Raw genomic sequence first — 72,089 nt, forward strand, 5'->3', positions numbered from 1 at the left:
TATGAGGCAAACATACTCTATCACAGGCATAGGGATCTCCCCGCACCCACTCACACCATGCCACATACCAGAGAAAAACGGCAGCAGCAAACATGTAAAGGCACAGCAGAAGCAAAAGGCATTCTGGAGTCTGTAGACAAGGGGCCTTGCCTATCAGAGATTTGTGGGGCCTATGGCAGTCTTGCCACCCATAATGGGACCAGGCCATGAGGGTCCAAGGAACCCTGGCCACACATGGGACCCAGGCCTCACAGCAGCCATAGCAGGTAGTGCCCAGGAACAGACCATCCAAAGGAAATTCCTAACATTCCAACCATTGTAGATAGGATCACTTGCCAGCACACACCCATTACTTTTCATTAGGACACCCTTAGACAAATGTCAGCCAATCAGGGGTCCCGAGGATTAAAAATTCCTCACATCTACCTTTGCTACTATAAAAACCCAACCCCAACTGAGCTCACAGCTCTCCAATCACTCCAATATGGTAGAGACGTGGAGAGCCTGAGTTTGCAAACTTGCATAAGAATAAAGGTTCTTTGCTTTGACATAAAGGACTTGGTCTCTTAGTTGGATTTGGTGGACTCTGTGATCTGGGCGTAACAGATTCACCCATCAGGGATTCGCCTCCTGGTGGGCTGAGACCCTGAGGTCAAATGCCCTCTGCTGCTCCTCTGACATGGACATGGCCACAGACCGGTACAATAGTAGCTCTTATATCTTTGGGGAAACTAATATATACCTCATTGAATTCAAGGTTGCTCAGTACCAATGAATTCCAGCCTGATACTAGAAACCTAGCTAACTACCCACAGTGGGAGAAGTCGTAGACCCTAGAGAAGAACCCACTACGGCAGCCACTTTCCTAAATCAATGTAGCTTCTAACTGTATTCTAAGTACTTATGATTACACACTGCTGGAGATGAACTATAAGTCAACCCCAGTCTCCAGTCAGAGAAACTAGAGCATGGATGTGGACTCAGAAGCTAAACACACACAGAAGGATTACCTGAGGGGGCAAAACTTAATTTTCCTGTCTTTGTTTTTCTCTTAGCCATTCTATACCACCTAAGATAAAAATCTCTATGCAAGAAGAAAATTACCTCATAACTGAAAATTATGTATTTTCACATCATATTAATATCCTTACTTGGGAAGAAATCACAATATGACCATAAGTTACATGCTTTATTAGAAGTCCACGTGTAATTAAACATTTTCATTTCTATTAATTTTCCAACCATAATATCTTCACCCTCAAGCGATGCTGCTTTTATTATTGATTAACTAAGTTTTAAGCAAGTCAAGTATATTTTAGCCAGTCCCTTTGTACTGGCAGGCAGCCATTTGTGGTTATTGTGTAGCAGATTTTTATCCTTATTTTAGTCTACAGAACCTTAATCAAGTGGTCTAGCAAACCATCTGTATTACATACAGTACAGTCTTTTAATTTCCTTTCACTACTCTGTTTTCTCAAAGTGCACACTAAGACCTGAGATTAATTCTGTAAGCTACATGACCAAGGAACTCAGAGCTAACCTTGGATGTAGAGACATAACTATCTTCTTTTTTTTTTTTTTATAATTTTTTTTATTAAGAAAAGAAGAAAAAAAAACATAAACAAAAAACAAGTTTCCACCTCCTCCCAGCCTCCCATTTCCCTCCCCCTCCTCCCACCCTTCTCCCCCTCCTCCCACCCTTCTACCCCTCCCCCCACTCCTCTCCCCCTCCCTCTCCAGTCCACAGAGCAGTCCAGGTTCCCTGCCCTGTGGTAAGTCCTAGGTCCTCCCCCCTCCGTCCATATCTAGGAAGGTGAACATCCAAACTGGCTAGGCTTCCACAAAGCCAGCACATTAAGTAGGATCAAAACCCCGTGCCATTGTCCTTGGCGTCTCATCAGCCCTCATTGTTCGCCATGTTCAGAGAGTCCGGTTTTATCCCATGCTTTTTCGGTCAAAGTCCAGCTGGCCTTGGTGAGCTCCCAGTAGATCAGCTCCACTGTCTCAGTGGGTGGGTGCACGCCTCGTGGTCCCGACTTCTTTGCTCATGTTCTCCCTCCTTCTGCTCCTCATTGGGACCTTGGGAGCTCAGTCCAGTGCTCCAGTGTGGGTCTCTGTCTCTGTCTCCATCCATCACCAGATGAAGGTTCTATGATGATATGCAAGATATTCGTCAGTATTGCTCTCGGATAGGGTCATTTCAGGTTCCCAATCCTCAGCTACCCAAGGAACTAACTGGGAACCTCATGTTGGGCACTTGGGAGCCCCTCTAGGGTCAAATCTCTTGCTCACCCTAAAGTGGTTCCCTTAACTAAGAATTGTGGTTCCGTGCTCCCCTATCCACCTTTCCTTTATCCCAATTCTCCTGATTCCCCAAATCCCCCCTCCTTCCCTTCTACCTTTTCTCTCCCCATCTCCCCTTACCCCCATCCCACCCCACCCCCAAGATCCTAATTTTCTCCCCGGCAATTGGGTCTACTTCCCTTAGCCAAGAGGATAACTATATGTTTTTCCTTGGGTTCACCTTCTTACTTAGCTTCTTTAGGTTCACCTATTGTAGACTCCGTGGCCCTAATTTATGGCTAGAAACCAATTATGAGCGAGTACATCCCATGTTCATCTTTTTGGGTCTGGGACACCTCACTCAGGATAGTGTTTTCTATTTCCATCCATTTGCCTGCAAAATTCGAGAAGTCATTGTTTTTTACCGCAGCGTAGTACTCTAGCGTGTATATATTCCATACTTTCTTCATCCATTCTTCCATTGAAGGGCATCTAGGTTGTTTCCAGGTTCTGGCTATTACAAATAATACTGCTATGAACATAGTTGAACAAATGCTCTTGTCATATGATCAGGAGCTGGGCACAGGAGATCGCTTCCTATGTATAACCCCAGAAGCACAGACATTAAGGGCAACATTGAATAAATGGGACCTACTTAAACTGAGAAGCTTCTGTAAAGCAAAGGACATAGTCAATAAGACACAAAGGCAACCTACTGATTGGGAGAAGATCTTCACCAACCCCACAACAGACAAAGGTCTGATCTCCAAAATATATAAAGAACTCAAGAAACTAGACTTTAAAATGCTAATTAACCCAATTAAAAAATGGGGCACTGAACTGAACAGAGAATTCTCAGCAGAGGAAGTTCAAATGGCCAAAAGACACTTAAAGTCGTGCTCAACTTCCTTAGCAATCAGGGAAATGAAAATCAAAACAACTTTGAGATATCATCTTACACCTGTCAGAATGGCTAAAGTCAAAAACACCAAGGATAACCTTTGCTGGAGAGGCTGTGGAGGAACGGGTACCCTCATCCATTGCTGGTGGGAATGCCATCTTGTGCAACCACTGTGGAAGTCAGTGTTTCGGTTTCTCAGGAAATTCGGGATCAACTTACCCCTGGACCCAGCAATACCACTCCTGGGAATATACCCAAGAGATGCCCGATCATATGACATAACTATCTTCTTTAATCATCAGACTGTTTATTCATAGCGAGAACTAACTTGTGTATAACGCATGAAATCTCCTTCTTTTAATTTTCCATCTTAAGCCAGTCTCACATCTCTAAGTTTCATTGCTCTATGAAAATCTTTTTCATTATGATCTGCAAATGAGGAGAGGGATTTTCCCATAAAACAATCACAATTTACAGGATACAGTGAAATTCTCCCACTCAACAATCATACCATGCCAAATTCAGTAAGTAGGCGATAGCAGCATGCAGGAGATGGGTCAGGAGAAGTCAGGGACTAGATACACACAACCCCCCCATAAGTCGGGGGGGGCGGCTTTTTCTCTCCAGAGTACACTCTTCCTAGCTGTACTTACTGGTGAGCCATACTCCATAAACTTCATTGTCGACTGCAGTTCCTCCAACATGTCCACTGCCAATATACACAGATAAGTATAGTTCTAAACCCTAATGAAAGAAGCTTCATTTTGAAGCAGAGAGTCACTACTACAGTTATAGCCAACTGGTCAAAGAGCAGATAGTAAATGTTGTGGAGTCTCTAGTTCCAGTTAATATATCTACAATTCAATTCCCACACCTAATGCCACAGAACATCACAGAAATGGAGCAGGAGGGACTGCAAGAACCAGAGAACCAGGACATCTGAGAGGACATGAAGGAGAAAACTTATTCATTGCCAATGTGAATGCAAATGGGCACAAACAATATGGAAATCAGTATGGAGGTTCCTCTGCAGCTGACCATGGATCTACCACAAGATCTAGCTGTACCAGTCCTGAGCAATTAACTAAAAGATTCTACATCTTTCCACAGAGACACCTGCTCTTCCAAGTTCATTGCTGCTCTATTCATAATCACTGTGAATTGGAAACAGTCTAGATGTGCATCAACTGATGAGTGAGTTGTGAAAATGTGGCACATTTACACAGTGGGTCATGATTTACCTAATGTGGAGTCTCTAGTTCCAGTTAATATATCTACAATTCAATTCCCACACCTAATGCCACAGAACATCACAGAAATGGAGCAGGAGGGACTGCAAGAACCAGAGAACCAGGACATCTGAGAGGACATGAAGGAGAAAACTTATTCATTGCCAATGTGAATGCAAATGGGCACAAACAATATGGAAATCAGTATGGAGGTTCCTCTGCAGCTGACCATGGATCTACCACAAGATCTAGCTGTACCAGTCCTGAGCAATTAACTAAAAGATTCTACATCTTTCCACAGAGACACCTGCTCTTCCAAGTTCATTGCTGCTCTATTCATAATCACTGTGAATTGGAAACAGTCTAGATGTGCATCAACTGATGAGTGAGTTGTGAAAATGTGGCACATTTACACAGTGGGTCATGATTTACCTAAATAAGAGAAATGAAATTATAATAATTTCAGGTAATTTGGTGGAACTGGAAAGAGTCACCTGAGCAAGGTAACCCAGACAGGAAAAGCAGCTGAGTATTACTCTAGCTTTAAATATGTTTGTTTCATTTGTAAAATCCACAGATGTTTGGTATCAATAAGAGGCTGAGGGGGAAGAGGGGATCTTCAAGGGAAGGAGAAACAGAAAAAACTTCCATAAAAGGACAAATAAGAGGGCAGGATAGAGGGAGTTGTGTCAGGGAGGGATAACTAACCCTAAAGACCTTCTGAACAAAACAGTATAGGAAACCTGTTATAGAAACTTCCTGAAACATCACCCAAACTAAAGTGGAGCCTAGCAATAACCTATGAGTATAAACACACATATAGAAGGCACTTTGTCAATGATTTTCATAATGAAAACTCTGTGATGCGTTCCTCTACTGTTACGAGTGTACAGTGCATTGCCCCACGGAGTCACCACGTGCAATAGCACACCAGGACTGCTGGCCCTGTCACTCTGGAACGCAGCACTCCTATCTTGGTTTCCACCAATCCACTTCCTTCTTATATGGTAATATTTTAAACATTTAGAACAAACCTTGACTGTAGCAGGAGTGTTCCAGTTTTTAAAATGCATCCCAAAGCTATGAACCCATCCCATTTATACTTTATCGTTATGTTCCTGATTCTTCTTCTCCTGCAGAGATTTCACTTCAATTATTTCACAGGGGTAGATTCTTTTTCTCTGTCTTTTTTAATGTATGTGAGAGTGGGTCTGTGTAAATATCTGGTACTTGCCTACAGGTTCCTGGAGGTCAAAAGAGAGCATCAGGTCCCTTGAAGCTGGAGTTACAGGCAGCTGTGAGCCATCTGATGCAGATGCCAGGGAGGGAACTATGGCCTCCTAAAATGACAAGGACCCTTATTCACTGAGCCATCTCTCAGGTCCCAGTAAAGGGTCTTTAGTCAGAACATGCATCTGTTTCCTGAGTAAAACTTTTAACTGTTGCTTACCTAGTGTGCTAGGCTCTGTGTGCAACTGTGGTTCATTCTCATTGGGAGTGGTTGGTCCTCTCCTGCTTCCAGGATCCCTAACTGCATATAACACAAGGGTCATCTCAAAACACTCTCCATGCTGTGTTCTACCCAGACTCTCAGCCAGGTCTGATTTGGCAGGAGCTTCAGGCTCAGAAGGCTGGGAGGAAACTCTGCAGTGTTTGGCCTCGCATGCTTCCTGCGTAGGACTGACTGGTTGCAGTAGTAAGCTATTCATACCCTTCAGCACACCCCTCCTAAATTGGAATGCTGCCTGAAGAGCAACTGCTGAGCCTGTCCAAATTTGTTTGGTGGACTGCTTCAGTGGGGTATGTAATATGTTTTGGCTCCTGTATTCTTTTGCCTAATACTCATGGGTGCCAGTTGGGGATTTGCCTGGGTGAGTTTTTAAATCACAGGAGCCCACTCTGAGAGCCTGAACCAACCTGCTCTCTATACCTGGGATATGCAGGACACACAGACTGTCAATGGGAACCAATACATATGGAAGATTTAGAAGAATTAAGGAAGAAATGTCTGTGGGCCAAACATCATTAATACACCCTAAAAACACCCAGGACACAAAAAACAGCCTCCTAAGGATTTTATCTGAGGTAAATTATCTAATAAACTTAACTTTAAATTGATAAATACATAATTAGATTTCTTTTATAATTGATGAACTTCTTCCATGCCAATTGCAGATAATATCACCATTCAGGAATTTAAATTCTTTTTTGGTTTCTACTATGGATGTAATTTTAGAAGAGATATATGATCTGCCTGGGACATAAACACTTTTAGATATAGTTACTATTAGTCTGATAATTCATATCCTATCATTAGAAAATAGTTTGATAACAGTGCCAAGAATAAGAAATTTATTGAAAGGGTACAGATTTACAGAGTTGAAATGAGAGATTAGGTGAAGGATTCATGTCATTGATTTGACAATGATAAATTCACAAGAAAAATTCATTCCATTGACCATAGAAATGATAAATTAGCAGACAAAATTCATTCCATGTCAAATAGTTATAAAAAACTGGCAGATAGACCATTGCTTTCAAAAGGAAATCTGCATGTCTTAGAGATAATCTCTAAGGATGAAAAAGTATAATTAAAGGATAAAATGAAATGTTCAAAATCATATATGAATAATGAAAACAAGAAGCTGATTGTCTAGTGAAATCACTGGAATTATTCACTGTTTAGGAGGTTCAGACCTGACAGAAATTTGTGACATATAGATTTCAATCCTTAGAAGAATTTAATAAAACTGATATTTTAAAAAAAAGAGTGTTAAGGCATAGATAAAAGAGATTAAAGGTACTGGTACCCTCCAGTAACTTACAGAGTCAGAGATGACTTGCCTAAATTCTTGAGTTCACCTGCTATTATCTGTACTACTAACATTTGTGAAAGGGAAAGACAGCAAATAACAAAAATTCCAAAGGTTATGCAGACTCACATAGGGAAGCAATACATATGGAAGATTTAAAAGATATTAAGGAGGCAATAGTTTCTTTTGCTTTGCATTCAACATGTGTGAGGCTGTTGCTAAACACATGATCTTCAAAAAATACGATTACCCCAACTGACTGACTTCAATTAGTCTTCAAAGTATCAGAATATGGCCCTCAGTTACAATGGAAAAGCTATTGAAGAGAAGAATAAAAGGTTCTTGAACAACAAAGTAAGATTAGAGGTTACAAGGTTTCCCAAATTCTTGGTGAGGTCTTTTAAGCTGATATAAATAATCAGGCCACATACAATGAACACACCTTGTCACAATGCCATACAGCAGCATTTAATGCTTGGGACAAGATTCAAGAATAGGGAAAAGAAGTGAGAAACCAATTATGAGTGAGTACATCCCATGTTCATCCTTTTCGGTCTGGGATACCTCACTCAGGATAGTGTTTTCTATTTCCATCCATTTGCATGCAAAATTCGCGAAGTCATTGTTTTTTACTGCAGCGTAGTACTCTAATGTGTATATATTCCATACTTTCTTCATCCATTCTTCCATTGAAGGGCATCTAGGTTGTTTCCAAGTTCTGGCTATTATAAATAATACTGCTATGAACATAGTTGAACAAATGCTTTTGTCATATGATAGGGCATCTCTTGGGTATATTCCCAAGAGTGGTATTGCTGGGTCCGGGGTAGGTTGATCCCGAAATTCCTGAGAAACCGAAACACTGACTTCCACAGTAGTTGCACAAGATTGCATTCCCACCAGCAATGGATGAGGGTACCCCTTCCTCCACAGCCTCTCCAGCAAAGGCTATCCTTGGTGTTTTTGACTTTAGCCATTCTGACAGGTGTAAGATGATATCTCAAAGTTGTTTTGATTTGCATTTCCCTGATTGCTAAGGAAGTTGAGCACGACCTTAAGTGTCTTTTGGCCATTTGAACTTCTTCTGTTGAGAATTCTCTGTTCAGTTCAGTGCCCCATTTTTTAATTGGGTTAATTAGCATTTTAAAGTCTAATTTCTTGAGTTCTCTATATATTTTGGAGATCAGACCTTTGTCTGTTGTGGGGTTGGTGAAGATCTTCTCCCAGTCAGTAGGTTGCCTTTGTGTCTTAGTGACAGTGTCCTTTACTTTACAGAAGCTTCTCAGTTTTAGTAGGTCCCATTTATTCAATATTGCCCTTAATGTCTGTGCTTCTGGGGTTATACATAGGAAGCGATCTCCTGTGCCCATCTGTTGTAGGGTATTTCCCACTTTCTCTTCTAGCCATAAATAAGGGTCACAGAGTCTACAGTAGGTGAATCTAAAGAAGCTAAGTAAGAAAGTGAACCCAAGGAAAAACATATAGTTATCCTCTTGGCTAAGGGAAGTAGACAAAATTGCCGGGGAGAAAATTGGGATCTTGGGGGTGGTGTGGGATGTGGGTAAGGGGAGATGGGGGAGAGAAAAGTTAGAAGGGAAGGAGGGGGGGGCTTGGGGAAACAGGAGGATTGGGATAAAGGAAGGTTGGACAGGGGAGCATGGAACCACAATTCTTAGTTTAGGGAGCCACTTTAGGGTTGGCAAGAGACCTGACCCTAGAGGGACACCCAGGTGCCCAAGCCGAGGTCCCCAGTAAGTTCCTGGGGCAGCTGAGGATAGGGAACCTGAAATGACCCTATCCTAGAGCAATAATGACAAATATCTTACATATCATCATAGAACCTTCATCTGCTGATGGATGGAGATAGAGACAGAGACCCACACTGGAGCACTGGACTGAGCTCCCAAGGTCCCAATGAGGAGCAGAAGGAGGGAGAACATGAGCAAAGAAGTCGGGACCACGAGGGGTGCACCCACCCACTGAGACAGTGGAGCTGATCTATTGGGAGCTCACCAAGGCCAGCTGGACTGTGACTGAAAAAGCATGGGATAAAACTGGACTCTCTGAACATGGCGAACAATGAGGGCTGATGAGACGCAAAGGACAATGGCACGGGGTTTTGATCCTGCTTAATGTGCTGGCTTTGTGGGAGCCTAGCCAGTTTGGATGTTCACCTTCCTAGATATGGACGGAGGGGGGAGGACCTAGGACTTACCACAGGGCAGAAAACCCTGACTGCTCTTTTGACTGGAGAGGGAGGGGGAAAGGAGTGGGGGGAGGGGGAGAAGGGTGGGAGGAGGGGGAGGGAAATGGGAGGCTGGGAGGAGGTGGAAACTTGTTTTTTTTTCTCCTTTTCTCAATAAAAAAAAAAGAAGTGAGAAATATAGTAAAGTTACACAAGGCTCAAAAGAGCCCTTCAGTGACTTTCTGTAAATATTGACTAAATGTATAAATATAGAGTTATCAGATAAAGAAACTAGATGATTACTCATTAATCTCTGGCTTTTAGAAATGCTTATCTAGAATGCAAAAAAAAGTAATTGATCCTTTAAAGATCAGATTAGCACCCATAGATGAATGTATCTTACACACAGCCAATACTGAGTCTATAGTGATGAGGACAAGATAGGAGAGACAATTTCCAAAAGCCTAAGGGGACATCAAAATGCCAAATGTTTAATTGTGGTATAATTGGCATCTGAAATGAAATTGTGGGCAGGGCATTCCTAGAAATAATGTTTCTTCTAGGAATGACCCAAATAAAAGACCCCAACTTCTTAATTATGTAGAAGATTTACAAAGGCAAACATTGTACCAATGAATACATATCAATAAGAGACAAACAAGGCAACTCTCTACCTCTGGGAAATTCCATAGGGAGCCTCTCACTGGCCTCCAAGTTGAATCTGGTCCAGTCATTCCCAGATTTTTATAAATGACCAAAGACCAACCTAAGGGTACAAATAAATGACATTGTAGTTAAGGGATTATTAGACACAGATACAGATGTGATTCTATTAATCTAGAATCGTGGCATCCAAATTGGCCTCTATAGGTAGTAGATGTTCAATTCCTAAAAATTGGAAGCCTATCTCAACTAAAACAAAGCACAAGATGAGTGGAGTGCATAGGACCAGAAGAACAGAAAGGAAGGTTGAGGTCATATGTGGCTAATGTAACAGTGTATCTTTGGGGTTGTGATCTGTTGCAACAATAGAATATCCAGTATAGCAATCCTTAAGTCTCAGAAATAGAACCCGAAAAACTGTAAAAGATTCCATTTCTTTGCTTCGCATATTTAAAGTTATATTAGCTAGGTTCTCTAGAAGCAGAGATATATACTCCACATAGATAGGAAATCTTCAAACCCTTCAAAGACCTATAGAATATGGCATTTAAACGTTTTAATAATTTAAAATTCTGCTGGCATGAGACATTATTGCTCTTAAAAGCACCAAGTTTCTCCTGAGAGAATGATGGGCACCAAAGGCTCTGCATATGGAGCTTGTATTCTTTCTGGCAAAACTACCTTATCAAAGAACTGCCCTTGCCTCAACTGCTGACAGTTAGTACACTGTTCAAATTTGACAAGCAGGATACAAGGAAAAGTGACTGCTGAACCTTGCCAGGATAGAGTAGAAGAGTCTTTTGAATCTCCCAGCTTTTTAACAATGGTCTGACAGATATTCTAGGCCTATAGCCAAAATTAGTTTCCCCAATGTTGCTGAGAGACATTGGGTGACTGTCCAAGTAGCCAGTTGTTTTTTGTCATTTCTCACATCTTTTGCAAGTCATTTGCTTGTACTTCCTGCTTACTCTGGTCATATTATTTTCCTTCTTAGATCTTTAATGGGTTGAAGACTAAATAGCCATAGTTACTATCTTCTCATGTCTTAACTAAGAGCATATCATGTACTAGATCCAGATTCTTCAGGACAGGACAGCTGTTGGAGTAATCTCTGCAAGTTACCATTTGCATATGTTCTAGGTATTTAGTATGTGTTTTTTACTTGATGTTGCTCTTGTTGGTTGTAGTTCATTTTTGTTTACATTAATATTCTTTCTTTCTCCTGAACAATACTTGATAATCATTCATATTATATTTAGCCTTGTATTAGGTTTAGAACCTTCTCATTTAGACAGAAAAGAAGAAGTGTAGTGAATGTTCACTCAGTCCATGATCCTGTATATCTGGCCTGATGGAGGTTGTGCTTCTTCCCTGCAATATGACCTCTTAAACGGAAGGAGGGATAGGGTCACACTGGCTTGGGTGATGAAGACCAGATCAGGCTGCATAAAGTGTGTGTCATTCTCCAGCTTTCAAAGAACTCTACAACTGGATTCACTATTTCCTGTATTTGTAAGTGTATTTGTCCCTTTTTCATATCTTAATAAATTCTTGTTACTTATTAAACAGATGTATGTGGATTTCTTACTACAGCCCTGCGAGGAAAAGTTTAATGAAGACATTCCATTTAGTGTTCTAAGGTCTCCCATTCTCTGCCAATGTTCCAGTTGTGGAGTTGTATGCCCATATGTTTTCCCCCATCTACTGCAAGTGAAGCTTCCCTTATGATGGTTGAACACGACATTGAAGCAGACATTGTAGCAGAAGGTATGAGTAATAGTTCATTGTGAAAATGTGCCACATATTCATTATCTATCTCTTGGTGGACATCAAATCTGTTTCTAATCTGGCTACTATTAAATAGAACTGCAATGAAAATCATTAAGCAGGGCTTTTGTAGCAGGGTATAGAACCCTATGAGTATATGCTTAAATGTAGTATTGCTGAATCTTGAGGTAGATATATTTCCATCTTCTTGAAGAACCACAACACTTACTATCATAGTGACTATTAATGTTTACACTCTCAATTGCAGTGGATGAGTGTTCATTTCCCTTGCACTAGATCCACACCAGCATGTCATTTGTTTACAAATGTCATTTAGTGATTTTGGCCATTCTGACAAGTGTTAGTTTCTCATAGTCCTTTTATTTTGCATTTTGAACATTTAAGTGTTTCTCCGCTGCATGTGTTTTATTTTTCAAGAACTCGGTTTAGATCTCTATTCTATTTTTAAATGGATTATTTCTTTTCTTGATTTTTAGTCTTTTGAGTTCTTTATATATTTTAGATAGTAGTCCTATAACAGATGACTAGTTCTCACTGATATTTTTCCTCTCTGTAAACTGGTACTTTGTTCAAATGATGGTGTCATTTGCCCATACATAAGCTTTTCAATTTCTTGATGTTCCATGTATTGATTATTGTTTCCAGTGACTGTGCCGTTGTTGTCCTGTTCAGACAATGTTTTCCTCTACAAATGAGTTCAAGATTATTCCACCTTTCTTTTCTATTAGATTTAGAATATCTGGATGTATTTTGAGGTCTTTAATCCATTAGACTTGAATTTTGTACAGGGTGATAAAAAATATTCTAGATGCATTCTTTTATATGTAGCCACTCACTTTGAACAGCATAATTAAAGATGTGGTCTTTTTTTCTGGTATGTATTTCTGCCTTCTTTATCAAATGAGGTGTTCATAGGTGTGTGGGATTTATGTCTGGGTCTTCAATTATTTTCTGCTGATCAGCATGTCTGTGTTTGTGATAATAACATGCTGTTTTCTCACTACAACTCTGTAGTACAATTGAAATCAGGGGTGGTAAAATTTTATCTACTTCTTTTATTATTCATGACTATTTTAGCTATGCTGAGTTGTATGCATTTGCATTGAAGCAGAAAATTATTTGTTTCCTGATACTGTGAAGAACTGAGTTGGAATTCTGTCAGAGATTGCATTGAATCTGTCAATTGCTTTTGGTAGGATGGCTACTTTCACTATATTAGTCCTACCCATTCATGAGCATGGAGATATTTTCATTATTTGATGTCTTCTGTTTCTTTTGTCCACATTTTAAAAGTTTTAATATACAAGTTTCTCCCTTGCAAGGTTAGAGTTTATCCAAGATATTTTTATCATTTTGGGGGATAGTTTACAAGTATAGCTTCCCTGATGGCTTTCATAGGTTTTTAGATTTAATAATGTTTTTTTTTCACTCTTTTTTTAAATTTATTTAATTATTAAAGGTTTCTGTCTCTTCCCCGCCACCTCCTCCCATTTCCCTCCCCCTCCCCCAATTTAGTTCCCCCCCTCAGCCCGAAAAGCAATCAGGATTCCCTGTCCTGTGGGAAGTCCAAGGAACCCCCACCTCCATCCAGGTCTAATAAGTTGAGCATCCAAACTGCCTAGGCTCCCACAAAGCCAGTGCGTGCAGTAGGATCAAAAATCCATTGCCATTGTTCTTGAGTTCTCAGTAGTCCTTATTGTCCGCTATGTTCAGAGAGTCCGATGAAAGGAGACAGTGACAGAGACCCACATTGGAGCACAGGACTGAAATCTCAAGGTCCAAATCAGGAGCAGAAGGAGAGAGAGCACGAGCAAGGAACTCAGGACCGCGAGGGGTGCACCCACACACTGAGACAAAGGGGATGTTCTACTGGGAACTCACCAAGACCAGCTGGCCTGGGTCTGGAAAAGCCTGGGATAAAACCGGACTCTCTGAACATAGCGGACAATGAGGACTACTGAGAACTCAAGAACAATGGCAATTAATAATGTTTTTATTTTGTTTTTTTGTCCAAGATGTTCATTTCTTTAGTTCGTCTACAATGCCTGGGGTTCCTCTTCTCTGTCTTCTGCTTTGTTGGTGAAGCTTACATTTGATACTTTGGTTTGACTCCCTAATTTTTTTTTATTTCCAGTTTTATCTCATGTTGTATTTTCTGTAGTGATTCTATTTCTACTTGAATGTTTTCAGTTGCTTTCTTCATTATGTTACACTGTTTGTGTATGTTTTCACAGGCTTCTTTAAGGGATTTAGTTATATCCACTTTAGGATCCTTGGTCAAGTTTATAATTATCTATTTTCATCTCCTTGTTTTGTGGTTCAGTTGTATTGCATTTTCTGTTGTAGTAGAATTACTAGGTTCTGATACAAACATATTCTTGGCTATCAATGCTTGTGTTTACATGCATATATCTGGGATTGGGATATCATTTTTATATTTTGGTATCGAGTATTTTCTTTGTTCAGTGGATGTTTTCTTTCCTGGTTTTTGCTGAACTCTCTGAATCTTAGTGAAGTTTGGGCTTTACTGTATGTTAGGGAGTGCTTCTATGTGACAAAGTATGACAGACAGGAACAGATGTGGGCTAGGAGAAAAGACTGAGAAAGTCTTCAGTAGCAAGCTAAGGGGATTCTGTTTGCAACTGGAGGTAGGATCCGTCGGGTGTTGCAGAGTGGTTGGAAGATAGATTCCTGAAGTAGTAGTAAGGCAAAGAATTATGGCGATATAGGGATGGAAGGGCTATAGACCCTGTGTCTGAACCAAGAGTTGCAGTGTCTAGTAACTGAAGTTGAGGAAAGGCCCTATAAGCAGGTTGGTACTAGATTGATCATAAGAATAAAGAGACTGTAGTGGAAGATAATGAAGGATAGTGTGAATAACTTACTTGAGACCCTGCCAGTGTGGTCACTGGGGTGGAAAGTATTTTTATGTATTGCAGGGTAATACTAAGGAAAGGGAATGAACTAGAGTGGATACTAAGATGGTTCACAGGTATGAGGGAAACTGAGTCCTCTGCAAGTCTTGGTGAAATCCCTGAGGGATGGAGGCAGAAAGGAAAAACAGCCCATTTTAAGTAGGTGTGGAGTCCAAATCCACGTGGACACCAGATGAAGATGGACACTTCAAAGAAAATCCCACATTAACTCAGAATTGAGAATAATAGATGGTTATTTATTTAGTGGTAGACTCACAAATCAATATTCTCTGCTTGAATGGAGAACAGCAATCAAATCCCACAGCTGTAAAAGAGAGAGAATGGAAACACTCTTTACATCCATGTAAATAGTATAAGAGGCCATACCCCAGTGGGTGGGTAACTTAAAGGCTATTGGCTGTAGGATTTCCTACAGCAGTGGTCTGCTAGAGGTTTTAAGATGATACCACGGGAACTAAAATTAGGAGACAAAGGATATTGATGATGCCCTACCTGTTTTCCAAACCTGTGTGTACACTGCATTCCCAGATAAACAGTGTTTGTAGTTGTGCACAGTTGAGACGAAGAAAAGGAAATGGGCTAGAATCAGAGGATGCTGGGAGGGTCCACAGGAAGGAGGAAAGATGGGTTTCTTATAAGGTTTGGCAGATTCTCTAGGGAATCCACCAATGCTCTTCTGTCAGAAATTCAGTCTAGATGCTGGGGAGTGAGAGAAATGGATTGTGCCATCCTCAAGACCAAATGAAAAGTTCCCTAAGGTCAGCTATGTGAATTTGTGACTCCAGGACAGCCTCTCTGGAAATTAACTTACATGCACGAAAACATCATATCTGTATTGTCAAAAAGAACTCACTAAAATAGAAAAAATATTTTTTTCTTACAACACAAGTCCATGAAAGACTTGAAAAAATCTTTTTCCAAAGTATCATAACTTTAAGGATACATACTGACTCTGCATCTGAGAAAATGAGAGATGTTTGGTGAGTGATCAAAGCACTCTGAGATATGGTAGTGGATTAGGAGACAGTTCAAGATAGAAGAAATGTTGTTACACATACACATATGAACATATCATCTATATTTACATATGAAAACATTATATATATATATTTATATAGAAGCATGAGTATGCCATGCTAGATTTAAATATAAGAAGCAAACTCACAAGTGTGTAAAAATATCGTTCTTGATCTCTCAACACTAGAACTCACTTGACCTGATATATTTCTGTTTTGTGTGTCTGAGTCCCTCATAGGTCAGAGAACACTAAATCAGAGGCTTCTCTAGTTAAGAGTGCAACCACAAGGTGGGAGTAGATCTCAACATCTGGGGCATATGCAGAAGACTCACTTCCTTGAATGCTAATTGTATGGGCTTAGGGCAAAAGCACAGCCTTTTTCTCAGTGACTGAGTTGATGACTCAAGAGGTAGAATTGTTCTAAAAGAAAGAACACCACCCCAATAGCTGTAGTTGACCTCCTAGACATCACAATTATACCCTGGATCTTAATTTAATTGGAAGAACAATGAAGACATATGTTCCTACTTTATTGATATTCTTGTGGCTGCAACTGGATGGTGAGTTAAGATTTTAAGACCTCTGAATACTCAGTGAATATTTCTGAGATATCCAGGAGAAACTATATTTCATTCAACTTTTCTCTATTGACTGGAGAAAAAAAGAATTCTGGAAAGTGATGACCTGACAACCATTCTCCTTTCTCTCCATCTTTCTGCATAGGTCTGAGCCAAGGCAAGCAGGTGGAGCAGCGTCCTTCCATGCTGAGAGTCCAGGAGGGATCCATAGCTGTTATCAACTGTACATATGTTGACAGTATCTCGTACTACTTCCCTTGGTATAAGCAAGAACCTGGAAAGCATCCTAAGCCGATTATTGGCATTCGTTCAAATGTGGAAAGAAAGCAGGAACAAAGATTGATCATTTCACATGATAAGAAAGCCAAACAATTTTCTCTGCACATCACAGACACCCATCAAGGAGACTCTGCCATGTACTTCTGTGCTACAAGGGCACACTGCTCTCCAGGCACCTAAAACCTGCCATAGGGCCTGGAAAAATGACAGAAGGAACCATATGATTGACTATTCACCTAGAAAAATAATTTCTATAATAAAATATATATTTCTCCTGTGGGCATATGGTGCTTCCTCCAAGACCCAAAGACCATCTAACAAAACTTCAACGCCATTCATGATAATCCCTATTTTGAGTTCATAGCCAGAGATATCCAAGGAACTCCAAAAACAAACACCTATTCTGTTGCCTTTGATTATCACCCAAAAATGGTGAATCCCTATTACTGATGACACCAGTCATTGAGACATAGGGCCCAGAAACCACTAAGCTAAGACTGATCAGAATGCCCCTTCCATAGGACTGGCTTTTTTGGTACAAAAAGTGCTATGCAAGCTGCCAAAGGAGGAAGGCAACAGTGTCCTTCCCAGTTATGATATCTATGAACCACATCAACCATCAGCAGGCTCAATAATTCTCAAGGTGCAGTAATGGCACAAACCTTAGCAGCACCCAACAGCTCTCTAACAGGACTCATGTTGCACTCCACAATAGGGATACTGTGCCTGGTATTGAAAATCTAGATAACTGATAAAGGGCATGTGGATTTGTTGGAGGAGAATCTAGAACATCTATTTTATGAAACCAACATAATCCCTAACAACAATCTATAAACAATTGTCCTTATACCCACAGATAACTGTAGCCATCACCCCTCATCAAGGAAACTTCTCTTTGCAACAGATAAAGGTCAATGAAGAATACCATAATTAATCAGAATGCAGAATTGTGGATCCCAGTCCCAATGGATACATCTTTAAAACACTCCTGTACCTTAATCTCAGGGAACATTGCAAAAGAGAAGGCAGAATGATTGTGAAAACCACAGGGTTGAGGAATTTGCTGAAATATTGTGTCTCTTACTGCTATCAGAAGTTACATAAATATAGTCTCAATAATATGACCATCGAAATGTGAGCTGAACAACGATGACAACAATGAATGTACAGAAGTGGTCGGGGAGCAACCCATTAGGTCTAAACCCTGCACAGAGAGGTACATGCAACTGAGGAGAGCTGGGAATGAGAGAGGTGGCCTCATCCAAAAAAGAACATCAAATGGTCACATCAGAAGCCATTCATACACATAAAATTATATGTACCGAATAGGTTGTGTTTAGGAGAATATGTCCATATATATGCACATATATTTACACATGCAATAACAAATAGTAAAAAAAATGTGGCTGTGGATTTTAACAAGAGGAAAAAGGGCACATGGGAGAGTTTGCAAGGAGGGAAGGTAAGGAAGAAATATTGTAGTTTAATAATAAACCCAAAACTAGTAAATAAAAGTAAAACAGCATCTGAACTAGAAAGGTCAGGGTGTAGACCAAGTTGCAACTTTTGTTTCCTATTCTCTCAGAGTGCTGTGTACCCTGGCTTTAGAGAAAGAAGTCTATTTCCCCCCACATCTGATAATACCATGAAATATTAACGTGGCTAATTTCTTAAATGTATTCCTATTTTTTTTTAAAAAAAAGAGGCTGTAATTATCTTGGGCTACTGGTATATCTCATGGTGCTTCTTTTTCCTACAGAAGAAAAAATGTGAATGATACATAAGCTGGCCACATATTAGTCATTTACTTATTACCTTAGGACATAAAACAACCAATAAAGACAAAACAATTAGAAGGAAGGGCAACTAATCACACAAGCTGTGAAAACAATGGTGAACATGCTAACAAGAAGCTGGAAGTACATGTATCATGGTTACATTTAAGCCCTGTGCCTTCTTAGCAAGGAAGGAGATTCATGTTTTAAACGTATGGAGATTAACCAAAAAACACTGAGAGGATCCCATTGCCGAAGAAGGCAAAAAGTGAAGTCTGTTATATAGACATTATGGGGAGATCAAGTCAGTTTGTATTAGAAGGAAAAGTTTTAAGGGTGACGGGGAATCTTTAAAAGTTCAGATCTCTCCATAGAGTTCAATCTCTGTGTTTCTTGTCCTGGAATTTCAAAATATTTGAGTTTTTTTTTAAGGCAGTGTGGTTTCTCCCCTGATAAAACTTCAATTAAAAAAATGCCTTAAAATTGACATTCACTTAAAGCAGAGAAAATACGATCTTTGAAGTAGCAGTGATCCTCAACCCAATCTAAGAATTCATTATTTCCATGTCTTTTAGCAAATATTGCCACGTTTAGCTGTTTACTCTCTGGACACCAGGTGGCGCAGCACCATAACACTATAGCATTTCCTGTGTGAATTTAAATTTAGACTCATCGTTTCTGTTTTCAACATGCTAAGCATCAAGACATTTTGTTTAGATGGCATGAAGGATGGGCTCTTCTCCGGGCCTCGTGACTGCTATACTCCTCGTACTCGGTAAGTAAAGTGATTTAAACTTTTCACACTTTTATGTCAAAAAATTCTTGAGCACTGAATTCATCCAAGAGCTTTGTTTTTAAGGTGACATACATATCTGTTTTATTTTTGCTTTTTTCTCTAGCAAGAACCCATGGGGAATCAGTGATACAGACGGTAGGTCAAGTGACCCTTTCAGAAGAGGATTTTCTTACTATACACTGCAACTATTCAGCCTCAGGGTACCCAGCCCTGTTCTGGTACGTGCAGTATCCCGGAGAAGGTCCACAGCTCCTCTTCAGAGCCTCGAAGGCCAATGAGAAGGGAAGCAGCAGAGGTTTTGAAGCTACATATGATAAAGAATCCAGCTCCTTCCACTTGCAGAAAGCCTCAGTCCAGGAGTCAGACTCGGCTGTGTACTACTGTGCTCTGAGTGACACAGTGACAGAAGCCACAGGGGGAGCTGAGCACAAACTGAGCACTAGGGGCCTGACTGCTAAGCTCCTGGTTCTGGGTAGAACAAGAAGTAGAGTCTTCCACTCTCAGCTATGGACTGAGACTAAAGCAAAATCTGAAGCAAAACTGCCTCAGGCAGAATATGAGACCCCCTCTCCCCAATAAAGCTGTGTAACTAAGTAAGTTGACTGCTTGTTGTATGAGATGAAGTCTGTCCTCCACTTTTTCTTCCACAGCTCTCTGGTAGATCTAGCTGCATTATATAATTGCAGGGAACAGGGTGCTCTAGGGAAAAGGGACATCCATATAATGTCTTCTGAAAGTATGGAGGGCGAGGTAACAGAAGAGCCCAGGGTCCCCAGTCCTAGGATTCCTATAGAGAAGGAATGGAAACAGGGAAGGAGGACAGAGCCAGGACTGTCGCACAAGAACAGAGGAGAAAGGAATTTCAATTGCATGGAGAAAGGAACCTTCTGTTGAGGGCAAAGGGTGGAACTTTTGAGAACTCCAAGTGGCTACATAGCAGCTAACTGTCTAAAGAGCTCTGAAAGTAGTTTCAATGCTTGTGAGAGGGCAAACATAAAACTTAATGCCCTGTCACATAAAATACACACAGCATAAAACAGACACTGTCTACACTCTCCCAAAGAGTTTAAATCATTGTCTGCTCCTTCCAGAATACAACACAAAGTTCAGATTGTGTTTTACAGGATAGGTATAGTTTCAGGACTGGTCGTTTGGTCTTGGTAACCAGTTAGGAGGTTCAACCTGTGGAGGACTGTTCGCTATCTCAGCATTTCCTGGTTTACTATAATTGTTTCTCTACAGGTATTGCCTTATGAGGTTTTCCATTTCCATGTTAGCACCTCTATTGGTGTACTTCTTCAGGTCTTTCTTATATACAGAGAACAAGTTAGGTACCCAGCCCCAATTGAGGCTTCATCACCTAAGGCTCAGGGAACAGCAAGGAAGAGAGAGTGAAGGAGACAGAGAACAAGGAAAGTTGCTGTGAAATTGTGTCTCCTAGAAATGAGAGAAAACCTCCCTTGGAAGATTTTATTTTAAAAGTATATGGCTGAAAGTTACTGTAGTGACTAGTGGACCAGTAAAACCATCTTTCCATTACTCTTTCTGCTGTGACTATAAGGTTCTTCCCTCACTCACTAGTCATCTGGGTGTGCAGCACCAATTTCATAAAGGTTATTACTGTTAAAGTACATCATAGACTTGTTCATGTGTGCCAATAAAAGTAATTAATGCCAATAAATAAATACATTTTCTAAGGTTCATGAAAAGACCAAACAGACCACTTTTGTAAATTCTAACTTTTTCAATAGCAATTCAAAGTTCCTGCTCAAGCCACTGGACATTTTCTGCCAGGGCCCCAGCCCTTTGAGTTGGACTCAGTATAAGAGAACGAGACTCCACACAAGTCTACTATTTTCACCCCAGAAACCTTGTCTGAGAGGTCTGAGTCCCCATGGTCTGACTCAAAAATATTGGCCCAGCTCCAGTGTGACTCTGCCCTTTCTGAACCCCTCCAGTCTATTGCCTTTAAGCCTCAACTCAGAACTCAGGATCAGTGGATTAAAATCTCATATCAAAGATACAATAAATGACCTAACTCTACGTGGAAGGTCTCCTAAGAAAAACAGATTAACAACAAAACCCAAGACAGTATATCCCCTCTCCAAAAAATCCAACATGTTGTAGTGGTTCCCAGTGAGGCAAGTTAATTAAAACTGTAGCACTTAGACAAAAAAATAACTATGAATATGGCAAAAGAATTCATGAATCCCAAAAAAACTCACCAAAAAAGCTAATAATGAACAGAACCTAAATCCTGATTTATCCAAGAAAACACAAATACATACTTAACGAAGTAATGTGGACTATTCAGAATATAAAAACTTAATTCAAAAAGAAACTAGAAATGATGAACACTAGGGTTGTTTGATAATGGCTCAAGTAATTATATCATTCTATATTATCTAAAATCATATATGTATACATTATTATTTTTACAATGGGTGATCAGGGTAGTTAGGCTAAGTGACTCCCAAAACATTATAGATTATTGATGTTGCCCTTGATTGTTTCTCAGGGTTGAGGCCTTCTTGCTAAAGACACAGAATCTAGGATTCTCAAAAACCTATGAATCTACCTGTTGCTTGTTTGTCCCAGCTGCACAGAACCAAAATAATCACACAGAAACTGTACTCAATAAAAACACTGCTTGGCCCATTAGCTCTAACTTCTTATTGGCTAACTATTATATATTAATTTAACCCACTTCTATTAATCTATGTATCACCACGAGGTTGTGGTCTACCAGCAAAGTTTCAGATTGGTTATCTCCGGCAGTGGATCATGGAGTCTTTCTGACTAAATCTTCCCCTTTTTTCCCCAGCATTCAGTTCCATCTTCCCCGCCTACCTCAGTTCTTCCCTATAAACAGGCCAAGGCAGTTTCTTTATTCATTTATGGTAATCACAACACAGAGACAGAAGGACTTCCTGCACCATTTCCCCTTTTCTGCTTAAAGAAAAAGGAAGGCTTTAACACACTATTTCCTGCTGTTTGGGGGCACTGTTAATCAGGTCTTTCATGGTGTATCATGTATGCTAGGTTCATCTCAGTCAGCAGTTGGGTGAAGTATTTTCTTTGTGGGGTTATTCACAGCCAACTTTCATGGGGGTCTTGTTCCATGTAACAATATTGATCTGGGAGCAATCTACAGGTTTTCATCTTCTGTGTAAACAAAAGAGGTACCTCTTTTCCAAAGCAACATATCCTTAGACTCAAATTTTGGAATCAGGATACTTTTATGTTGGTTTAACTTAGCAGTCCATACAATGAAATGTCTCTCTGTACTTAGCTCCTTCACAGTCAAGAAATTTAAAGAAAACACAATACTCCAGATTCTCTATGTATAGTCCATCTTTATGTGACTTTTTTCTACTACTTTTAATCTATGGCTGTACTTTGTCTCTTTAAAGTCTTTTTTCTAAACGATTTATTTCCTTTTCAACTCTCAATACTGACTTTCTTCTCTCTCCCAAGGCTATGTACATTTATCCAACACTGTGACCCATTTAGAGTTCTTTTATGTCTGAATCTGCTCTTATTGTGTTATCTGTAATTCCTTACCATCTTGAAGAACTTTTAAAATGGTAAGCATCTTGGTTGCAGCTGCTCTGGATGCTGGCTTTACCTCTCTCCACTTTTAAAATGGTAGAAGTACCATTACTGCCAGGTCTGGTAGGAGCCCACTCACCACTTTAACTCTGAGAATGAGTGTGCAGTACATAAATCCTTTTTATCCGAGTAATAGCTAAATATGCCATGCAGTTTAGTGTGTGGCCTGGAAATATCTCTGTGTATAGTGGAGGAATGTGCACTGGTGTATAGTGCCATGGTTGTGCACACTGAGTAGACCTGATCCTACCACCTGCTTAGATGGGGAGGGCTGAGCCATAGGCATGATCTCCGCTACTTTTCTCCTGACCCTGAGTGGGCAGACACAAACAACTGAGCCCACAAATGCCATTGAAATTCTCCATAGCCAGAGTTTGTGCTGGCAGCATGGCCTAGGAAGCCATGTTTTAAAACTCTGCAACTTTTTTTCTGCTATAGCTGAATCAGGAAGCCTCTCCCAATGAAGCTGTGGCAAGCCACCAGAAGAAAAAAAGCTGGGGCTAAACTTTGTTTTTGTGTCTAGAAATCCTTTTCAAGTCCCCTCAGGTTTTACATGGACTTAGTCCACCACGTTGGAGTGCCAATCTGTCGCAAAGAGTCGCTTGTTCATCTTGGCTGCCCAGAACCAAAATAATCACACAGAAACTGTATTCATTAAATCACTACTTGGCCCATTAGCTCTAACTTCTTCTTGGCGAACTCTTACATATTAATTTAACACATTTCTATTCATCTGTGTATTACTACAAGGTCATGGCCTACCAGCAGTTTCAGCACATCTATCTCCAGAGGCAGATTATGGCATCTCCCTGACTCTGCTCTTCTTTTCCCCAGAATTCAGTTATGTCTTCCTTACCTATCTAAGTTCTGCCCTATCAACAGGCCAAGGCAGTTTCTGTATTCATTAATAGTAATCACAGCACACAGGGAGAAGGACCTCCTACACCGTCTACCATATTACACAGTTCTAAAACTCGGGAGTATTTGACCAAAGGATTCTCTATATATTATATTACAGAGATACTTGCTCATCCAGTTCACTGATATTCTAATCATAATACCTAGGAAATGAAAACAGTCTAGATGTCTATCAACTGATGAGTGGATAATGAAAATATAGAAGAGTACATAATGCAATTATATTTAGCTCTGAATAGTAATGTAATTGGTGCTAGAGAGATGGTTGGCAGTTAAGAGCACTTTCTCTTCTTGCAGATGACTTATGGTTCTTTTCCCATCATACACATGACAGCTAAAACGTGTCTGTAACTCCACCTCTAGAGGATTTGAGGCCCTCCTCTGGCCTCCAAGGCACTGTTCATAAGTGAACCAGAAACATACTTGAAGGGAAAACATCTGTACACATTCAATAAATAAATAATCTCTAAAAAGAAAAAATAATTAAATCATGAAATTTACAGGAAAAATGTATCAAACTAGAAATAATTACGTCGAGTGATTTAACCCAGACCCAGAAAGGCTAACTCAGCATGCATTTCAACTCATGTATCAATCCCAGTGCTGAAATTTATATTCGTAGGTTTGTCTTGCTGTATGCATAGAAGCAAGGAAATAAGAAAGTGCCCTTTAGACACTAGGGAAAGATTAAGGGTTGGGTATAGTATAACACAAGTTCTACAGAAAAGAAAAGGAAAGAAGGGGAGGTGTGCAAGTGGAGAAAGTAATAGGTGGGAAGGGCATGGGAGAGTGTGGGATGAGTATGTTTAAAAATTATATAAAATAAAGGATTTTATGAGCTTCATATATGTGTTTTATATCTATAATTTATTGAACTATAACATTTTTCAAATAAAAATTTCAGTGCCTTGTGTGGGCTACATACTTTAAATTTGTTGGTCAGGGAAATTCCAGAGATCCCCCAAACAATAGATCCTATTGTTATTTCTCTTAGTCAACTGCCAGAACCTCTTAGCAAGACTAAGTTCTACAACAAACTTAGATCACAGGACTTGGAGAAATCAGGTTGGCATTGACCTTGAGGCTTCCTCCTTTCTTGTTAGCTTTCAGAGACTCTGAAGAGTTTTTGAAAGCTCCTGGTTACAAAAGTTCTCAATATTATTAAACTTCTGTGAACCATGAAATTTATAATAATCACCAAACTGGCAAATTGGTCCCATTGGTTTAATTGCTACATTAATACTATGGGGGTAGCTAACATCTCTCTCATAGGATTTAAGACCCTCTCCACAGTTGTGATCTCATCCCTAGTATTGTAAACCTCATTAAAAATGGTTTTGAAGGGCGTACACCCCAAGGAGAATCTAACTACTTTTATGTTGCTAAGTAGACATAGAATCCAACCAATTTCTAAATTCTTATCCGTATTCCCATAGATTATTGCAGCTCTCATCCTTGATCAGAGATATTTCTTGTTGTATGGGGCAAGAGTTAACATAAAGATTCATTGGCATGGGGTTTTGATCCTACTTAATGTGCTGGCTTTGTGGGAGCCTAGCCAGTTTGGATGTTCACCTTCCTAGATATGGACGGAGGGGGGAGGAACTAGGACTTACCACAGGCAGGGAACCCGGACTGCTCTGTGAACTGGAAAGGGAGGGGGAGAGGAGTGGGGGGAGGGGGAGAAGGGTGGGAGGAGGGAGAGAAGGGTGGGAGGAGGGGGAGGGAAATGGGAGGCTGGGAGGAGGTGGAAACTTGGTTTTTTTGTTTATGTTTTTTTTTCTTCTTTTCTCAATAAAAAAAAAATCAAAAAAAAAAAGATTCATAATCTGCCCAAGGGGAAAGAATAAAAGACTGTGCTGTGCTCAATCCCAAATATTGACATAGAAGAATGGAAACTTGAAAAAGCCATAAGTCTGAGAGGACTGTTATGAAAAGTTATGGATATAGGGTTCTTGTACTGATGAGCTCAGCAGCTGCGGTTACCTACACAGGATCAAACCGATCAGCATTCCAGGATTGTTGGAAGAGCTGTTATTTGGCCCCATTGATAGCTGGGAGATACAATCCATGAATTACTTCAGGGGAAGACAGAATCAGTTGTCTCCAGGAATGTATGTCATAATAGGTTTTCTCTGCTCCAGTGGATGGTTCTATGCTCATATTAATAATGGAACCTGTAATTGAACCAGAAGCTTATAAAGAATAGAATAAAGGGAAGAGGATGTGAATGTAGGAAAACCTCATGAAGATGGATCTGGAGAATTTGAAGGTGTTAGTAGGGTTTCAATGTGATTTCAATGTGATTTCAATCAAATTACAGAGGAGTGTATGATAGAGTGTATAAAATATTTTTTTAATTTTATATAGAAGAAAATGAACAATAGAATGTACATAATTTGATAAATGCAAAGGCTCATGAATCAGAAAAAGTTATAAAATGTGTCCATATTTTATAAAATGTTATTTCAAAAGTAATTGATCAGGACATTCCAAGATATATAAGACTGAGGGTTCATATGACTAATGCATCATACCTACAAGAACAGCATAGTCCTCTGGGCTGAGATGTAATGGCACTGTGGTGGGTATTCTTTGCCAACTAAACAAATTCTAGAGCCACTTGGGAATACATGCCTGATAAGGCTGTGCCTCAGGCAAGCATACTACTTTTATGCTTTATCTTTCATTGTCAAATGTTTTCCAAGGCTGTGATGGCAGCCATCATATGCTATTGTCATGCATCTTCTGGTTTTCAAATGTACAGGAAAGTATCTGTTACATGTTTGTCAAATATACTGTATGATTGAAGACAGAGATTTTATAATTGTTATTTTCCCAGTCATTCTGTTCCCTTTGTAGATGTTAGGGGGCAAAGGAAGAGTCTGAGCAGATAATACTTAGTGAGAACTGGTGTGATGACTTTGGGCAGAAAGGGATCTGACCTAATGCTGGCTATCAACTGCCAACATGAGCAAAGCTGTGGAGCATGTTGTCGGTCAAAGAAAGAACACAAGTTGTCTCCACGTAGTTCCCTGAATATCTGGTTAAACATTGATTTGCCTCTGATGCCTTGCCTTGTTAGGTTACAATGGAAACATAAAAAAACTGCAGAGGGGGACCTATAAACTCATAATTTTCAGAGACCAGTGCTTTTCTATAGAAGAAAAGGGACAATAAAATTTAGATAATTTAATAAGTGCACATGGTATTATTTAAGATCTGAGTGCTGTGCTGAGACCAACTACATTTCTAAAGCACCAACTTAAGAAAGCTCTTTTTAATAAGAGACAGTTAGAGCAACATAGGCAGACTAGAAAGTGAAAATCAGCTCCCTAAGATGGGGATTGTTGTTCTCACAGACATCACAAAGACAGGAGGACATGAGAAGAGTTGTAGTACACATACACATGCACACACACATATGTATTATGATTATATATATATATAATTGTATAAGTAGTAATATATATGTTAAATTTTGACATAATATTAATGGTCATATAGTGTACTAACTAATTCTAGAAGAAGGTTTCATCTAAATTCTTATACATGATTTCGGATTTGAGTCTATAACAGTTTTCTACAGTGAACCACGAGCATGCATAATAGCAATCTTTGAAGTCTCCATAAGCAAGATGGGGCTCCACAACAATGACTCCACCAGGAGTACGATAACACCACTAAGCCAAAAAATGCCACCTAAGGATCAGCTTTGGACTACAAATAGCTCAGAATAATTTTGAGGTGGCTAGCTGAGATGATATAGCCTAACATACTACTTTAGCCAGGACTTGAGACAAGACTTGAATTTTCCCATTAGGCATTGACTGGAAGAAAAAGATACAGCTATTTTTCCCTGGACTTAACAAATAACCAAAGTTTTCAGGATCTCTGAAAGATACCATTGCCTCCAGACAACAGGAAGTAAATTTTAAAATATGATACCAACATTCCCAAGAAGTAGGGTGGGTGGTTTTTGGTAGTTAAATGGATCATGGATGTTTGTCTTTGTTTAAAGTGTTGGCTACAAGTTGTTAAGAATAATGGTCTGGAAAAAAAGCTAACCAAGGAGATCAGGTTCAAGGTTTTTGTTTTGAAAATAAAAAATGGATAAATAGATATGATAAGGTAAAAGGGTAGATTATTGAATCTATTTTTAAAAAGCAACTACTAGTTTTAAATGTTTTACATCGGATTGGACTTTTGTATATTATATACAAATTTTGTATATTGAGATGAATTTTGTCAGAACACACTATAATACATTTCTACTCTTGTTCAAGGTATTGTACCTATATAACTCATCTAACAATGTAATGCAATTTATAGTCCTTAAAAATTATTATTACCAACTGTTTAGGATAGTAAGAAAATGCATGTTAATAATTAATCACTTATTATAATCAAACTTGTAGTCATATCAAGTATGCTTTGAAGGTAAAACAAAGATACATTTGGATAAAAAAAACACTTCAAAGATCTACAGGATATAGTATTTAAGGTGTTTTAATCACCTTTGTTCCCTTTTATGACAATGAGATATGTCTGTTCCCAGCAATACCAATCTACTTCATAGAAGTAATGGGCATCAAAGAAACTCCACATGGAGTTCATTTCCTTTGTGGTCAAAGTAAGACACTGAGCAAGAAAATGTCCCTGTCTCAACTGCTGACAGTATGCTGTCCTTATTAAACAAGCAGAACACAAAAGAAAGTAGCTGCCAAACATTGTCAACACAAGAAGGGACAGACTTCACAGTATCCTGCTTTACAGAGAAGTCTGTCAGATATGCTAGGCCTGTAGGCTGAAGATGTATACCCTAAAATTGAAAAGGAACTTTGGGTGACTGTTCAGGAAGACAGCTGTTTCTGCCATTACTGACAGTTTTTGGAAGTCACTTACATGTACTTCCTGCTTATTCAGTTAATATTACTTCCTTCTTGGGTCTCCAAGGGAGTTGAATGCTAGATAGTTATAATTATAGTTTTCCTTGTTTACCTGATACAGAAAACAAATTATAATAGAAAATAAATTAGATAGAAGACTTGGGACTCACTGAGATAGGATAGATATGGAGTATTTTCTCTGAATTTGTCAGATACAAATGGACTAGACATTGTTGATATATTTATTGCCTGTATATGTTGTCTATAATTATTGTACTTATTGTATATAGATTCTCTTATATTTGTTATAATCTTCTTTTTATTTTAGACAAAAAGGGGGAAATGTGGTGACATTTCATTTGTATTCTAATAAATAAAACTTGCCTGAAGATCAGAAAAGTAAAACAGCCACACTGCCCATCCTTACAGACCAGGCAGCAATGACACACACCTTTAATCCCAGTAGCCACAATGACTATTTTAATCCTAGAAGCTACCCTAGCGTGTCATAGAAACCAAACAGTAGTGGTGCCCATGGTGCCCATGCTTAATCCCAGAACTAGAGGGGATTATAAAATGAGAGGAGACAGCTCTCAGGCTTAGTCTCATTCTAAGGTTTCCTAGAGGCAGGATCACCATTTTTGGACTGAGGCTGAAATAAGAGCCAGTTACTGGCTTCTTTGATTTTCTAGTGTTCAGGTTGAACCCCGATAGCTGTCTCTGAGTTTTATTAATTGTGCTTCAGCTTTTGATCTGTGATGGGGTGATTCTGAGGAAGAGTTAGAGGAGAACAGACTGATGGAAAAGCAAAAGCAAGCTCCTTGAGAGGGCAACTTCTTGTTCCCAGAAGACAACTTGAGGTGAACTGGAAGATAGGCATGGGGTGGGGACCCTAAATAGGACTAATTGTGGGAAGGAGAAGAAACATAGGCTCAATAAAACTCCCTAGTCAAAGCCCAACTGGCTTAGCCTTGTAAGCCTTCCCATTCCAATGGATAAAATTATACTTTTCATTTCCTCACAGCTCCATCTTCTGTCTTTCTAGAATGTTGTATTCTTTGTCTGTCTCAGGGATGGAGAACAGTACTGCCCTAGATGATCACCAGCATCCCTGTTATGAATGTTTGCTACTGCACTTCCAAGCACTTCTGGTACCATCGTGGTAAAGAAACCTCTGGTCAAATACTAGCTACCCTAAAGATTCATCTTACCCTCAAAATAATGGATGTCATCAAGAAAACAAAAGGCAATGATGTTGTGGACATGATAAGAAATAAACCTTTATATACAATTGATCAGAATATATAAATTAGTGCAACCATTATAGAATTTAGTGTATTTCCTTGCTTAAAATCTAAAAATATCAAATCCACATAACCGAGCTTTACCTAGATGTGTGCCTGAAGGAATCAAACTCAGTATACAATAACGATATGTGCATATCATGCTGTTTTGGTATTATTTACATTAACCAAGTTATGAATGAGCTCAACTGCTCATCAGCAAGTGCAAAAGAGGGAAATGGGGAGTGAATATAAGTAACATATCTTACATATGTGCATTTAGATGTTATAATCAACAACATTTTATATAATTGGTGCTGCTAATAAAAATAAACAGGGACTGGAGAGATGGCTCAATCAGTGAAGTGTCCATCTCACCAGCATGAAGAACTGTGTCCAGATCCCCAGAACATGTGTACTATCCAGTACTGCACCCACATCTATAGCCCTAGCACTGGTGAGGACATTGTCTGTCCAATCCACGGAGTTCACTGACAAAGTAGACTGGAATGATGAGCTTTTTTCAGTGAGAGATTCAGAGGCAATTTCTCATGTGTTCCTTGTGTCTGTGTGAAAGAGGGTGGGCAGGAAGAAGAGGAGGGCTTGTAGATATAGCAGTGAAATCTAGGATGACTTTTTATAATTGTTTCAACATGGTTTTATAAAATGCATTTTAAATAATTAAAATAAGGTAAAGAGTAATAGAGAAAATCTGTGAAGTGTACACATGTACACACACGTGTGCCAATGTGTTTACACTCCTATTACACAATCACAAACATAACCTATACAAAAATAAATGAATGAATAAGTAGACATATAAATAAAATGCACCTAGTCTGTAAATTGGAGCTATATACATTAAATCATATTTAAATCTATTTTATTTAAAGCACATCTTTAGAAAATTTATTTATTTTTTTATTTTTTGGTTTTTTGAGACAGGGTTTCTCTGTGGCTTTGAAGCCTGTCCTGGAACTAGCTCTATAGACCAGGATGGTCTCGAACTTACAGAGATCTGCCTGCCTCTGCCTCCCGAGTGCTGGGATTAAAGGCGTGCATCACCATCGCCCAGCTCCTAGAAAATTTATATAAAAATTAATGATGAAAGAGCAATATGGGTTGTATGAAGTAAAACAGAGAAGAGAAAAAGAACAAAAACTATTATTTATTGAGAGGTTCTTCAGAAATGTTACAGAAAGGTGACTAGTGAAATAACTTTCATTTGCTGAAAATAACTTGCCATTTGGTGGAAAGTGTTTGCACACTCATACTTATAGGTAAACTTGAGCAAATGTCTCAAAATTCTCATCTGACTAAACTATTGCTAGTTTTAATATTTCACATAAGAAGAGTTTGCACTTCAAATATTTCTATGACACTGAGGTGCATCAACAAGAGGGCAACATCTTCTCAGAAACCCAGATGCAATTTCTCACATGGTCCTTTGTGTCTGTGTGTTCTGGGGGTGGCTAGAGGGAGGAGGAAGTTTTCTGAGGTAGCGGTGAAAACTAGGAGCTTCCTTCTAATTGGATGAACAGTTTGGGGTTTTTCTTTCTTATTCATCTTACAGCAGAAGTATTTGAACTCACTAAATTCCAGTCATTTTGTTGCTGTTGAAGAGTGAATCGTCAGTGAAAACAATGATGCATCCCTTAAGTGTTGCTCTAGTGGTACTCTGGCTTCAACTGAGGGGTGAGTTTGACCATGGTTATGGGCACATAAAAATACAATATTGGAGACTATAGCCCAGATATTTTAGGTGGAAGGGTAGAAGTACTAATTTTCTCATGCTGAAAAAAAAAGCAGGTGGGAGGACCATGGAAAAGCCCTTCTGGGTTGTTAGCATCCATAGACATCCAGACCTGTTTGTCCATCTCTCTGCACAGGGGTGAACAGCCAGCAGAAGGTGCAACAGAGCCCGGGATACCTCAGTGTTTCAGAAGGAGCCATGGCCTCCATCAACTGTACTTTCAGTGATAGTAATTCTCAGTACTTCTGGTGGTACAGACAGCATCCTGGGAAAGGCCCCAAGGCTCTGATGTCCATCTTCTCCAATGGCAAAAAGGAGGAAGGCAGATTCACAGTTCACCTCAATAAAACCAGCCTTCAAGTTTCCCTGCACATCAGAGACTCCCAGCCCAGTGACTCAGCTGTCTACCTTTGTGCAGTGAGCACACAGTGCTCCCCTGACACCTGCAACCTGCACCGAAACCTACTGGGCCCTGTCAAATTCTTAGAGCACAGACCACTGGGTGGAAAATTTCTCTTTCTATTCTATACACAATGGGAATTATGAGAAAGAGTAGAGAAGACTTGATTGATTGGGAAAGTATGGGAGAATTTCCACTGGTCTACACCTGGTCTGACTACAGAGTGGAGTGTTAGCATCTAACCATAACCCATCTTTTGTTTCTAGGTTTGTTTCTCTTGTTGCCCTCCATGTGAATCTTTTCTGAGCCCTTCTCAAGGGTACAAAGCATATGCAGAACTAGTTTTGGAAAAAATCCAGCAAACTGTAATATTCCTAAGTCAGGTATTTGCATATCTCATTGACCCTTTGGAGGTCCAGTCAGATTGTTTTGAGGATATGGAAATCAACTTGCTTAGGTGTAAATATGGAGAATAAGAAAAATGCCCATGGCTAAGGGAAGGAGTCTCAGTCCCTAGAGAGGTTGACTCTCCTTGCAGGTGAAAAACTAATGACATCCTAAAGGTAAGCTGTGTCTTCATCCCACAGACCTGCACGAACCCACGCCCATATTCCAAAAGGAAAGTATTTTGACATTTTGAATATAACCAGCCACAAAAGGAAAAACACACTATTGATTTGACTGAAATATTTTCCACTTTTCTCTTATGTTGCTGGTTCTACAACCATGTACACACTCTTTTTGTGCCTATATTGGTGAGCTGGAAGACATGCACATAGCTGTGACACTCACCTCATGCCTTGTCATAAAGACCACAAAATCCTCTATAATAATATGACTTATTTTCTTTTTAAAATCTTTCCATTAAAAATTTTTGTTTTCTAATTTTGAAAAAACTTGTTTATGAAGTCCCTCATTTCTCTATGGCAATTTTTAACATATTTGCTTTTGGTTGACCCTCCCCCAAGCTCAATCCCCCTCCACCATCTCCCTATTCCCTATTCTTACTGAAACATTCAAGTTCTCAATACCCCCATACCCTTCTACTTCTATATCGTGTGTTCTATTGCCTTCTCACACAGCATTCTTAATGCATTTCTTCCCTCTTGTGGGCAGATGTCTAGCTTCTTGGCATCTACGCATACTCATAGTCACATGAATACATAAAAATAAAATGTACAATCTAAGATTTTCATGTGTTTGTTTCTAAAAGTAGAATAACTCACTATAGTATTTTCCAACTGCATCCATTTTCATGCAGGTTATATCATTTCATTTTTCTTTATTGATGAGTAATTTTCATATAGATGTATATATTGTTACCTTGTAGGTCAACCTGTGCAAATATTGTCTATTGGACCTGGGGTTTGGAAAGAATAGGCTGGACTACAGTCTAATGCTGTAGACAACCTTACTTCTTTTCACCATTTTATTTTTATACACAAAGTTAGCAAAGAAAGGAGTGATCCAATCAAGGTTGTTTTAGTTCAGGAAAACATGATCAGAAAAACATTTAAATAAATGTCAATAAGCACCTGAAAAATATTAATAGACCTGTCCTTTCCCAGTACTTTTGCATGATAGACCAATTCAAACACAATTACCTGGAAAGTACTGTAGATTATATTTGGGAAAGAATGAAAGGAAGGCAGAAGAACATATCCAGATCCAGAGTACACTGACCAGACTGGATTATCTAGCTATGTTCTGACATCCATGTCATAGCTATAAGACATAGACACGTCTTATAAAATGAATGTAGATTTTTAATACAGGAGGCATGAAATCATGTCCAAGAACAATCCAGTGAACAAAAGACACTTGAAGTAAAAGGCCCTCACTCTTTTTTACTTGAGCTTCTCTCACAGTTCCTCAAGGCACTGTTTACCATGTCATTCTTTTGACTCTAATCTATATAAAATCTCCACCAGCATTTCAATATCCAATCTTTTGTTGATGAAAATATATGCTGGCTTCAATTCCTAGAAATTTTGACTAGAGCAGCAATAAGTGTGGTTGAGCAATTATCTCTGTAGTAAGATAAAGAGTCCTTCAGACACATATCCAGGAGCTACATCACTGGATCTTACAAGACTTCCTCATTTAGATTCCTGAGAATGTTTTACACTGTTTTCCGTTGTTGTTACATCATTTATGCTTCTACCTAGGGTGAGTGAAGGCTCCCTGCTTCCCAGCATCTTTACCAACATTTGCTGTCATTTGATTACGTGATGATAGTATTTTGAATGAGGTGATACAAAGCACCAAATTAGTTTAATTTCCATTTCATTGATGACTAAAAGTGATCAATACTTCATTTATTAGCCATTTTTATTTTTTCCTTTTAGAACTCTCTGTTCTCTTCCATAGCTCATTTTTTGGCTGATTGTTTTTATTGTTTAGTGTCTCAACCCCCTGTCAGAAGAGTAGGTCACAAGATTTTTCTCTCATTTGTAGTTTGTTTCTTTGTTCATTAACTGACTGATTCATTTTCTTCCTGTGTTTATTTTTATTAATTTTTGTATTTTTGAGATAGGATTTTATTTTGGAGCCTAAAATGTCCTAAAGTTCATGGCCTTCAGGTTTCAGCATTTTGAGGTCTGGGATTACAGGTTAGTGCCACCATAAATATCTCCACTTATCACTTTTTATGTTGAAGTGCTGAAAAGGTCCCCTCTCTTAACATATTCACTTGTTGCTCACTGAAGCTTTCCCCCAATTCATTCAATGTTTCTTTTATTTTGTTATTCATCAATAGATAAAAATATTTCACATAGTAACAGATCTCCTTAGAATGGGCAATGTGCTTCTTTTTTCATAGTCTCTCAAGATATGTGGATGTCATAATTGGAACACACTGACAAAAGAGACCTGCAAAGTGAAGAAAGTACTCAAGAAAACTGTCCTGAGAAAGTTGTTAGTTAGAACCTATTTCACACTGCATTGCTTTTCTCAGCTGCAATCACACTCATACATGAGAAAACTGTGTGTATGATGGTCTAAAGGAAGGATCAGAGTTCAGAGTGTGAGAACTGGCTGAAACAATGACAAAAATACTTATATGGGCAGAGAAATCATAGAGAGGGTTTGTGTTGCTGTTAGTGTAGTAAGTTCTGAGTGAGACTCAATTCCTATTCTGAATCCTATGTACCTGCAGAGGGAGTCATGGAGGTGGGGCAACATTAGCCAAAGCCACTGAGGGTTTCAAAGCAGACAGGAACTAGAGCACAAAATGATGTCAAGATTGTTTTCCCCATCCCCTATATAAAAGGACCTCAAAGTGTTCTAGACAGCAGTGGCATTTGTCCTTGAGAACAAAGACCTGCGTAGGTAGGCTCTCAAAGAACATTGACTGACTTTAGATGCATGAATGTGAAGAAAGGTGAAGACACTGTAGATCTTATTACCACACTCCTCTCTGGTTCCTGAGCACTGTAGATTTTACCTGATGTGAATTCCAAGTCCAGAAAAAAAATGTATAATGTAATAAGTTCCTGCAATAGATGTTATATTAAATTACACGTATGAAATGGAGTTAAAGCTTACTCTATCCATAACTGATGCTATGGTCTGTATGTTATAACACTATTTATGTAGTCTTTGGGTTCAGAAAACCCTGGGTAGGATAGATTAGGTATTTCTGTTTCTGTTGGTGCACAGACACACTTGCTGAAAGGAAGAAAAATAATTGGTTTTTTTCTACACAATCTCAATGTTTAGAAGTGGCGACTGAACAAATATTTCTAAACTATGGAGAAAAAAATGTGTTACAGTCCAAAGCAGATACCTACAAAATATTTTATTTTATTATGGAACATAGATATAGAGGAACAGATTCATCTTTAATTTAAAAAAAATATGTACATTTGTGCTTTGCCTTGCCTTATATCTCTGTATAAGGGCTTCAGGTCCCTTGGAATTGAAGAAACAGACAGCTGTGAGTTGCCATGTGAATGCTAGGAATTGAACCCAAGCTCTCTAGAAGATCAGTCAGTGCTCTTACCTACTGAGCAATCTGTCAAGACCCACAAGATAATCACAAGGTAATTATTCTCTTTCTCTTCCTCTTCCTCTCTCTCTCTCTCTCTCTCTCTCTCTCTCTCTCTCTCTTTCCCTCCCTCCCTTCTTTCCTCTCTCCCTCCTCCCTCCCTCCCTCCCCCTCTCTCTTTCTCTCTTGAAAAATCAGAAGACTCTATCACTTCTAGGATGTAAAGTTCCAGAACTCTTGGTGGAATGGGTACTTTTCCTTTTCACCACCACAGGCTTCTGGCTTCACAGAATGTCACTGGCCCTGCAGATGGCTGCTATGCACAGATCAAGGTGGTACTTCTTTCGGATCATGTGCCTGATGCTGCTGAGGATGACATGTGCATTCTTGTTGATGGTGGTCCTTACATATGAAGTGGTTAGTTTTCACTGATCTACATTTTATGACCACCACGACCCCTTTGATGTCAGCTGCGAGCTCCACTCCTGCAGTCTTGCTGTGAATCAATCGGCTTGTTGTAGCAGACAGAGTTGCAGACCTTCGGGGTATTGGGTTCAGGGCTGTACTTCTGCTTATTCCTCTTTCTCAGGAAACTGGAGTAGTTCCAAATGACCATCCATGGAAGATGCACAGACATGGCAGTGACTCCTCTCCCTATGGTGACGAGAGACAGAGATAATTATTCATTTTTAGTGATTTTTTAAAAAATTTTGATTTTTATTGAGCCCTACATTACTCTCTGCTCTCCTCCCTGCCTCCCCCTTCCTCTTCAACCCTCTCCCAAGGTCCCCATGCTCCCAATTTACTCAGGAGACCTTGACTTTTCTATTTCCCATGTAGATTAGATCTATGTATGTCTCTTTTAGGGTCCTCATTGCTATCTAGGTTCTCTAGGATTGTGATTTGTGGGCTAATTTTCTTTGTTTTATGTTTAAAAACCACTTATGAGTGAGTACATGTGATAATTGTCTTTCTGGGTCTGGGTTACCTCACTCAAAATGATGTTTTCTAGCTCTATCCATTTTCCTGCAAAATTCAAGAGGTCGTTATTTTTTTCTGCTGTGTAGTACTCCATTGTGTAAATGTATCACATTTTTCTTGTCCATTCTTTGGCTGAAGGGCATTTAGGTTGTTTCCAGATTCTGGATATGACAAAAAATGCTGCTATGAACATAGTTGAGAACATGTCCTTGTGGCATTATTGAGCCTCCTTTGGATATATACCCAAAAGTGATATTACTGGGTCTTAAAGAAGGTTGCTTCCTAATTTTCTGAGAAATCACCACACTGACATCCAAAGGGGCTGTACCAGCTTGCACTCCCACCAGCAACGCAGAAGTATTCCCTTTTACCCCACAACCTCTCCAGCATAAGTTGTCATCAGTGTTAATAAGGAGAGAGAATAGAACAGCATTGCTGTCTAAACTGTGCACATTATATGCTCTCTTAGAAAGATGATGTGGCCACCACTAGTTGTCATGGCTTCTCTTCCTCACATTCCCTTGGTTTGAAATAGAGAGATGGTGGAGAAGAGGGTGGAGGTGAGATGGTTGGGGAGAGAAGACAAAAAGGGTGGAGAGGGAGCTGTTTGAACTTGCTTCTGAGACTTTTCAAGACTCAGAAACCAATCAACTTGTTATCAGGCCTGGAGCTACATCTCTTGTGATCTGATCTACAATGGGAAAAGATGAATAAACTCCTGGAATGTCAACTGTGATGCTTTGGCTACAACTGACACATAAGTTGGGTTTCTGGTGGGGTAGCAGAAACAGAAAAGTTAATAGTTCACATACATTTGAGATGAAAATTTCTTATTAATCTGGAAATTCCATTTTTAAATGTATCCACTGTAATACAGCTTGACATCAGGGATGGTGATGCCTCCAGAAGTTTCTTCGTTGTACAGGATTGTTTTGGAGAATCACATTGGAGCACAGTTGAAGAGTGGAAGAAATGAGACTATGAGCAAAGAGGTCAAGATCATGATAAGTTCACCCACTGAAACAGTTTACATGAGCTAATAGGAGCTCACCAACTCCAGCCGGACTGGGAAGGAACAAACATAGGATCAAGCTAGTCCCTACTGAATGTGCTGGCTTTTAGGGACCCTATTCTCTTTGTATGTCTACCTTGCTCAGCCTAGATATATTAGGGAGGGCCTTGGACCTTCCAAAAAGCAATATGCCTTATGCTCTCTGAGGATTAGATGGAGGTGAGGTGGGAGAGTGTATGGAGGGAATGGGAGGAGGGGAGGGAGTGGGAACTTGAATTGATATTTTTTTCAAAAACTAATAAATGTAAAAAAAAACACTTCATAAGAAAAAGAAAACAGAAAATGTACCTACTGACTCCTGTACTCAGACCTGTGCTTCTACATAGGGGTGAACAGCCAACTAGGAAAAGAGAATCCTTGGGCCTTGAACATCTAGGAGGCTGAAAAACATCACTATGAACTGCAGTTACAAAACTTCAATAACAATCCTATAGTGGTACAGACAGGACTCTGGCAGAGGCTCTGCCATGCTAATCTTAATGCATTCAAATGAAAAAGAGAAAAAAAGTAGAAAGTTAAGAGTGGCCTCCACCCACAGCAGTTCCCTGTACATTACTGCTCTGCAGCCTAAAGATACTACTATTTACCTCTGTGTTATCTTTTCCTGTGGGTGAAAACAGAAAGGCTTAAAGCCACAGTATTAAAGAAGGAAAGCTTTCCAGAAGGCACTATTTCTAAGATTAGAGACCTCTGTGCCCCCTCAGGCATCAGCATACAAGCCTTCCCTCTCAATAAGGAACATTTTTTTGGTATTTCCAAAACTTACTATAGTGGAGTGGACACCTACACTCTGAAAAGTGGGTATTGTTAACTTGTGCTGAGCTGGAAAGATTGGGTGATCAGCAATATCTCTTGAAAGCACCTATATTTTCCAGCAAAACTGTACTCACTTTTGCTAAAAATTAATGGGACATTATATTTAACCTGGCTCTGCCATTCTTATATAAGCTACATTGATAATCTATCTATCTATCTATCTATCTATCTATCTATCTATCTATCTATCTATCTATCTCCTCCTATTTTCACTGACAGCAAGGTGTTTTGGTTACTGTTCTTTATAACAGATATATTCAGGGTGACTTCTGTAACATTCTTCACTTAGAAAACTGTTTAAGTTTTTCAAGTATCTTTGTTTTATGTGTAAATCAGAAATGTATTTCATCAGTTTCTATAAAAAATTTCCCTGAAGTTTTTAGAAATTTTTCATTAACTTTTTGAATCTGGGGGAATTCAGAATTTAAAAATGTACTACGTCAAAGACATGACATACCTTTCCAGTCATTAAGTTCTCTGTAAATCATTAGCATCACTGGTAACTATTCCTTGATGAGGCTTGGAACATCCATAGAAATAAAAAGAAATTGATCCCTTCAATGGAAGAATGGATGAAGAAAGTATGGAATATAGACATATTAGAGTACTACTCAGCAGTAAAAAACAATGTCTTCTTGAATTTTGCATGCAAATGGATGGAAATAGAAAACGCTATCCTGAGTGAGGTAAGCTAGACCCAAGAAGAGGAACATGGGATGTACTCACTCATAGTTGGTTTCTAGCCATAAATAAACAACATTGAGCCTATAATACGCGATCCTAGAGAAACTAAATAAGAAGGTGAATACAAAGAAAAACGTATAGTCACCCTCCTGGATATTAGTCTTCATCAGGCGATAAAAGGAGACAGAGGCAGACTCCCACATTGAAGAACCGGACTGAAACTCTAAGGTCCAAATCAGGAGCAGAAGGAGAGAGAGTATGAGCAAGGAACTCAGGACTGTGAGGGGTGCACCCACACACTGAGACAATGGGGATGTTCTATCAGAAAATCACCAAGGCCAGCTGGCCTGGGTCTGAAAAATCATGGGATAAAACCGGACTTGCTGAACATATCAGAAAATGAGGACTGCTGAGAAGTCAAGAACAATTGTTGTAGGAGCTGTGGGCCTGCTTTTCATCCTGCCCAGCTCCCGCACGGCTAGCTTTACACCAGAAATAACAACATACAAACTGTATTCATTTAAACACTGCTTGGCCCACTAGCTCTAGCCTCTTTGGGGCTAATTCTCATATTTTGCAACCCATTTTTAGTAATCTGTGTAGCATCAGTCTTACCGGGAAAGATTCAGCATGTCTGACCTGGCAGCTTGCTTCATGGTGTCTGTCCGGGAGAGGGGGGCATGGCCTCTGAGCCCACTTCCTCTTCCTCCCAGCATTCTGTTCTGTTTACTCCTCCCACCTATGTTTTAACCTATCAGGACCAAGCAGTTTCTTTATTACTTAACCAATGAAATCAACAGATTGATATATGACACTCCCACATCAAACAATGGCATTGGGTTTTGATCCTACTGCACATACTAACTGTGTGGGAGCCTAGGATGTTTGGATGTTCACCTTGCTAGACCCTGAAGGAGGTGGGAGGTTCTTGGACTCCCCACAGGGCAGGGAACCCTGACTGCTCTTCAGGCTGATGAGAGAGGGGGAGTTGATTGGGGGAGGGGGAGGGAAATGGGAGGCAGTGATGGGGAGGAGACAGAAATCTTTAATAAATAAATAAATAATAATAATAATAAAAGACACAGATAAACATCAACAGATTAATAGGGGTTTACCTGAATACCCCACTTCCTCCAATAGGCAGTTCATTGAGACAAAAAGTAAACAGAAACATCAGGATTAAATGACATCATACATTAAATGAACTTAACAGATATCTACCAAATATTTCACTCAGACTCTAAAGAATAATATTAAATTCATCAGCACATAGAAGTCTATGATCCAAAATGTCCTGATGTCCTTTGCAACAAAATAAATCTTTTTAAAAAAATTCATTCTTCTTTCATATAGCACATCCCAACTTTAGTTTCCCTTCCCTCCACTCCTCCAAGACACCTCCCACCTGCTGACTCCCTTCTCCCTCAGATCCTCTACCTGTACATTTCCTTTCAGTAAAAAACAAGCCTGCCAGGCATATGAACCAAACACACCATATTAAGATAAAACATAACTCAACATAAACCTTCATAGTAGGGGGGAAAGTGTTTCATGAGTAGGTGAAGGAATCAGAGACACCACTACTCCAACTGTTAGGAGTTCCCCAAGTACTAAGATAACAACCATAACATAAGCAGAGGACCTAGCACAGACTCATGCAAGCTCTGGGATTGCCGTTTTGGGCTCTGTGAGCCCCTATGAGTCCTGTGTAGTTGATTCTGTGGCCCGTGTTCTGGTGTCCTCAACCCTCTGTCTCCTAAATTATTTTTGCCCCTCTTCTGTGGCATTCCTTGACTTCTGTGGTAGGAACCAAATGGGAATATATAATTTGTACTGTCTGGAAGACTCTGATGACAATTGGGTACTGATCTATAAGCGTAGCGGAATATCATCAGAAATCATTTTATTTACTTACATATTCATTCATTCCTTCATTTGCTTGTTTGTTTACTATTCTAGGTCTCTGAACTATCAGGCTCTGGTTTCTGATTATTTAAGTAGTGTAGGGACCGGGACTCCCTCTCATGGCATTGACTTCAAATTAGACCAATCATTGATTGACTACTCTCACAAGTTCTATGCCTTCATTGCCTCAGCATGTCTTGCAGATCTGATACATTGCAGATTTTGTGACTGGCTTGATGTCTCAGTCTTACCACTGGAAGATGCCTGGTTAAATAAGATGGCTGGTTCAGGCTCATATCCTCTATTTCTAGGAGGATCCTCCTCACTAGGGTCATCCTCATAGAATGCAGGGAGGTTTCCACATCACCTCCCAAATGCCCTCCAATTCCAGTTGCCTCTCCTCTCTGTACTTTCTTCCTCCATTCTTCCTCTACCTGATCCTTCCTGTTCCTATTCCCACACTCACACAGCCATAGTGGATTTGTTCATAGTAGCCAGAAACTTGAAAAAAATTTAGTTGTCCCTCCACTGAAGAAAATGTGGTACATTTATACAATGGGGTATTACTTACCTGTTAAATAAATAACATGAAACACAGGAAAATGGATAGAACTAGACAAAAATTATTCTGACTGAGGTACCCCAGAATCAGAAAGAGAATGTAATATGTAATTATTTATAATTGGATATTATCAGTCAAGTAAATTATAATTATGTCATAATACACAGACCCAGAGAGACTAAGTAACAAAGAAAGAAGACTTATTGCAGGAATGCATGGGTCTTCCTGGGAAGGGGAAGAGAATAAAACAAATCTTATGAAATTGAAAAACATTGATCTTCACATGTCCTATCTGACTACAATGCAATAAAAGATAAAATTAACAGCAATCGGATCTCTAGTAAATACAAAAACCCACGGAGAGTAAAGTCCTCATTACTTGATTGAGACAAAGAGGAAATCAAGAAAGAAATAAGATATTCCCTGGAACTAAAAGAAAATGACAACACAATCCAACCAAACAACTGGGGCACATTGATAAAAAACCTAAGAGAGAAATATAAAGCTCTGAGCACCTATATTTAGAAACCAGAAAGAACACAAATAAAGGACACATGAGGCAACCCAAAAATGGAAAATCTCCCAAGGACAGGCCAATAATTATGATTCTGGAGAGACAGTAGGGAGACTAGAGTGGGAAGATTAGATGTTTTAAGGGAGGGAGGAAGTGGTTGAGGGGTAGAAAATATTGGAGGTAGCTAATACTAAGGCCCATTTGAGAGGTTGAGTAGAAAGATACTATGATAGAATCTTCTTAAAAAAAAAAATATATATATATATATGAAATAAATCTAAATGGAGTCACCAAATAACTTTGTAGATAATTGACCCAACTAGATATTTTTCACCACTGACTGGGAACTTCCACTGCTAGGCATGGGTTTCACCTAATCAAAAACCCAATCAGTTCAGGCTATTTCCAAGGCTACTTGTTCTTTACTGTAAGATAATACTGTATACTATAAAAATTTGCCATTCATATTGGTTCAATAAAATGAAAATTGGCCAATAGCCAGGCAGGAAGTATAGGTGGAACAATAAGACTAGAAGAAATCTGGGAAGAGAAAAGGTAGATATGTAGTCACCAGTCAGACACAGAGAAAGCAAGATGAGAATGACTTACTGAGAAAGGTACCAAGCCATGTGGTTAAATATAGATAAGAATTACAGGTTAGTTTAAGCTGTAAGAGCTAGTTAATAATAAGCCTGAGCTAAAAGGCCAAATAGTTTATAATTAATATAAGCCTCTGTTTTTTTCTTCCAGGCTGAAAAACCATGGGACCAGGCAGGACAGAAATTCCGTCTACATTGTCCACAAACTGATGACAAGGTGGCAAGTACTATTACTCAAGACAACCCTTACATATCTTATCAAACATGAAGAAGATGAGTAGGAATCTTCATACCTATTGACTAGTGTCCATGATACTGGAAGAAATTTTTAATGATACCAGAAGAAAAAAGTAATTGTTAGTCCTTCCATATTCTTTACCCTTGAAAAGGTTCACCCATTTTTTATTACTATTATCTGGAAATTTGTCAAAATTTCTGGATAAACATGAAGTTTTGACCCCCTTACTACATAGGCCTATGGATAAGTCAGATAATCAATGTACTAGAAAATAAAAACAATTGTACTTGGAAACCCTAAGTTAACACTGGGCACCTACTGGGAGCTGGAATCTGTCTGGTATCTAGGACTTTTGTCCTAGAAGATTCACTTTACTCTGATGCTAGATATTCCATTCTCAAAATCAATTCTTTTCAGCAGGAATAGTTTTTTGTCCCTGAGACCACTTGGTAGGTATGCCTAAATGGTTTAACTAAATGTGTCTCCTCCAAGGCATTCCAAACCAGTAAGTCTCTCCTATGCGTGCTAGTGTACATCCTGTCCCGGGTGTACTTATAAGATGGGGAAGAATAGAGGCCATGCCTTAAGATGAACTCCAGGTTTCAATGCAAGAAGTGAGGTACACCTCTTCTCATGACACTCCTTTTTGGAGCCAATGTCGTTCAGGCAACATCCATAATCAGTGACCTTTAGATCTTAGAGATCTAAAACTTCAGCGAATTAAGTAAACAAGTAGACCAGGGCTGCCTTAATCAGGATTTCTTTTGTTGTGAATAGATACCATGACCATGGTAACTCCTTTCAAGTGAAATATTTCACTGGGACTGGCATATAGTTTCAGAGGTTAAGTCAATATTGTCATGGCAGCATGCAGGCAGACATGATGCTAGAGAAGTAACTGAGAGTTCTATATCTTGATTTGTAGAGGGCAGAAGGAGTGTCTCACTGAGCATAGTTTGAGGATATAAGACTCGAAATCTGCCTCAACAGTGACACTATTTCTCCAACAATGCCACAACTTCTAATACCGCCAATCCCTTTGGGTCAAGCATTCACTCACATGAGTCTGTGGAGGTCATACTTACTTAAACCACCATAAAGAATGAGGGATATTAGAAGAGTCCTTATCCAGATGAGAAAAACAAATAGACGCTTTAGCAGAAGTAATTCTGGAAACCCAAGAAGTCGTAGATTGTCTCTTGATGAAACAAGTAGAAATGTATATATATATATATATATATATATATATATATATATATATATATATCTTTAGGTGATATCCATGGTTTCTATTTCACCAAATCAGGCACAATTAGAGAAAACTGCAAAGAAGGGAAGAAAGGAGACATAGATTAGACAACTGGTATCAGTCTTTGTTACCTGGTCCCTGTAGCTGACCACTTTATTCTCAGTATTAGTCACTCCTTTGATTCTTATCCTAATCAGACTAATGGCAGAACACAGCACCTTCAACTATATTGCCAACAACATCAAACAGAGTAAACTCGGTTAAGCTACTGGGCCTTTAAACCAACTGTGTGCTCTTCCAAGGACAAAATGAGTAAATGATTGACTCATACCTATAGAACCAATGGGGAACTAGTTTTATGTGGCAAGGTAAGCCAGTGCAGACATTTGTCCATCTTGTATTCTTACTGGGGTCAGTTTTTAGGCTTGACTAGAATTTGATCACCTTGATGAGAAGTCCTGTGGAAAACCATTTACAGGAGTTCTCTTCTGAGAACCCGAGGGCAAGGTGCCCCAACTAGCTTCTCTTCACATCTGTTGAATTGCTTGCTTGAACAGAACCTGTCTCCAGCTAACTGCTTATCTTCGTAGTTGCTGAGTGATTTTCCACAGGGAATCTCACATACTTTAACACTATTAATTTTATAAAGAGACTGTGTCATGTAATAAATTTTATTTTAAGTGAGTCCTCAAATTACTCCAGTGAATACCAACAGTGTGTGTCATGTGATTCAGTCTGTGGCACCTGTGGCTCCAGTTTCAGCACCAGTGACTTTTCTTAATCTCATGTCTACTACTACTTAAGCCAGGGGAAAAGAGTAGGTGGAAAACAGTGCGGTTAGCCACACTTATCTAACCTGCATAGACAAGCCTGTGTTCTAGGTACCTAAGAACCTTGATTGGATGGTAGCACAAGAGAAACACCAAAGCCAGTCTTCCCCAGGAAAGAAAACACCAGTTGGTTATACTGTGCTGTGAGCAAGAGTGCAGAGAATCCAGTGAACTGACCAATCTATGGGTGGGGAAAAGATTTTTATTATAGATAGGAAAGAGAGCATAGTCAGAGACCTCTGTGGACATTCAAAGCAGCCATGACTACAACCTTGGGGCAGAGAGAAAAGGGACAGACTGCCAAGGGCTATAAATATCTATGTTGTGAACAGAGAGAATAACAGATGGAAAAACATCCTGGGTTATAAAGAAAACCCTGTAGTTGCAGGCTGCATAGAAGGAATCCTTTGAAGTGGAACAACCTGGAAATTTGTGTTGGAGAGATGAGAAAAGGCAGGAGGCTCTGGAGTAAACTTTGGTATCATATGTCATAGGGACTCCAGGACCCTGGAGATTAGCATGACTTTGGTATGCATCATAGTTACATATCAACAGAAAGCTAGGTGTCTAATCAGTCAGAGGAGGGAGGAATAGAAAGTGGTTCTTCCTGACAGACAGAAACCCTTCTTACGGGTTTCTCAGGACTGAGAAAAGTATCTACAAGCAATCATTCTGAGCTAAAGACAAGCTGTCAACTTGAACTTAGTCGTTGGGCCTATCTTTTTGGGATGCTTGGGGATTTTCTTCAGACCTAACAAATACTAAAGAGTCAGCCCAGAAAACAGACATACAAGTAACATTATAAGGGTGGCACAGGTTATAATTAGGAATATAAGTATACATGTATAAATATAAATAAAAGCACACATAAGCACATACATTTTTGAACACAGACATATGTACATGCATATATGTGCATATATGTAGTTGAAATTATTAAAACAAGAGGCCATGAATTTGAAAGAGAGAAGGGAGGAGAATATGAAAAGGTTTAGAGGGAGGAAAGGAAAGTAGAAAATGTTGGAATTGTAATCTCAAAAATAAAAATGTAAAATAAATTCAAACAACTTAGTGCTATCATTTATAAACAGGTGGTGGGGGATTGGTCCCACAAAGAGAATTGTTTTCATGAGAGGTGAAAGTGGGTCACCAGAGGCCTCAATGGGTCCCCTTGATGGGTGAGAGACAAGCAGATACATTACGGGGAGAGAGAGAGAGAGAGAGAGAGTTTGAGTATAGAATTTACTTAGTGGGTTATGGAGGGAGAAGGGGAGGGGAAAGGGCAAGAAAGGGCAAGAGGAGAAAAGCAGGGGAGAAGGGGAGAGGGGCAGAAGCTGCCTTTCCAGAAGAAGAACAGAGAGAAAGAGAGAGAGAGAGAGAGAGAGAGAGAGAGAGAGAGAGAGACTGCTTGCCCCAGCAGAATGGGGGAGGTTAGGAGTGGGCAGAGCTTGTCTCTTAAAGGAATAAGGTACCCAGGTGACAGACCATGCAGGCAGACTACAGCACTAGGGAGTATGTATGCACTCTGTGAGTCATCTGAAACATGGAACCCAGAGCCTAGGTACAGCAGACATATTTCTGTAGAGTGATTTGTGTCATGGACTTCCTTCCAGCTTTCTGTGTGTTTGTATCCTTTACCTTCTCTAGTATGGATGGTTCCCATATAGTTAAGAATGTTGGCATGAATGCTTACTCCCAGCATGCAATGCTTCACATGGATCCAGGAGAAAATGATCTGGAGAAAAGAAGGAAATTATTACTTCAGCTGCATTCGTCTCTGGGCTCTTCTTATCCCAAGTGTCTCAGTATTTTTGTCTGCTGCCTTACAGAATCAATTGTATCTGATTGTTTCCTCAGGATTCATTATGGTCCAGATAGTGACTCAATTCCACCCATTGACCTCCAGATAGGAATGGGAAGTGTCAGGCTGGGTGGTTCATAGGAGCCAAGGAAGATCAACTTCTAAATTTTATTGTAATGAGCAAGGTTCCCTTGGAGAAATGTCTCTGTCTTCCTCATTTGTCAGAATTCTTATGGTTAGGTTGCAAAGAAAGGTTGATATTCTATCTTTAATCCCCAGAAAACAGCCATTTCTAACAACTCCACTCTTCCTTTCAGTTGGAACATTCAAGTAAGTATTTCTGTGCTCTCCTGGAGCATAGGAGTGACAGTTAAACTAAATAAAATTCCAGGAGCTCCCTACGAGGCAGTGCCTGCTTCAGGAAAACCACTCAGATGTATACCTGCAGAATGAAGACAAGTGATTAATTATGTCTGATTATCTGTTGTCTGGACCAGAGGATTTGTTTACAAGTAAAACATCCTTCTATAACGTTTGGAAACAGGAATTAGAAAAAACTTTGTTCAGATATTCTGGATTGAGTATTTGACTCAAAAAATAGAACATAAAAGAGACACATAAATTTACCTAAAGGTGAAGAGCTTGCATCATTATAATTTAAACTGTTAGTTTCAATTACAAATGATCAGAATACCAATTTAAGTGTAATGACTAAGAAAGAAAATTACTTACTTAGCTCTTACCCCTTATGTCTGCTTTAGTCATAATCAGAGATACAGAATCATGAGTCATATATAATAAAAGACTATGGAAGGGTTAGATATGTGTAGCCAAAATGCATGGATCAGTCTTTGAAAAATCATATTCTTTGCAAATAGATTGAGCCTGAACTTCCTGAACATTGGCTAAGCTAACATAAAGGAAGAAAGTTTTGATGATGCCAGTACACAGGCAAACTATGACTTATAAATTATGGAGATACCAAGAAGAATAATTATAACAGTAAAGGAAAGCTGTATGTCCTTCCATTTCTTTAATGTCATTTTGGGGATTACCTCCAGATGCAGTGGTGTGATTTAAGACTCTGTACCCATGTACTTATCCCAAGGTAGATAAAGTTGAAAGTGGAAGGAGGAGGCATTGTTAATTAAAAATAACATGAGCTAGCAGGTTCGTGACAGCAAGTGGCTCTCTTAGTGTCTGAAATCCTGAACCCCATTGGCAAGCAAGAGATGGTTGTTGTAGCATACCTATCTTGAAAGTGTTACATGACTTCTTTCATTCCTACCTCAGAGGCAGAGAAATACAGAGAAGTCAGTTCTGGGAATTATACCTCCAATATGGAAGCAGAGATTACACGAAGCAAGCAAATGTAGCAATTATGAATTTGGAATCCATGCACACTTTCTTTAACCATCAATACATTCAAATAAGGAAAAGAGAGGAATTACAGTTCCTGCTAATATTGTATAACCATTATTCATTCAGCAACAAGTTTGCATAGCCTCTACCCTAAAGAGAACACAAAGTTCTTCTCTCACCTATGAGAGAGTTCATACCTCTTCTAGTGGAGCCTATACTTCCATTGGTATCCTGTAGTTTACTGGGATCTAACAAGAGGCAAGACTGTCATTAGAATATTTTGTTCTGCTATATACTGGCAAATGGTGAGAGTGAATAATGATAAAAATTCATAAATGTAGTCATATGAAAGTGAGAAATTCCGTAATTATTGTGCCAAGTTTTTGTCACTATTACAAATAGAAAAATTTGTTAGAAGAAAGAAATATTTTGACTCATGCTACCTTATACTTTAATCCATAATTTTCTTTTAGTTCCAGATGTCTTAAAGTTAAGTAGGAAGAAAGATTTCTCTTTCAGAAGAATGACATTGCTATTGGCCACAGTCTACACTACCTTCATTAGACTACCCAACAACCATGGACTCAAAATTGCTGGATAATAATGTGTTTATGTCAAGCTGTTTACATGGTTTCTGTTTCTCTGGGTTGTGCTTCATTGGCTCTCCCCCCTAAGAAGTCCATGCTTCATGTAAATTTTCTTTTACTGTTTTCTTAAATCTTAAACCTATCAAGGTGTGTGTGTGTGCTATAAATACCTTCATTATTCACCTTAGTTTCATCTACACATTATCCAGACTGTGATTTACCAAACTTTAGTTCAAAATAGTTTCTAATGCCTGCTGGAGGACAATGGTCTATGCCCTGTCACTTGTATTTTAAATAAACACTGATTGGCCAGTAGCCAAGCAATTTATAGGTGGGGCGACCAGGCAGGAAGTAGAGGTGGGATGACAATATTTCTGGGAAGAGAAAAGATTCAGTCTACAGTCATTACCCAGACACATAGGAAGTCAGACACAGAGCAAGCAAGATGTGACTGCCTTGCCAAAAAAGGTACATATGAAGCCACATGGCTAACACAAACAAGAATTATTGGCTAATATAAGTTATAAGAGTTAATAAGTAAAGCCTGAGATAATGGGGCAATCAGCATTTATTTAAAATACAAGTGACAGGGTACAGACCATTGTAGGACAGCAAATGCTCCCTTTTATTTCTACCCTTATCAGTGGGTTACTTGAAAATGTGTTACTTAATTTCCAAATACCTGGTCTTATTTTACCATTTGTCATGCATGTGAAAGATTTCTACACTGTTTTGTGGCCAGCAAACACAAGGCTTATAATTTCAATCTCTTCAGATTCACTGGTGTATTTTAGACTGTCTGAGTGTATGGTCTGTCTAAGTGAGCATTGCTTGTACACTGGTAAAAAAGCACATTGCATTGGTGAGTGTAATGATCAGTAGAGATGCCAATTTGGTCGAATTGATTGCTCTAATCTAGTGTCTGTTGCAAATTAGGTCGGTACGATAAATAACCAGGCCAGCTCAAGAATTACAGTTATATTTTAATGGTTAAAAAGGCGAAACTCATGCTATAAGAGTGGGAGGTCCGATGTTCTATCTGTCCCATGGGCACCACACAGAGAGTGTGCGCTCCTGTGTCCTCTCAGTTTTTCTACCTGGGCTCCAGGTATCCACACCCTAACTAGATGTGATTGGTTTATAGAGTTTTCCCCATCATCTCCCCCTTTTGTCTAAACAAGATCTATCCAAACCCAATACAACTATATACAATAGGAACAGATACCAAATATAAAATTACAAACAATAAACAATATTAAGCAAGGAATGCATAACAAAGGTTTTAGTAAACATTCTATTTTAAGGATTCTAACTATTATATTGAAATTAAGCTTGGTTAAATCATGAGGAAGGTAACTATAATTATCTAATGTTTAACTCCATCAAAGATCTGAGAAGGGAAACAATATTACTTGAGTAAACAGGAAGTGCAATTGAGAAACTTTCAAAATGTGTAACAAATGACAGAGACAACTGAATACCTGGGCAATCACCCAAAGTCTCATTTTTAATGTTGAAGCAACCAACTTTGGCTAAAGCATAATATAACTGACATACCATTTTTAAAGGCAAAAAACTTTTTAAAACTATCTTACCCTGTCTTGGCAGGATATGACAGTCCTGTTTTATCCATTTTCGGACACTTTTTATATCTGTCAGTGGTTAAGGTATGGACATTTCTTTGCCTAAAGGCCAGATCTGTCAAGAAGAAAGGCTCCAGGTGGAATGTCTTTGGTGCTCAAAATTTTTTCGGGTGCTCAACATTTTTTGGTATTGCCAGGAGCGATTGTGTCTCACTAAGTTAGATTAAAGGCCATTTACTACAGCTTTTTGAAGAGGTTAAAGATTATCTATCTATATTGAATATAATCTCTATGTATCTAAAGAAACTGATTAGCCTAATTATAAATATGACAAACATAGATGACTATTGATCTATAATTTTTAATACCTATCTAACTTAAAGACTAAGACAATAAACCAATCACATCTAGTTAGGGTGAGGCTACCTGGGTTTAGGGTGGGTTAGCCACACCTTAACTAGATGTGATTGGTTGATAGTTTTTCCCATCAAGTGTCAGTTTTTCATATTGTCAGATTAGCTACTTGGAAGTGAGCACTATAATCTTTAACTCTGATTGTAGATTTATCATATTTTAATTTTCTCTACTTTTTCTCATGCATTTTATGATTCTTTTATTAAGGGCATACGCAGAGAATATCATCTCTTCTTAACCAAGGACTATTTACTCATTGTAAAATGAGTCCTTTATCTCAGAATACTACTTGTTTTGGTTTAGCAGCTAAACTTTTAGTCCCAAATGTCTTAAAGGTGAAGAGGAAAGAAAAAACTTCTCTATCCGAAGAATGGCATGGCTATTGACTGCAATCAACACTACCTTCATTAGACTACCTAACTTCCACCCACTTAAAACTGCTGGATACTAATGAGTCTAGGTCAAGCTGTTCCCATGGTTTATAGTCTACTGTTTCTTTGACGGTGTGTCATCTCAGTTCTTTCCAGACCAAATGATGGTGGGGTTTTGCTGTCTTTTCTCCATACTACATTATTATTAGTGTTTGTCTAAAGTCACTGAATCTTCATAGTTCTGCTTGAAAGAGATAAATTTGTTTCATTTTTTTAAGCAAAGAATTAACATTTGAAACTACTATTTTATGTGTCCTTTTGTGTTTTTTCATTTCATCAAAGTCACTCACTTCATATCCTACTGGAACTCCCCTTGATTGGATGCCCACTGACAGCAGAGATGTGTCTGCATAGGTGATGGCTGTGGAAGGGGCACAGAGAGAGGGCACTGCATCTGAATTGTAAGAGCAGGTGTAGACTTCTTCTCTAAGAAGAAATATGCAGGCAAACACATTGCTAATGATTTGTTTTTTTTCTGAGTTAAAGAAGGGGTGGGATGGGGGTAGAGAGGTGAGGAAGAAATGGGGGAGAGAAAGGGGAGAGTAAGGGGAAGAAAATAAGAAGGATATCTCAGAACCAAGAACCATTGGTTAAAAGGATACGACTGAACTTCAAATTGATTTCCTTTATTCTGATTCTCTGCAAAAATGCTAAAAAGGAAATGCCGGGAGGGCAGAGTTTTCTCTGGCTTCCAGGATTCAACAAAACACACTTTAGAGATCCAGTCTCCTTTGACTGCTTCAGGCGGCGGTGGCAGTGGCGGCAGGGCTGCTTGTAGTTTATGCTTTTATACTCAAGTTGTAATGACCTTCTAATTTAATTGTTTTTCCATATGATAATTTTTTGAAAGAAAAATGTCTTTCAATTATGCATGGTCTATTTTTTATTAGGTTAGGACTCAACACAGCACAGATTAGCTTGGAAACATGAGGTGTTCTCTAGACAGGAAGAACACATGGGTTTGCTTCAGAGCGTTTATCCTGCACTGACCGCCAGAGGGCGACGTAGCACCGACTCGCTCCCTCCATTTCTGCAGTTGATCCTCACTTTTGACTCAGTTGCTCCCCGTATCTGACTGAGTCCTTAGACCGTCTGATAAGTGAAGAAGTGAAGACAATCAGAAGCAGAAAGTTCTCAGGACTAGGATCGCATCTGAAGTATTTTTTATTGCGTGTTTGTTGTTTGTTTTTTGCATTCATCTATACAAGGAAGGTGTCTAGACAACATTTTGCCCCTTTGCAATTTCTCCTTGAAAAACTTTTGGTAAGTTGAGTTTCTTTTGATAAATGGTAGAAATGTGAATCAAATGGCTATTTCAAGTAGTGACATTCCTTTAAACAAAGAAAATTCATTAATTAATTTAAGAAATATCTGGGCCTGGAGGGATGTCTCTCTTACCCATTAAAGGCTAGGCTCACAACCGAAAATGTAAGAAATATCAGGTTAGGTATCTTTTAGGTTTATGACATCTGTCCAAGTGTAGGATAACACAATGGAAAAAGTTTGTCTCTTTCCCCCAAAGTTATCTGGAAGTGATTAAATGTATGTTGACATTTCTTGCTTGTGTGATTTTTCCAGTCAATTACCACAAGGCTCAAATTGACTATGTAAGAAACTTAGAAATGTCATGGAATGGCATTCCCATTTGAGATAACATACAAGGTGCAAATAAGCCATCACAACCATTCTTCAGAATTACAAAAGCACTGCCCAATATCCACCAGGTGTCAGACAAAACAAAAGAGCTAAGACTGGCACTCAATCACTGACTTTTGAGAATATAGGTCAACAATCTTCTGAGGTTAGAAAATTGCCTGAAAAGGAGGTTGGGGGTGTGTGCATCTACCTAACACATGCATATTTCCTGTTTAATTCTCGGCTCACATTTATCCTTTCACTAAGATCTTAACCTTTCCCTAACTTAAGAAATTAAGATTCACACACTCCAGTGACTCAGAAAATGAACTACTTCCCAGAACTAGTGACTGCACTCTTCGTAATGTTTGGTAAGTGGAATGACACATGGAGCTTCTGTCTTGTTCTATGATATTAATCTAAATTTTAAGGACAATTTTTCCTATGAGGCAGAATATCGGTCATCACCAAGGTGGCCTATACTGAGTTGTTATCAATTTCTCTTTTTAGGAGAAAGCAATGGAGACTCAGTGACTCAGACAGAAGGCCAAGTGACACTCTTTGAAGGGACCTCTCTGACTGTGAACTGTTCCTATGAAACCAAACAGTACCCAGCCCTGTTCTGGTACGTGCAGTACCCAGGAGAAGGTCCAAAGCTCCTCTTCAAAGTCTCAAAGGCCAACGAGAAGGGAAGCAGCGGAGGTTTTGAAGCTACATATGATGAAGGATCCACTTCCTTCCACTTGCAGAAAGCCTCAGTCCAAGAGTCAGATTCGGCTGTGTACTACTGTGCTCTGGGTGCCACAGTAACAGAAACCACAGGGGGAGCTGAGCACAAACTCTGGGAAGCACAGGCCTGGCTGCTGAGTGTGTCTGAGATCACCCATTTAGGGACCAGGGACAGATCTGCTATTATTTACACTCACCACACACTCAGGCACTGCTACAGTGTAAACCATACAAATTAATTCTAAGAACACATTAGTGAGAATGCTTTACTTTAGGCTTGATCAGAAAGAGTGAAGCAGTCACACACATGGTGATTTTCTTTGTTTCTGTTTTTGTTTTGTGAGATGTATTTCCAGTAGCCCAGGCTGGCCTTGTGCTCCTTATGAAGCTGAGGCTGACTTTGAACTCCTGCTCTTCCTGCGTGCACCTCCAGTGGGCTTGAGTTATAGGAAAGAACCACTACACTAGGCTGAATTTTTGATGTCTTAAATGCAAAATCTCTTGTTGAATGAAGCTGTTTACGTATAAATCATCCCCTATAATTCCTAACCTCTGAACCTGACTCATGATATTCACAGAATTATCATGACTTATGAGGCTGCACATACTCCATATCTTTCTAGTGAGTGCACTAACAAAGGGTTTACTTTTCTTTCCACTCAACATCTGATAACTTATTTGTGATTCATAAGGATTCTTATATTTGACTGTATTTAGAAGTAGAAGCTCCCAGTGGAGACAGTATTTATCTTGGGGAAATACGTTTCTGACATTTTTATTTCGCTTCCTTCATTCATTTGTCCAAAAATATATCATATTCTCCTGTCTCTTCCTTATGTTTCTAGTGTGTTCTTTTTTCAGTGCAATATGTAACTGTTTGTGATATGCATAAAGGAAAAAGATGCTGAATCTTGTTGGAATTTGCTTTCCAGTGCATCTGGAGCTGGACCTTTTTAGTCAGAAGGAATTTTATTTCTGCTTCAATTCCCTTATTTGTTGCAGGTATGCTTAAATTTTTGGTCTCCTTTTGGTTAAGTGTTGTGGTTTGGAAGAATCAAGACATTTATTCATTTGTCTTATATTTTCTTACTAAATGGAGTACAGGTTTACGGTATTCCCCTAATTCTGAATTTATTTGGTGTATGGCATATTATTTCCCTATTCATTTCTGATTCTGTTAATTTGGGAAGCTTCTGAGTCAGAGGTCTATTAATTATATTTATCTTTACAGAGAACCAGTTGTTGGACTAATTGATTCTTTGTACTGCTTTCTTTGTTTCTATTTCATTATTTCTGCTCTGATTTTTGTTATTCCTTCTTGTGTAGTTGATTTGGGTTTGGTGTGTTCCTGCCTTTTCAAAATCTTTTTTATTTAATATTTTTATACAATATAACTTGATAATGTTTTGCCCTCCCAATTTCCTCCCAGATTTTCCCCATCTCCTAACCCATCCAGAATTGTGTTCCTTTTCTCTCTCCAAAAAATAATCAAAATAAAAAAAAAGAAACAGGTAACTAAAATGTACCTTACAAAAAATAAAATTGCAAACTGTTATGGATTTAACACTTTAAAGGTGTTATGCATTTGTTTGTGCTGCTTTTGTTGATTATGTAAAGCTCTGCTGTTTTTGTTTATGTTGCATTTTTTTAATTACATGAAAATGTGCCCCTATACCACCTTGCCTAGGGCACCCAGTTGGTCTAATGAAAGCTGAATGGCCAACAACTAGGGAGAAGAGGGATAGTCAGGCCTGGTGAACAGAGAATAAGTAGTAGGTAGAATCTAGAATCAAGATGAAGAAAAGAGAAGAAAGCAGGGAGGAAGAGAGGAAGATACCTGAGGTCAGTCAGGCAATTTTCCAAATAGACATACAGAGTAAAGGAATGGAAAAAAAAAAGCAAAGCCCTAAGACAGAATGTAGATAAAGAGAAGTAGGTTAATTTTAATTAAAGAAAAAAAAAGCCAGAAACAAGCATAAGCTAAGGCCAAGCATCCACATGGTGGCTCACAACCATCTCTAATGAGATCTGGTGCCCTTTTGAGGAACAGACCTGGTTAGTCATCCTCATCAGTTTAGACCATGAAACCCAAGATGGACAAGTTCACCATAATTGCCTTACATGGGATGCACATGCATATGTCAGCATTGCCAAGGCATAAATTTCATTTTTTTCCAATTTCCTGTCATGATTTGGGGTTTGAAGGCCTTAAAGAGCATGCTACAACAAACAAAAAAACAAAAACCTCAAAAAGATAAAGAGGATAAGAGTGCCAAAGCAAATCAAAATGAAACAAAAATTCTAAAAACAGCATTGATTTAATTTTGTGTTGGGCAAAAATTTCTGGGCAATGAGATTGATATACCCTGTAGTTTGGTTGATATAGCCAGGGAAACACTTTGGGAGATTTTCATCTTACCCACCAGGTATTAATTGCAGATAGCTTCTTGATTAGGGGCCCAGTGTCCACTTCTCCCTCTCAGTTCAGGAACCATGTCTAGCTGAATCTGTATTGCTCTTGTACATACTGCCACAATGTCTCTGAGTTTACAAGTATACCAAGATGGTTGTGTCTGGAAGATACCATTCCCTTGGAATCACTCATCACCCATGGCTCTTAAAGTCTTTCTGCCTCCTCTTCCACATAGATCTCTGAGGTTTTGAATGGGAGGACTTTGATGAACAAATTTCCTTTAGGACTGAATGCTCCAGTGTCTCTCACTTTCTGTACAGTGACCAGCTGTGGGTATCTATTTTAATTGCAATATACTGTTAGAAAAAGCTTTTCTGATGAAGGTTGAGTAAGAAACCAGTCTATGGGCATAGTGTAATGCTATTAGGGATCATTTTATTGCTATGTTCCTTCAGCAGAATAGTAGTAGTGGGTTTGCCCCTAAGTCCTTGTCCTACCTAAATTCAGGCTCCTACACACTTTAGTGGAGTCAGGAATGGGTCATATCTCAGGGAGTGGGCTTGAAATCCAATCCAGAAGTGGTTGGTTACTCCATTAACTTTTGTGACACTATTTCTCTAGTATGTCTTGTAGGAAGGTCATGTTACAGTTCTCTTGGTTTGTAGCTGGGAGATACTGGTGATTGCCTTTCTTCTCTGATAATGTGGGAAGTTTTTTCCAGTAACACGAATGCTAGTCAATAAGGAGACAAGTTCCTAGTTAGGCACCAGTTCAGCTTCTCTATGTTGGATGACATTTGTAAATTTTGTATTCAGCAATAATGACTTACTATGAAATTGTAGAGAATAATGAATAGCTTTGGCAATAGCATGAAATGTTTAGTGGTTTCCAAGGGGCTTCTTTGGACAACAACTCAGCAAGATGTAACCAATTCCTGGCATCATAGGTTTTACTTGGTGATGTAAGATGTCTAGTTGGCAACTGTCTGCTCTATTTTAGATTCCATATATGTATGCATGCTTCATGCTTTAAGAAGTTTATATAATAGTGGGTTCTCATATGCTTTTTAAAATGGACTTTGTACTAGTTGTCCATCCCCACATTGCCTCCTTTACCTTTCTTTTCCATTCCCTCCCTATTTAGTTCACCTATTCTACTTTTTTCTTTTGTCTTTATATAGCACTATATTCTATTTCTTCTTTGTTCTCCTCCCTCCTAGTCCCCTATCTGGTACCTAACTTTAATGATTATTTGGATTGCCTATCAAAATCTTAAAAGCTAATGTCTACATATTAAAGAAAACATGCAATTTTTGTCTTTTTTAGGTCTAGAGTACCTCACTCAGCTTGATTTTTTTTAAAGCTCAATCCAATTACCTTCAGATTTCATAATTTTAGTTTTATTAGTGGAATAATATTCCATTGTGTAAATGTACTACACTGTCACCATCTGCTCATCAGTTGATAGACATCTAGGATGTTTCCAATTCCTGCCTATTGTGAATAGGGGAGCAAAGAACATGGATGAAAAGGGCCTCTATAGTACAGTGTAGAGTCCTTTGGGCTTATGCCCAAGAGTGGTATAGGTAGATCTTAAGGTAGATCTATTCCCAGCTATCCAGGGAATCACCACATTGATTTCCAGATTGGTTGTACAGGTTTGTTCTACCATTAGTAGTGAATAAGTGTTTCTCTTTCCCCACATCCCCAACAACATGTTCTGTCATTAATTTTATTGATCTTGGCCATTCTGACAGGGGCAAGATTATAGCTGTCTTTACATGTACAAGGGCCTAAAGACTGACATATACATTATTATTAAGACCAGGGAGGAGGCACAGGGTAACACCCATTCTCAGTTCAGTTCCTGTCCTCCAGGGGGTGCAGTTTCCTAAGGCAGGCTCATTTCCTGTGTTATTTGTATCTGAAAGGGACTCATCCTTTCTCTGAGCTAGCGATTCTTCCTCATGCTAAGCATCAAGACCATTCTAGGCAACACTAAAAATGGACTTTTCTCCAGACTTTGTGATTGTAATACTCCTCATATTCGGTAAGTAAATAGATTTAAATAGCCAAGTCTTTAGCCTTACATTATCTAAAGCATTATCCTCAAGGTGACACAGAACTCACTCTCCCCCTCTCTCCTCTCCGTGCTCTCTAGGAAGGACCCAAGGAGACTCTGTGACTCAAACAGGAGGCCAAGTTACCATCTCAGAAGGCGGGTTCCTGACAATAAACTGCACATATATAATCACAAATACATGGTCTCCTGCTCTTTTCTGGTATGTTCAATATCCTGGAGAAAGTCTACAGTTCCTCCTGAAAGCCATTACGGCTGGTGCAAAGGGAAGCAGCAGAGGATTTGAAGCCACATATGATAAAGGATCCAGCTCCTTCCACTTGGAGAAAGCCTCAGTTCAAGAGTCTGACTGGGCCGTGTACTACTGTGCTCTGAGTGACACAGTGGCAGAAACTGCAGGGGGAGCTGAGCACAAACTAAGAAGCAGCAGGTGGGCTGGCTGCTGAGCATCTGCCTTTGAAATCCCTATGACTCAGTTCCTCACACTCTGTTCTATGTGACCTTATGCTTCTCTGTTGGTGGAAATCATATAGATGTTCTCACGCCATGCCACATAATTTCACAAACCATTTGAAGAATAAAACGGACTCTGGGGCCAAATCCTAAGTTATTTTCCTGCAGAGCTGGAGAGAACACAGAACCTTATTATGCCAGGCAAGTGAGCCACTGAGCCACATCTTAAACTTAATCTATCTTCAGTCAATCCAACATGCTGGAGAAAGAGACATCTGCATAATGTGGCCTGACAGAGTCTGGAAGGATAGGTGTTGGAAAGCTGCAATCCTTCTGTGACAAAGCCCTGTGGAATTCCTAATGAAAGGAAGAAGAGTAAGGACTCACGTGCAAACAGCAACATGAAGACCTGAAAGGAGAGACACTAAGGTGTAGAACACAGGTCACTATCTTAGTAAATCAGACAGAATTTCTTCTGTTTTGGGGAAGCTCATCATTTTTATCTTTTTGTTCTTTCTTTTCTTTTCTTTTCTTTTTTGAGATTAGGTCTCTCTATGTAGCCCTGACTTTCCAGAATTCGCTAAGTAGACTGGGCTGGCCTAAAACTCACAGAGATACACCTGCCTCTGCCTCCCAAGTGTTGACATTAGAGGCAGAAGTGACAATGACCAACTATCATTTTTCTCTTAAATCCTTCAAATGATCACAGGAGATCCACTTACTTCACAGCGATATTTGGATTAGAATTAGATTTGGATTAGTATCTGGGTACTGAGGCCCGGCCACACTGTCGTAAAACCAGTGATTACACTGTCTTTACCTCTTAGAATTCTCTCCTAGAATCCTATATTGTCCTGTGTGAGTGGATTATTTTTATTTCCTTTTGATTTTTCAGGCAAGATATGTTTCCCTTCTTTTGTTTTCTCCATTTCTATGCATTGATCTCAGATGTACAGTAAATCCTCAATTATCTAAACAACTTCCATATTTTCACTGGCTTCAATTGCTCTGAGAAAAGAGAAGCATTAAGGAAGGAATTTTCAAACCTTCAACACTTACCATTTGTCAGTACCTGTGTCAGACGCTTGACATTTCCCCCACTCGTGTGCAATTCAAAAGCATGAGAATCGATAACCCTTAGCATTTATGATGATATTTGACAACAATGGATCTTGAAAAGTATTGTTGAACTAGTAATGGATGATTAAAAATCCCATCATTTCTGTAATATCAATATTTAACATTCACCCAAAAATATATTGTATGTAAACATGAAGTTGTCAAAGAATTAATAAAAATATTTATTTTTAAACACAATTTTAACGTATCTTTAACAAAATTTATTTTGACACAGTAGCAAATCAAACAGAAGAAACGTCACATTCTAAAGGAATTTATATTTTATGTTCAGACCAAGTTCAGGCTGGTCATTATCATTAGCCCCCTATCATGAGTCATTTATATTCAAACTTTGAAAAAACATTAAGGATCTACTTTCAGAAGTTGAAAGTAAATATTACCTATCATATCTAACGTCCTATTGAGATCCAAAATTGAGTTGAGGTCTTAAAATAGTTTCTAGTTGACACTCTACCATGTCTCTACCCATACGTGAGGATTTATATCCTGTATCACATTGTCAGCAGTGAAAAGGAATGACAAACGTTTAGGCAAAGGTTGAGCAAGTCCAGCTCTGACCCCAAGATGGCAGTGCTTGCACTGGTCCTGTCATCAGAAGCTGATGTGTGATACAGCTGATTGGTTGTGATACAGCCAATCAGGTCTTTGATTGGCTGGCGTATTTCCTGATAGTTTCTGTGTGTTACAAGAAAGAGCTGATGAAATAGGCAGCAACTTTGGGGGTAGACTTTTACAAAACAACAATGGAGACACACCTGAGTGCCTGTTCGGCTGTTTTGTGGCTGTATTTTCAGTGTAAGTTAGTGGAGGTTTTAGCCGGGGACCATAGGATACCAAAGAACATTTTCTTAGGATTTTGGCAAAGATGTAATTCCTTGGGATAAGTGGAGGAAGCAAAATATGCATAATCCTAGATCACCCGAGATTCACGTAGAGAGTAAAGGATACAACCTACAAGAACTAAGTATGGACGATTGATTTCTGAAATTTCACACTGTTTTATGAATAGGGTCTGCTGGCAAGACCCAAGTGGAGCAGAGTCCCAAGTCCCTGGTTGTCCTGCAAGGAGAGAACTGCATCCTTCATTGCAATTACACTGTGAGCCCTGCTAACAACTTAAGGTGGTACAGACAATACACAGGCAGAAGTCTTGTGTCCCTGGCACTCATGACTAACAGTAAGAACAAAAAGTCAAATGGAAGATACTCAGCAATTCTGGATGCAGATGCTCAGCATAGCACCCTGCATGTCACAGCCGCCCAGCTGGAGGATACCGCCTTCTACATCTGTGTGGTCGGTGCACTGTGCTCCACAGGTACTTGCAGCCAGTACCAAAACCTGCTCCTGGAGGCTTCAAGGAGGTCTAGGCGACAGAGCAGTCTTTTTAACACTGCACTAGAGAGCTGAATTTCCCTATGAGTGTTATTAGTCCTATTAGAAAGACAATTTTAAAACCATCTGAAAAGAAAACTTGAGGACAATTTCAATAGATTTTGAGAGAAAAACAACAGTGTACGAAAGCCGACTATCTGGAAGCCACCACGAGGAGAGGAGATGGAGAAAAATTAGCCTTTTCAGTTCACCACAGAGTTCCTAGAAAGAGCGAGAAAGCTGTGAATGTCAAGGAAATAGCTGAGGAGTGCTGAGCCATGAATCTGAATGCAGAGGACAGCCAGTTCCACACTCTCATGTCCAGGGAAAAGGGACTAAACCAGAAATACATGCTTAAAAATGGGAACAGAAATAGCTTCTAAGGAAGGAAAAACACTCCTAAGAATGAATGTGTGCTGATGAGCTGAGGAGAGAGTCTAAAACATGTGGCCACACTGGGTACAGCTCTCCATAAGACCCAAGAATCCCCATCTCTACCGTGCGTATTGCTTGGGTGCTTTTGCACAATCCATATTCCTTAGATGAAGTCTAGGTAAAGGAAGGTGTCCAGTCTTCCTTTCCTCATATGTTAACCTTGTACAAAAAGTAATTATTATTTCAAATTTAAACATTTTTGAGAATTTCATCCATGTGTACCATACTTACTTAATTTCTTCTTCACCCTCCCCCTTTAACTCCTCCTACATTTTCCTCACTCCACATCAAACTCAAGACGTCATCCTTAATTACTGTTTCACACACACACACACATACACACACACACACACACACACACACACACACACACACAAATGCATCTTGTTTAGAACATTTGCTCCTATGCGCATGTGTTTAGGGTGACCTCTTGGGACTAGATAACCTATCATCCTATTAGAAGTCTTACCTCTGGAGAAAGCTGATCTTCCCCTCTCAGTGGTCATTAATCATCTGCATCTCAGAGATTCACAGACAAGTACCAGGCTGAACTCTTGGAGTCTTTCCAAAGAAAGGGAGTAGGAATTTATACAAGTTAGGGGGGATTCTTGGTGGGGGAACCCAAAGAGGCAACTCACCAGTGCTTGTGGAAGCTTATGGACTCTGAGCCAACTGTTAGGGAGCCTGTATGCCACCAACCTAGCCCCTCTGCACCAGTGTGGTAGTTCTTTAGATTCCGCTCTTTGTAAGTCTCCTAACAGTGAGATCAAGACCTGTCCCTGGATTGGGGTGAGTTTCTGGCCCACGGCGCCAGCCTGGGACGGGGAGCTCGGGGGTTTCTTGGCCCCCTGTCCTGCTTGGGCTCTCTGCAGGGCCTCTACTCCCCGGGTGCTGCCTCTTTCTTCCTGGCCCACCCAGCTTCCGTCCAGAGCCCTCCCCACTTCGCCCCCACTGCCCTCTTTTGGCGCGTGGCATCGCCCAGCGCAGCCTATCTGGGCGCTGGGTCCGAGTACCCGGGGCTCCCGGGCGGGCAGCAGTTCCTTTGTTTCTGTGGCCTGCCTGCACCAAGCGGGGTAGGCGCTTTGTCTGCGAGCTGCCCAACCAGCACGGAGGCCTGATCTTTCGGCGCCAGGAGACCCAGCATTGGGGTGAGTTTCTGGCCCACGGCGCCAGCCTGGGACGGGGAGCTCGGGGGTTTCTTGGCCCCCTGTCCTGCTTGGGCTCTCTGCAGGGCCTCTACTCCCCGGGTGCTGCCTCTTTCTTCCTGGCCCACCCAGCTTCCGTCCAGAGCCCTCCCCACTTCGCCCCCACTGCCCTCTTTAGGCGCGTGGCATCGCCCAGCCCAGCCTATCTGGGTGCTGGGTCCGAGTATCCGGGGCTCCCGGGCGGGCAGCAGTTCCTTTGTTTCTGTGGCCTGCTTGCACCAAGCGGGGTAGGCGCTTTGCCTGCGAGCTGTCCAACCAGCACGGAGGCCTGATCTTTCGGCGCCAGGAGACCCAGCATTGGGAGAGCCAACATTGGGGAGAGACAGCGTTTGGTAGGCAAGGAGACCTAATCCGGTAAAAGAAGATCCATAGGGAGCATTTGGAAGAAGAGATGGGCCGACGTCAAGGCAAGAATTCGCCCAACAAACTGAAAAGCAACATGAAGCTACCAGAAACAAGCGACCTCACAAAGGGAGGACAAGAACCCCTTAATCAAGAGGAAGAAGAAAAGATTGACTTCATGAAAGTGATTGACACCCTTAAACAGCATGTAAAAAACGCCCTTATAGAAATGGATGAGAAATATAACAGAAAGTTTGAAGAATTGAATAAATCAGTGAATGATACCCTAGAAAACCAAGGAAAAACAATCAAACAGATAATGGAAACAGTTCAAGACCTGAAAACTGAAATGGAGACAAAGAAAAAAACACAAACAGAGGGCCGTCTGGACATGGAAAATCTAGGTAAACGAATAGAGACTACAGAAACAAGCATAACCAGCAGAATACAAGAGATAGAAGAAAGACTCTCGGATTCTGAAGATACCATAGAGAAAATAAACACACTGATCAAAGAAAACAGCAAGTCCAACAAACTCTCATCACAAAACATTCAGGAAATATGGGACACAATAAAAAGACCAAACCTAAGAATAATAGGAGTAGAAGAAGGAGAAGAAGGGCAGCTCAATGGTCCAGAAAATCTATTTAATAAAATTATAGAAGAAAACTTTCCCAACCTAAGGAAAGATTTTCCTATGAAGGTACAAGAAGCATACAGAACACCGAATAGGCTGGATCAAAAAAAAACATCCGCTCGCCATATAATTATCAAAACACAAAGCATACAGAATAAGGAAAGAATATTAAGAGCTGCAAAGGAAAAAGGCCAAATTACTTATAAAGGTAAACCTATCAGACTTACACCTGACTTCTCCATGGAAACCATGAAAGCCAGAAGGTCCTGGATAGATGTACTGCAGAAACTGAGAGACCATGGGTGCAAGCCCAGATTACTATACCCAGCCAAGCTTTCATTCACTATAAATGGAGAAAATAAAATTTTCCAGGATAAAAACAAATTTAAACAATACGCAGCCACAAATCCAGCCTTACAGAAAGTAATTGAAGGAAAATCACTAACCAAGGAGTCCAACAATGACCACAATAACTCAGACATCTAGAGACCCTTCACCAACACAAAACAAAGAAGGGAAACACACAAACTCTACGACTAAAAAAAAATGACCGGAGTTAACAACCACTGGTCATTAATATCACTTAATGTCAATGGACTCAACTCACCTATAAAAAGGCACAGGCTAAGAGATTGGATAAGAAAACAGGATCCAACATTCTGCTGTTTACAAGAAACACACCTCAACCACAAAGACAGGCACCTACTCAGAGTAAAGGGCTGGGAAAAGGCCTATCAAGCAAATGGACCTAAGAAACAGGCAGGTGTGGCCATACTAATCTCTAACAAAGTTGACTTTAAACTTAAATCAATCAGAAGAGATGGAGAGGGGCATTTTATACTCATAACAGGAACAGTTCATCAGGATGAAGTCTCAATCCTGAACATCTATGCCCCTAATATAAAAGCACACACGTACATAAAAGAAACATTGCTAAAATTCAAGGCAGCCATCAAACCGCACACACTAATAGTAGGAGACTTCAACACTCCTCTCTCACCAATGGACAGGTCAATCAGACAGGAACCTAACAGAGAAATAAGAGAATTAGTGGAGGTAATGAATCAAATGGACTTAACAGACATCTATAGAACATTCCATCCAAATAGGAAAGAATATACCTTCTTCTCTGCAGCTCATGGAACCTTCTCGAAAATTGACCACATAGTCGGTAACAAAGCAAACATCCACAGTTACAAAAAAATATTAGTAACCACCTGTGTCTTATCAGATCACCATGGATTAAAGTTAGAATTCAACAATAATGCTACCCCGAGAAAGCATACAAAGTCATGGAAACTGAACAGTCAACTATTGAACCATAGCTGGATTAAGGAAGAAATAAAGAAAGAAATTAAAGTCTTCCTGGAATTCAATGAAAATAAAGAAACAACATACTCAAACTTATGGGACACTATGAAAGCAGTCCTAAGAGGAAAGTTCATAGCACTAAGTGCCCACTTAAAGAAAACAGAGAAAGCTCACATTGGAGACTTAACAGCCCACCTGAAAGCTCTAGAAAATAAAGAAGCAGACTCACCTAGGAGGAGTAGAAGACTGGAAATAATCAAACTGAGGGCTGAAATCAACAAAATAGAAACACAGAAAACAATACAAAAAATCAATGAAACAAAAAGCTGGTTCCTGGAGAAAATCAACAAGATTGACAAACCACTATCCAAGCTAATCAAACGGCAGAGAGAGAATCTGCAAATTAATAAGATCAGAAATGAAAAGGGGGACATAACCACAGACACAGAGGAAATTCAGAGAATCATTAGATCTTACTACAAAAGCCTATATGCCACAAAATTGGAAAATGTAAAGGAAATGGATACTTTTTTAGATAAATATCATATACCAAAGTTAAATCGGGACCTGGTGAACAATCTAAATAGACCTGTTAGTCGCGAAGAATTAGAAGAGGTTATCAAAAACCTCCCTACCAAAAAAAGCCCAGGACCAGATGGTTTCAATGCGGAATTCTACCAGATCTTCCAAGAAGATCTAATACCTATACTCCTTAATGTATTCCACTAGATAGAAACAGAAGGGTCATTACCAAACTCCTTTTATGAAGCCACAATTACTCTGATACCAAAACCACTCAAAGACTCAACCAGGAAAGAGAACTACAGGCCAATCTCACTCATGAATATCGACGCAAAAATCCTCAACAAAATACTGGCAAATCGAATCCAAGAACACATCCGAAAAATTATCCATTATGATCAAGTAGGTTTCATTCCTCAGATGCAGGGCTGGTTCAACATACGAAAATCTATCAATGTAATCCAGCATATAAATAAACTGAAAGAAAAAAACCATATGATCATTTCATTAGATGCTGAAAAAGCATTTGACAAAATTCAACATCCATTTATGTTAAAAGTCTTGGAGAGATTAGGGATACAAGGGTCATACCTAAATATAATAAAAGCTATATACAGCAAGCCGACAGCTAACATCAAATTAAACGGAGAGAAACTCAAAGCCATCCCACTTAACTCAGGAACACGACAAGGCTGTCCACTCTCCCCATACCTCTTCAATATAGTGCTTGAAGTTCTAGCAATAGCAATAAGACAAAATAATGGAATCAAGGGGATTCGAATTGGAAAGGAAGAAGTTAAACTTTCGTTATTTGCAGATGATATGATAGTGTACATAAGCGATCCCAAAAACTCCACCAAAGAACTCCTACAGCTGATAAACAGCTTTAGTAATGTGGCAGGATACAAGATCAACTCCAAAAAATCAGTCGCCCTCTTATACACAAAGGATATGGAAGCAGAGAGGGAAATCAGAGAAGCTTCACCATTCACAATAGCCAAAAACAGCATAAAATATCTTGGGGTACATCTAACCAAGGAAGTGAAAGATCTATTTGACAAGAACTTTAAGGCATTGAAGAAAGAAATTGAAGAGGATACCAAAAAATGGATGGACCTCCCTTGCTCTTGGATTGGGAGGATCAACATAGTAAAAATGGCAATTCTACCAAAGGCTATTTATAGATTCAATGCAATCCCCATCAAGATCCCATCAAAATTCTTCACAGATCTGGAGAGGACAATAATCAACTTTATATGGAAAAACAAAAAACCCAGGATAGCCAAAACAATCCTATACAATAAAGGATCTTCTGGAGGCATTACCATCCCTGACTTCAAACTCTATTACAGAGCTACAGTAATGAAAACAGTGTGGTACTGGCATAAAAACAGAGAAGTCGACCAATGGAATCGTATAGAAGACCCGGATTTTATCCCACAAACCTATGAACACCTGATTTTCGATAAAGGAGCTAAAAGTATAAAATGGAAGAAAGAAAGCATCTTCAACAAATGGTGCTGGCACAACTGGATGTCATCTTGTAGAAGAATGAAAATAGACCCTTATCTATCACCGTGCACAAAACTCAAGTCCAAATGGATTAAAGACCTCAATATCAGCCCGAACACACTGAACCTGATAGAAGAGAAAGTGGGAAGTACCCTACAGGAGCTGGGCACAGGAGATCGCTTCCTATGTATAACCCCAGAAGCACAGACATTAAGGGCAACATTGAATAAATGGGACCTACTTAAACTGAGAAGCTTCTGTAAAGCAAAGGACATAGTCAATAAGACACAAAGGCAACCTACTGATTGGGAGAAGATCTTCACCAACCCCACAACAGACAAAGGTCTGATCTCCAAAATATATAAAGAACTCAAGAAACTAGACTTTAAAATGCTAATTAACCCAATTAAAAAATGGGGCACTGAACTGAACAGAGAATTCTCAGCAGAGGAAGTTCAAATGGCCAAAAGACACTTAAAGTCGTGCTCAACTTCCTTAGCAATCAGGGAAATGCAAATCAAAACAACTTTGAGATATCATCTTACACCTGTCAGAATGGCTAAAGTCAAAAACACCAAGGATAACCTTTGCTGGAGAGGCTGTGGAGGAACGGGTACCCTCATCCATTGCTGGTGGGAATGCCATCTTGTGCAACCACTGTGGAAGTCAGTGTTTCGGTTTCTCAGGAAATTCGGGATCAACTTACCCCTGGACCCAGCAATACCACTCCTGGGAATATACCCAAGAGATGCTCTATCATATGACAAAAGCATTTGTTCAACTATGTTCATAGCAGTATTATTTGTAATAGCCAGAACCTGGAAACAACCTAGATGCCCTTCAATGGAAGAATGGATGAAGAAAGTATGGAATATATACACGCTAGAGTACTACGCTGCGGTAAAATCAATGACTTCTCGAATTTTGCAGGCAAATGGATGGAAATAGAAAACACTATCCTGAATGAGGTGTCCCAGACCCAAAAAGATGAACATGGGATGTACTCGCTCATAATTGGTTTCTAGCCATAAATTAGGGCCACGGAGTCTACAATAGGTGAACCTAAAGAAGCTAAGTAAGAAGGTGAACCCAAGGAAAAACATATAGTTATCCTCTTGGCTAAGGGAAGTAGACCCAATTGCCGGGGAGAAAATTAGGATCTTGGGGGTGGGGTGGGATGGGGGTAAGGGGAGATGGGGAGAGAAAAGGTAGAAGGGAAGGAGGGGGGATTTGGGGAATCAGGAGAATTGGGATAAAGGAAAGGTGGATAGGGGAGCACGGAACCACAATTCTTAGTTAAGGGAACCACTTTAGGGTGAGCAAGAGATTTGACCCTAGAGGGGCTCCCAAGTGCCCAACATGAGGTTCCCAGTTAGTTCCTTGGGTAGCTGAGGATTGGGAACCTGAAATGACCCTATCCGAGAGCAATACTGACGAATATCTTGCATATCATCATAGAACCTTCATCTGGTGATGGATGGAGACAGAGACAGAGACCCACACTGGAGCACTGGACTGAGCTCCCAAGGTCCCAATGAGGAGCAGAAGGAGGGAGAACATGAGCAAAGAAGTCGGGACCACGAGGCGTGCACCCACCCACTGAGACAGTGGAGCTGATCTACTGGGAGCTCACCAAGGCCAGCTGGACTGTGACCGAAAAAGCATGGGATAAAACCGGACTCTCTGAACATGGCGAACAATGAGGGCTGATGAGACGCCAAGGACAATGGCACGGGGTTTTGATCCTACTTAATGTGCTGGCTTTGTGGAAGCCTAGCCAGTTTGGATGTTCACCTTCCTAGATATGGACGGAGGGGGGAGGACCTAGGACTTACCACAGGGCAGGGAACCTGGACTGCTCTGTGGACTGGAGAGGGAGGGGGAGAGGAGTGGGGGGAGGGGTAGAAGGGTGGGAGGAGGGGGAGAAGGGTGGGAGGAGGGGGAGGGAATTGGGAGGCTGGGAGGAGGTGGAAACTTGTTTTTTGTTTATGTTTTTTTTTCTTCTTTTCTTAATAAAAAAAAATTATTAAAAAAAAAAAAAAAGACCTGTCCCTGGTGCTTCTCTGCCTTTCTCCATGTTGGATTACCTTGCCCAGCCTTGAACCAAGGGGAGGCTCTCGGTTCTGCCTCAATTTGATGTGCCATGCTTTGTTCAAGTCCATGGGAGCAATGCCCATCTATGAATGGAGATAGAGGAGGAGTAGATGGGAAGGGGAATAGATGGGAATTGGGGGAGAGGAAAGAGAATGGGAGCAGAGGAGGGAAGAAAACTGCAGTCTGTATGTAAAATAAATGAAAAACTGTTATTTAAATAAAAAAGAATAGGAAAACATCTGCATCTTTTCATCCAGGAGTTAGATCCTAGTACATTTTTTCATGTCTACATTGACTGTTGACATGTCAATTTGCACTGTCACTTTGTAGGTCTTGTTTAGTTGATCACATTTTTTTTGAGATTTTATGGGTGCAGCTTCCCTGATCTATATTGAAGACACAATATCACAACAGGTGTTCTGGTCCTCTAGCTCTTATAGTCTTTTATCATCCTCTTCCTCAATGTTCCTTGTGCCTTGAGTGTAGGGATGGATTGAAGACATATCAGTTGAGGTCAGACACTCTATGGTCCATTGTGTTCAGTGCTGTAACTAATTCTGGACATCTGTAATTGTCTTTTGTTTGCTACACAATGAGATACACTTCTCTGTGTGTGCAAAAATAGATGTTCAGAATTTTCTTAGGAGATATACTGTTTTAGGAAAGTGACATAATAAGCTCTCTTCTTGGGTTCATGGCTTCATCAGCTATGGTTAAGTCAGATGGGTTTATGATAGCAGGCATGGACTTATTTACACTAAATGGGCTTTAAGTTCACATAGACAGATGTTGGTAGTTGGAGGTTCTGGAGGACAGGTAAAAACTTAACATAATTTCAGAGCCAGCCAGTAATCTTTGGTGTGTGTGTGTGTGTGTGTGTGTGTGTGTGTGTGAGAGAGAGAGAGAGAGAGAGAGAGAGAGAGAGAGAGAGAGAGAGAGAGCGCTAACTGGAAATGGCTTGATGTTTTGAAATCTCTAAACTTATCCCAACGACATACCTCCTCCAAGAAGACCATTCTTCCTAATTCTTCCCAAACAGTTCCACCAACTAGGGACCACAGATTCAAATAGCTAAGCCTAAGGGGACATTGTAATTCAAACCACCATAGCAAACTCTGTCTCAAAAATAAAAGATGTGTTCCTTAGATTTTGAAATGGAAACATAGTATTAAGTGAGATTTTAACCTACTCAGTTTCTCTAGAATTCCTTTAATTAGAAGAAGTTCTTTCAAAAGGCAAAGATAAAGTGTTTTATACAGGTGCATTGTCTGGCTCAGAGAGAAGTTGTGCTGTGTGAAATACTACTGTCCTACAGAACCTCACTCAGATGTGTTGATAGAAAAAGTCTGAATCGCTGAATATAAGGAAGTGGCTGCTAGAGGTAACTCAGGACGTATTTGAAGTTTAACTTGAGATGCCTTAAAACATGCATGTTCCCCCATTGACTTGAAGCAAATGTCTCTTAAATTTGTATCAAACCAAGTTGACAGATTTTTATTTTAGCCTCTCAATAAGAAAGGCATTTATTTTTAGCAAATCTTTGCTCGTAGTCAGTATCCACAAGATGGCAGCCTCTTCTCAGAGACATGAGGAACCCCCTCCAGGGGTTTGTAGTGAGAGAGCTTGGGGGGAGGAGTTTGCTGGTGAAACAGGGGTAAGAAAAAGCTTTATTTTCCTAAATGCTGACACAGTATCTTGATGTTTTCTGGAAGAGAAACATTGGAAACGTGAAACTAATCTTTTTCTGGGCTTAAATTTTGGATCCTCAGTCAGGATAGAAGAGAGAATAATGAAATCCTTGATTGTTTCCCTAGTATTCCTGTGGCTTCATTTTAATTGTGAGTTTGGGCATTTCTTTTGGGTATAAGGTGTGATATGTGAGGTTGATGCCTACTCTAGGATAATGCTAAAAACACAGATGGCTTTAATCTCTAGTTAAGGGGTGGGAGATCCATGGAAGAGTTACTTTGGTGTGTTTGCTTCTCTATGCATCTAGTCTTGGTTGTCTGAACTTTGTCTCTCTCTACAGGGGTGAGCAGCCAGCAGAAGTTGCAGCAGAACCCGGAATTCCTCAGTGTCGCAGAGGGAACCGTGGCTTCTTTCAACTGCACTTTCAGTGATGGCAATTCTGATAATTTCAGGTGGTACAGACAGCAGCCTGGGGAAGGCCCCGAGTTGCTCACATCTATATTCTCTAGTGGAGAAAAAGAAGAAGGTAGATTCACAATTCACCTCAACAAAGACAGCAGGCATGTTTCTCTGCACATCAGAGTCTCCCAGCCCAGTGATTCAGCTGTCTATTTTTGTGCAGTGAGAACACAGTGCTCCCCAGGCACCTAGAGCCTGCACCCAAACCTACTGAGCCCTATGAAGGCCTGAACTAGAGCATGCTTGATTATAAAAGTATTTACTTTATGAAAATATCTCATCCTGAACACATAGTGCTCTAAGCTTCATGTCTCCTGTTCCTTCTCATCATTTTTTTTCATAGCCTAC

At 39.7% G+C, this 72,089-nt stretch overlaps 1 pseudogene and 4 gene segments (V, D, J or C); 4 read left to right on the forward strand and 1 right to left on the reverse strand.

Annotated features, from left to right (window-relative positions):
• The first annotated feature begins 16,324 nt into the window (after positions 1-16,324).
• Positions 16,325-16,853, forward strand: LOC121434888. The segment is given in 2 exon segments: positions 16,325-16,376; positions 16,540-16,853. Coding segments are annotated over 2 exon segments (366 nt in total).
• A 2,312-nt stretch (positions 16,854-19,165) lies between these two features.
• LOC121434889 lies at positions 19,166-19,823 on the forward strand. The segment is given in 2 exon segments: positions 19,166-19,223; positions 19,348-19,823. Coding segments are annotated over 2 exon segments (534 nt in total).
• Positions 19,824-31,589: 11,766 nt separating this feature from the next.
• On the forward strand, positions 31,590-32,245 carry LOC121434890. The segment is given in 2 exon segments: positions 31,590-31,641; positions 31,836-32,245. Coding segments are annotated over 2 exon segments (462 nt in total).
• Positions 32,246-36,281: 4,036 nt separating this feature from the next.
• On the reverse strand, positions 36,282-36,724 carry LOC121434891 (annotated as a pseudogene).
• A 16,951-nt stretch (positions 36,725-53,675) lies between these two features.
• LOC121434892 lies at positions 53,676-54,318 on the forward strand. The segment is given in 2 exon segments: positions 53,676-53,721; positions 53,861-54,318. Coding segments are annotated over 2 exon segments (504 nt in total).
• Positions 54,319-72,089: the final 17,771 nt, after the last annotated feature.

This window comes from Microtus oregoni, unplaced genomic scaffold (genome assembly GCF_018167655.1).
Source record: "Microtus oregoni isolate MIOR12 unplaced genomic scaffold, Mior012 000045F_ref0000178, whole genome shotgun sequence".
NCBI lineage: Eukaryota > Metazoa > Chordata > Mammalia > Rodentia > Cricetidae > Microtus > Microtus oregoni.